The following is a 68448-nucleotide window of genomic DNA, read 5'->3' as shown; positions in this document are numbered from 1 at the left end:
TTCATGTTATGTTTATCTGAATGAAGGATGGGTGGGCCAAGTCGTGGTTCACATTTGCTTCTCACAATACCTTTCCCCGTACTATATTATACATGTATGCATTGTGATATCTCAATTGGATCCATGTTATTAGAGAGCATTTATAATTTAATTGATAGTGAAGAACCTCATATTAGAGTGGGGTGATATAGATAGGTTTGAAGGGCATGAAGATTACCCTAGGATACTGGGTGTATCTCTATAATCAAACATTCCTGCCCTACACCTCATATTCACCATCAACAATACACCTAGAGGATCATCGTCTTTTTTAGATGACTATTACATTAGGGGAGATGATATTTTCACTCCCCTTGCATTACGCATGCACCCCCCTTATAACAGGATTTGATGTGAGCAGTGGGCAACTTCAACGCTTTTTGACGTCGAATCACAACATAAGGGGCGTATGCGTACTGCAGGTGGGGTGAAAATATCATTGCCTTTATATTAATCTATTAATGGAATTTGTTTATTCAGCAGATGTGATAAAATTATAGATACCATAAACTTTGACAATGAGGCTAAATTGCGTGAGTCGCAATATATATATATATATATATATATATATATATATATATATATATAGAGAGAGAGAGAGAGAGAGGAAAGTGTCTCTAGTCTCTCCCCTAGATAAGCTTATCTACTCCTCCCTTTAAAAAAACACAGTGGGCCCACGCTGTTTGGATGATCCAAAGCATTCATTTGATAGGTCCTAACATAGATAAGATGTGCCCAAAAAATCAGCACCAAAGGGTCATCCTAGAACTTCATTTTGTTGGGCACACCGTGTCCAAAATGGACGACGTTTATATGTGTCCATTCTGGGTACCACAAAATGAAGTTCTAGGATGACCCTTTGGTGCTGATTTTTTGGGCACATCTTATCTATGTTAGGACCTATCAAATGAATGCTTTGGATCATCCAAACAGCGTGGGCCCACTGTGTTTTTTTAAAGGGAGGAGTAGATAAGCTTATCTAGGGGAGAGACTAGAGACACTTTCCTCATATATATATATATATATATATATATATATATATATATATATATAGTGAAAAGGAAAAATGATTAATCAAAAGGAATCATGTGGTGGGGGGGGGGGGGGGGGGGGGGCGCTGTATGACTTACCTAAAGGTAGAAAATTCAGAGTATAAATGAGTACTAAGGAAGAAATATAAGTTTGTCCATGGAAAAGTTCAATGTTTGATTAGTTGAATAGGGATTTGCACAGAGAAATATTAAGAATCCAATACAAAGTGAAATCTTGACAGATGATATGTTTGGAGAGAAGTCTTAGGAGATGGCTTTTGGTCCGGGCATTCTTATCTCCAACCACTCAACTACTTTACCATTATCCCATTGTACGTGATATGTATATTTTATTTGCTTTTGTTTTGTCTATCCATGCAATTGAGGGATTCCATTGTATATTATTTAACCTTGCAAGTAGAAAAGGAAGAGTGCTCTCTACAGTTTTACACACCAAACATCGTTTTCTTCGTATTTGCATTGCACTTTTTGTCATGGTATCAGAGTAATGACTCTTGGACTTTCTAATCTCTCCTCCATATTACTTTCCTTCATTGTTCATATTCACGGCTTCCAATATGGCTTCTACAGAGCACATCACTACTCTTCAGCCTGGACACGCCCAAGAAGTGTAACTAATGCGCCATTTGTACTTGGACCGATCACCAGTGGATCGAACCTTGATTACTCCTATTTGCATCCCTCAGATAATCTAGGGGTAAGTTTAGTATCTCAGCCCTTCACTGGTGATAGCTACCCTTCATGGGAACATGTTATTAAAGTCGCCCTCCCAGCGAAAAATAAACTTTGCTTTGTTGGTGGGACTCTCTCTAGACCTAAGTCTCCATAAACATTCGTTATGGCATGAGAACGATGCAAACAACATAATTATATTATGGTTTCTCAACAATGTTTCTACTGAAATTGCCACTAGTGTGAGTTGTGCCAAAACTGTTAATGAGGTTTGGCTTGACTTAGGGGAACGTTCTTCTCAAGGGTTTATGAGTTAAAAAGGTCTCTATAACTACCTTTCGCCAAGTTCAAATGACAGTTTCTACTTACTTCACTACATTGAAACCCTTATGGGATGAACTTACATCCTATTTCAAACTCACCACTCGCATGTATGGAGCTAATAAAGACTTATTGTCCCATTTGCGGTCAGAGCGTGTTTATCAAACTCTAATGGGCCTTAACGACTCATGTTCGACAATTCGCACCCAAATTTTGGCTATGGAGCCCCTTCCAAATATTGGAAAAGTGTATGCTTTGGTGATGAACAATAAAAGAGCCTCCAAAATGTATCTCGACTTACTAATGAGGTTGCAGCTTTAATTTGATTGCTTCTCATTCACTTATCCAACAACAATGCTCTATAAGCAAAAACCAAACCGAAAAAAAAACCTTGTTTATGAGAATTGTGGAGGTACAAATCATGATAAGAGCAAGTGCTTTGAGATTCATGGCTATCCTTCCTGGCACCCTAAGTCTTGTCAAAATGAGACTCTTCGTGCACATCGGTCAAGTACAAGTAGAGTTGCAAACTCTTCTCAACCAATACTAGATAACAGCCTAGAATGGTGCCAACTATAGCGTCAACAACATCTAGAGGGGTAGTTTGTTGGTAGTTCAATGGGGTCCAGCCGCATGAGAGAAAATCTCTTACGTTGAAAATGGAACTGCAGAAAGAACTGGAAAATGAAAAGAGACATTATCAACAAAAAGAAGAGGGGAAAAGATTAGCATGGAAAATAGGAAGTTTAGAACTCACAAATGAAAAAGGGCGCTTTTGCGTAGACAAGGTTCTCATAATATATACTAAGCATGTCTCTTTTCACTTTCATCCGCTTTTTTTTTCTCCAGGAAAACGTTTTATTTGAAAATATTTTCTCAAACGCATGCGTAGTGTAGCGCCCACCATCTACAAATTTTTGATACCGTGGGCTCATCATTCCATCCAAATTCATGCTTAGGGTGGGGGCCACCATTTTACGTTTCAACTTTTAACGAGGTGAGACCTACAGTCCCCCCTCCCCCCCCCCCACACACACACACGCACAATTTATCCCTGGTGTTATTATGGGTTGGGTCCCACCATCTCTAACCAAAGGTATGCATTAGTGTGGCATAGTGTGGAGCCCACATTTTACACCTCATGTTTTTATGGGGTAGGGTCCACCATTTTACACCCATGCATAGCATGGTCCCGGATACTAGTGTGTGTGTAATATGAGGAAATTGTTGGGAACTGATAACTTCCCTTCTATCTGTGAATCAAGAAAGCCACGAATTTATTTGCACAAGCATAAGTTAAATATGCAATTTCAAAAAAGAGTTCCAAGACATTTACCCCTATTGTTATTTGCGGCTTTCTTGATTCACACATAGAAAGGCCACAAATTTATTTAGGGCCCCCCATTTACCCCTAATGTTATTATGGGGTGGGTCTCACCATCTTTAACTAAACCTATGCATTAATGTAGAACCTGCATTTTACACCTCATTTTTATGGGGTAAGGTCCACCATTTTACATCCATGCGTAGCATGGTCCCGGATTCTAGTGTGTGTAATATGAAGAAATTGTTGGGAACAGATAACTTCCCTTGTATGTGTGAATCAAGAAAGCCACAAATTTATTTGTGCAAACACAAGTGAAATATGCAATTTCAAGAAAGAGTGCCAAGAAAAAGAAATCACAAAGCCTATAATAGGGATCCACCAAGAACCAGATTTAATGTAGAAAACCCTTCAAGATGAAAGGAAAAATCATGGGGCAAATTAGGGATGAATCCATTAGAAAGAAAAGAAAAGAAGACTACAATGTCCTTGTCAATTTTTTTCCAAAACTCGAGGTTTACAAAGAGATTGACTTGTAAGGTAGCTAGGGGTGTAAACGAGCCGAGCCGAGCTTGGCCAGGCTCGGCTCGGCTCGGCTCGTTAAGCTCACAAGTGAGACTCGGCTCGGCTCGGTCAGGCTCGCGAGCGGTTCGCGAGCCTTACCGAGCTCGGGTTATATTATGTTCACACCCCTCATCTTCCCTGGACAGCCCTACTAGTGTAATTTGACTACTTTTTTTAACGAGCCGAGCCGAGCTGAGCCTGGCCTAACTCGGGCTCGGCTCGTTAAGGATTCGAGCCGAGCTTTTTTCGAGCCGAGCTCGAGCGAGCTTCCGAGCCCAAGCCAAAATTGACACCCTTAAAGGTAGCTTATACTTTTTCCAAATTAAATCATTGAATATGATTGAGACCAATGTATTAGACCTAATAATTTACTGTGGACACAACTGCATACCTTTGGATCCACTCTAATTAGATGATTTCAAGTTGTTGATCTAGATTATTATCGTAAGATAATGTCCAATGCCTTTGGACCCACAATTCTAGAATGATTACAAGTCGTTGATCAAGATCAAGATCAAGATCAACAACCGTTAAACTTTAAAATTATGCCGGACCAAAGGCAATAAACTTAGATGATCATATCAGATCATATTCTCGGTGATCCGAACCGTTGACTTGACAGCCTATCACAAAGACAACCCAGTGGGTCTAGAAGGATATGCTGAGTGGAGATCTCAGTCACCAGATTGAGGAGTACAAAAATCAACGGCTGAAAGACATCTTTAGTATTTGCTTTCATCCTTCCAGATAAATGGTCTCAGATCAACGAGGGCAGCAAACATCCATGCACCCTATCTCCCTACACGTAGTTCCTTATCGGATGGTCTGAGGTCCCTAAAAAAGTACTGATATTTGCACTACCATGTTTTAATAATTACACAAACTCAGCCTGTCTTTTCTTTTTAAACAGCCTTCGAGAGCTTTTCAGGAACATAATAAGATTTGACAGCTGTTTAAATAGTAAATGAAAACACTTCTAAAACGGGATCCCTTCCTGAAGATAAAGACGGGATAAGTATGCTCGATTGATTTTGCATACTTGAGCATTGCTCCAGATAAGTGCCCAACTTTTTGGGTTTTATGTGCACGTGTCACGATAGAATATCCCGTGCGTTTTTTAGCACGGGATCCCGTTTTGCTAGCAACCCTCAATAATAAAAGACGAGAAGATTAAGTGCAATTATCAAAACATCACACATGGGATGTCGGTGCGGTACGGTGGGACGCCAACTAGATCAACGGTCTGAAATCCATCGTAGCTCTTCTTACTTGCGTAGCAATTTTTCCTCTCCCTTTGCCTCATATAATTATAAGGAGGACCTAAAAACCTAGGGCTTATTCCTCGTTGTGCTTTTTTTTTCTCCTAGTATACTTTCATGGCAACACCAGAGACCTCACGCGAACCCTGCCCGGACCGGATCCTAGACGACATAGGCGGCGCGTTCGGCATGGGCGCAGTCGGCGGCTCAGCCTTCCATTTCCTAAAAGGAATCTACAACTCCCCAAAAGGCGATCGATTAATCGGCGGCTCACAAGCAGTTCGCATGAACGCCCCTCGAGTCGGAGGCTCCTTTGCTGTTTGGGGCGGACTCTTCTCGGCCTTTGACTGCACCATGGTCTATGTTCGCCAAAAAGAAGATCCATGGAATTCGATCATAGCGGGGGCGGCCACGGGCGGGTTTTTGCAAATGAGGCAAGGGTTGGGTCCCGCTTCTAGATCGGCTTTGTTTGGTGGGGTTCTGCTTGGGCTTATTGAAGGGGCTGGGATTATGCTTAATAAGGTGCTTAGTGCGCAACCTTTGCCGCCTTTGGAGGAGCCGGGTTTTCCGGCGGGATCGATGCCGAGTGCGGAGGCGGAGGCGGGTTCTTCGTGGTTTGGAGGGTTTTTTGGAGGTGGGAAGAAAGAAAGTGGGAGTGAGGGTGGAGGGAAGACTGAGATTTTGGAGAGCTTTGATCCGCCTAGTGTGCCGATTCCGTCTTTTGAGTATAAGTGAAGAAGTGGAGGTTGGGAGGTTGGGTTGAGGTAAGGGTGGGTGACAAGTTTTTCATGCTTTTAATGGTTGAGGTATATGTGGAGTTTCAATTTTGTTATTTTTATATAGGTGTCTTCTTTTCTAAGATGATGATTTTGATTGTTCTTCTTCTTTACACTTGATAAATCGATAGTCGGACTACATTACATTAAAATTCTTATATGTTCAAATAAATTGGGAATGTCAGTGCTCTTGGGTCACTTGGCGTGTGGTTGTGTTTTTGCTTAATATGTGGAAGCTTGTTTTTGTTTTTCACCTGATTTGAGTTTACGGCCATTTTTGGCAACCATGATATTTTTTTTTTATTTGCATGAGTTAGAGATTTTGTGTTAGAGACTTAGGACATGTTAGTTTGAGATTATGCCAGCTGCTTGTAAGTCCAGAACAAATTATTGGACTCAAATTTACGTTTAATTTTGAGTCCAATAATTGGTTTTGGGCTCACAATCGGTTGGCATAGTCTCAAGCGAACAGGGACTTAGAGATTCTTCAAGTGTTTTTCCTCATATTCATAGGGAAGGGAATTCAAAAGATGGCATTCTAGCTAAATTTGTCATCAGATGCAAAAATGTGGTCATTTGATACTAGCAGCCTGAGTTGTAACTGTTTTCCTTTTCATCCTTTTTTATTTCTGTTGTCGACTTTCCTTTTTCTTGCTTGGAAGCCATTTGTGACTTCTCTTTTTAAGGAATCAGTTCGAAAAAATTAGTAGGGCTATTGATTATCCATGGAGGCTAGCAGTTCCGTTCTTGGAGATTTTCAGCTTGAGCAAGTCAGTGGAATTATATTTCTTACATGTTTATAGGGAAGCAAATGCTAAGGCCATGTTTGTTTTAGATTATGACAACCGATTGTGGAGTCCCCAACCGATTATTGGACTGAAAATTGCACTAAATGTGATTGGGCGAGGTAGTACTAGGATGGGTGACCTCCTGGGAAGTCTTCGTGTTGCACCCCTGTCACTTTTTCCATCTTTCAAAAAAGAAAAGAAAAGAAAATTGCACTAAATTTGAGTCCAATAATCGGTTCGGGACTCCACAATCAGTTGTCATAATCTAAAACAAACAGGCCCTAAGGCGGCTCTCTAGCCATGGGAGGTGTGGGAATGACTGATTTGGTGGTTGAGTTATTTTATTCTTTTATGGTGCAGTTGATTTTGTGCCTTTTTTAGTTTCGCAATGCCCATCTTGGTCGTTGCTTTCTTTGTACTTTCTCTTTACCAGTGTCATTTCAAAGAAGTATTATATGCTTTGCTATGTTATTCAACAGGTCATGTTGGATGCTTGGATGCTAGTACATGTTTGTGGTAGCATTAAGCCCTGGTAATTTGAGGACTGTGTGTTGATGCTGTACTCAATTCAAATGAATATTTGATTTATCTCTCCCTCTATGCTTTAGGTTATACACCATTACAGTTAGACTCATTTGTTTAAAGGTGATCATTTGATAAAATGCCTAGCCTGGAAATCCTTGGGAAGGTATTTGTGCTTCAATTTAGTCTTCATTTCTTCCCATAAAGTAAGTAGAGCTATTAGAGCACTTTGGATATCCAATTCAACATTTCTCCACCAAATTTTAGCTTGATGTACCCAATTTCATCTTTGCAAATCTGAACTTTCGATTATCGGTCATATCACGCCACTCAAAGTATTCTCCCATGGTAACTAGCCAATTAAGAAATACTTGGGCATCTAATGTTCCATTGAATTCGAGGACATTTGCTGTGACCTTCTTAGTTATGTCATCTAAAGGATCTGTGGGTTCATACCTGTTTCTCTTGAGAATTTAGAGTGCCTAAACATCGGTACATGTATCTACATTGTAGTTCTGACTCCTGAGCACGGTAAACCCTAGGGACAGTTCTGGATAGTTCTAGGTTTTGGAATCGCTTGCTGAATTTTCCTCCAATTGGGCTGTTCACGTTAGGTGAGGGGTCTACATGGTTAGCAGGTTTCCCTAGTGTAGGTCACTTTATCACCACGTTAAGCAAAGTTTGAGTAAGTGTTCCGCTAGAAATTAAAAAAAAAAAGAAAAAAAGAAGAAGAAATGTAAATCTCTCTACAATGTATCATACAAGATGGTTTCGATTTTTATCGGTCTGTCTCCCTCTATAGGTTCTACTACTTCTAGTAGCCATTGAAGCTATGGTCTGGCACCAATGTAGAGTATGAAATCAACTTGATCAATGACATATGAAAAATCATTTGATATTATGGTCGAAAATTTGAGTTTCACATACTTTCTAACAGTAAGTCAAATCCAACCAATCAACAATTCTCAAAATTCACTACTAGGATTAACCTAGTTCATCCCAGTCAAGACAATTAATCCGACTGTTGGGTATCAAGATCAACACTTCTTAGAAATCTGATAGTTCAGATTGATTTTATCCAACCATTGCGTCTCAGATCCGATCCGTCCAAATTGCTTCTATCAGTGGCTTTGGTAACAAAGGCCTAGGGTTTAGCGAAGTTAACAAAGGCCTAGGGTTCATTGGCTTGATCGGGTATGCCTTAGAAATGATTATTTTGCTCTTCTGTTCTTGCGACTATAACCTTGAATTGATCCCTATCAGTGGATTGTGAATCTTTCTAGCATCGCTTTTAAAGAGTTCACAGATATTTGTTTGTAAAGTTCCACTTTTAAGTGTTCTCTTAATTTAGATTTACCGAATTAGTGTTAATTAGTGATCTCTCTTGTAGGGAAAGAAAATTATTTCTGAGTAACAATGACTTTGTTCTGATCTAGTGTGGGGACTTGTTAACACTTGTTATTTTTCGTTCATTCTTAAAGAGAATCAAGTACACCCTTCTCAGATTAATAGTACAAAACAAATCTTTAGATCATACTGAGTCTGTCTTGGTTGAATCTGAGAGAGAGTTGCCAAAATCCCTTGCATGTTACTCCAACTGTTTTCAAGATTATTCGATTAATTCATCAATGTGCAGTTTATTTCCAAAATTTGAAGATATAATGACCTCCATTAATTTTATTTAACCCTGTGAACCCTAGCAAGAGCCATGGTTGAGCACTTTTGACATAATGAACTTTCAAAGATGAGAACAAAAGATATGCCTTAACAAATGTCCGCCGTATGTTGAGACTGAGTTGATCCCATCCGAAAAAGAACAAGAAAATGAAGATTAAAGGCTCGTATTCAGAAGGGGTAGATGATGATGACATTTGTCGTCATACCAATATACCAAGCTCTGTGATTAATTTTCAAAGATGACTAAATCTGCAAAGTAATTACAATAGAATCTGCGGAAGATATTTATAGTTGAGGAAGCTACCACCGAAATGTTCATTTTAAGCAATTATATTGAATTCAAATTCAAAAACAATAAGCCAATAGTGCCTCAAGTAATGGGGCTACTTCATCCCAGCTTTTTTTCTGCTTATTTTAGAGGAGTGTTGACCTTCTATTTGAATCTTTATCGTCTTTTGGGGACCTATTGCCGCTCAATTTTGCTTGTATAATGTTTCATATATTCGAATTCATTTTAACAAAGACATTTATTTTAGTGCTGACAGTGAAAATTAATTAATTTTTAATGGCAGACAGTGAAAATTAATTAATACTACTTTTGATCTATTGATATTGTTTTTAGGGGATGGATCAATTCTACCCAAGTCAGTTTCTGTGGCAACTCTGGGTCGGTTGGAAACACTGAGGATTTGAAAGGAGGCACACAAACTCTATTCTCAAATGGTTAGTTGTGTGTCTGCTTAATAATTCGTGTAATCATACTCTCATCTGGTATTTTTGGAATTTTACAAATTTTAAGAGTCTTCATAAAATTTTGCAAATTGTGACGGCATTATTAGAATTTCACAAATTGTGAGATGCGTAGTGTATACATGGATAATTTTTAGAATATGGTGTATATGGATATGATGATATGTAAAATTTGAGCTAATTTTATCTTGGGCAGTTTATATAAAATATTTTTCTTTGTAACAGAGTTTCCATTCCACATTGAGGGATACTTAAGCGACAGGGTAGCCGGTGCATGAACAGGTCTTGCTGTCTCACCCCTAGTTTCAAAACTTCCACTTGTCACCTCCGACTCGCCCTAGTCGACACCTTTTTTACCTTGGCCTTGTTCTTGTTGGAATCCACATTTTGCCATACAAAGTCAGTCAAAACTCCTCCAACGCTCTCTAGTTATAGCTTTTCCCAAAAAGACCATGTCAACTAAGTAGTTGTTCGCTCCGTTATGGGCGAGTAGGATTTACTTTTGCTGCTTTTTTACTCGCATTCTCGTTTTGAAACACTGGTCTCACCTCATTGAGGATGGTGTCGAATTTCATGTCATAGAAAAGTACCAGTTATAGTTAGGCTTCTTGAGTAAGTTTCAGGTGCTTGCCCCTCTACTTTTCGTTGTGTTTAAAAACCTAATTCAGTTGCATATTTGTGTGTTTTTTTAGCGAAAAACCAACCTACCACATTGATTGTCAAAACTGATGCCCCAGAAAAGGGTTCATCCATTTTTGTGTTTTAGTACACTGATAGGACTACTGTTATCTGTAAGCAGAGGGTTACTTGGTTCTTGCAGAATCAGTCCAGCCATGAATCTGTTACTGTGTGATGGGATCTGATTAAGAAATCAACCGTCCACAACAATCCAAGTTGTAGTGGATCAGAATCTTTAGATTTTGATCTAGAGCTACCTGAACTTTATTTCTGTGTAATGCCTCCTTCTATATCACCTGCCCTTCTCTTTATTCCCCTCTCTCTATGAGGAATGATTGAGGAAGACGAGCAGTGAATTCTGTTTGCCTCCTTTTTAAGAAGTCCCACCATGGGAAAACAATGCTAGCTTGTGCCCCTTCATGGAGTCGCCAAAGATAAATTGTGTACTGTACTTTTTTTTTTTGAAAATTAACTTTTATTAATTGAGAATCTCCATACATCCAGAGGTGGGGACAAGATGTCCCCAAATGAAAAGATACATAAAAATACTCAAAAATACCCTAAGGGCCATCAGTGCCCGAGTCAATCATAGTGGTGAATCGAATTTCAGACAAGTTCACCCCCCTCTTTAGCGAGAATATCAGCTTCAGAGTTCACCGATGTCCGTCGATGTTTAATGGTAGGGTGGAGATCCCGCACAAGGTCCCTAATCTCATCAAGTATTCCCTAAATACGCCATGGACCACCTTCTGAATTCCTGGCCCAGCCGATTAGGGGTGTTCGTTCGGTTATAACCTAACCGAATAGACCGAAATTTGATAACCGAAATAATTTCGGTTATCAAATTTCGATAACCGAAACCGAACCAAAATTTCTAAAAACCAAACCGAAACCGAATAACTGAATAGTGGGAGAAAAAGAGGGAAAAAGCAAAATCTCAGTTTGGATCGGAAGGCTAGGATCATCCTATTGAAATGATTTTTTTAGCACAACCTAATTAATTGTGGTCAATCAAATGGACGGTTTTGATCATCCTACGGAGTGTTCATATATCACTTTTTTTTAAAAAAAAAATAATGGTTTTTATCATAATTTCGGTTATTCGGTTAACCGTTTTTTTGTTGTTGAGATAACCGAAACTGAAACCGAATAACTGAATTTCCAAAAGAAAATAACTGAAACCGAACCGAAAATGAAAAAAACGGAACCGAACCGACCAAACCAATTCGGTTCAGTTATTCGGTTATAACCGAATAATGAACACCCCTACAGCCGATAGCATTAGAAGAGTCACCTTCGATGATCAACGGCCCCAGTCGATTGGTTGCATACCATTTGAGGCAACCAAAAAAGATTTTGCCTCGGCCTCATTTGCATCACATATCCCGGTCCCGAGAAAGTCATAAGAGTGCGACCGTCACTGTTTCGCAGTATCCCCCAATTCCCGCCCTCCCCGGATTCTCAAGAGAGCTCCCGTCGAAATTCATCTTTAGCCAACCATCCGGAGGTGGATCCCATTTCGGTAAAATCATGGAGACCTTTCTCTTCTCCTTTGACACCGTGCTCCAATTTCTGAGAATAGATCCCACAGAGTAAGGGATAGGGATTCCCCCATTTCTACGGCTCCAACCTAATATAGCTAGCTTAATTTCCAACAGAATGCCAATACCTTACCTTGCCGTTGAATGTTCTGCAGTTCCGTTCCGTTCAGTCCAGATGTATTATGCAGTTCGAGGAATGCTTCAGTATTGCGTGACCTCATTGTAATAAGGTGAGACGCCCCCAACTCTGGGTCCTACCTTTGATTGCTTTAAACGTCCACTTAATAGTCATTGCTTTGGATCTTATGGTCTAAAAACTGCGCTGGTAAGGGCTCATTGAATCACAAGATGAGGATTGCATTATTACCATACTTTTATCAAACTGAAGATTTTGCTTTTGGGGCCATAGAAGATCTAGCTTGGCCTATCAAACAGGAGAATTTATATGATGATAAGTGGGTTTGTAAATCAGTGTAGATATATACCCAAAAAAAAAGTAAAGTGGGCCCTACCTATCTAGATGATCTAAACCATTCTTTTGTTGTTACTAGTCGTTGATAGGTATTGCTTAAAAAATCCTCTTCTTAGGATGATTCTAAGCATCCCACATTTTGTGAAAAATGAAAGACCCAGAGAGTTAAAAAATGATCGTTAGTAAAAATCTCTCAATTGGATGGTCAGGATCATCCTATGGGGATGATTATTGGGGGGCATGGTCCCTCAATGGCAAAGACTGCCTAATGAATGATTTAGATCATCCAAACAGGTGGGCCCATTGTACCTTTTTTAGTCTATGCAGATGCGTCCGTTGAACCAGTGCTTATTCAACATTTTTTGAACAAACAATCCTAATTTATGACTTTAATCTTGAAATTAAAGGAAACTAAGGGCTTGTTCAGCAACCATCAATAAGATGAATTTTGGATTTTCTATTTAAAGCATCCTAAAAATTGAAAAATGGTGTTCGTTATTTATTAAAGAAATGCATATAATTATTTGGTGATGATATTTTCATCCCCCCTTCATTACGCATGCGCTCCCCTGATAAGGTGATTTCACGTCAAATCACCTTATAAGGGGGGCGCATGCGTAATGCAACGGGGGTGAAAATATCATCTCCCTAATTATTTATTAAGATTCTTAGTCACAATTAGGGGTGTAAACGAGCCGAGCCGAGCCGAGCTTGGCCAGGCTCGGCTCGGCTCGGTCAGGCTCGCGAGCCTTACCGAGTTTGGGTTATATTATGTTCACACCCCACATCTTCCCTGGATAGCCCTACTAGTGTAATTTGACTACTTTTTTTACACTATGGGGGGTGGTCTTAGTAACAAATGGGGTCCAAAAATGATTGCCCCCCCTTTCACTCCATGGACAACCCTTTTAATGTATATATTAATATAATATATATATTTAAATATATTAAATTCTTAACGAGCTTTAACGAGCCGAGCCTGGCCTAACTCGGGCTCGGCTCGTTAAGCTTAACTCGGGCTCGGCTCGTTAAGGATTCGAGCCGAGCTCGAGCGAGCCTCCGAGCCTGAGCCAAAATTGACAACCTTAGTCACAATTATGTGGAGTGACTATTTGTCACTATCAATAAAATGAATTTATTGGGTAGCTGCTCAAGGGAATCTATAAAATGACTGGAAAACACTTTGAAACGGGATTCTGTTAGGAACTGAAATGACTGTTGATTTGACCCTTTTAATGCGCATTGATTGCTTTTATGGGGATTTGAGCTCCCTCCATTTATCTTTTAGTGGACATGGCCCAATAATTGATGCCCCCTGTCCCCCACAAAATGGATTTGAGCTCCCTCTTTGCATCTTCTTATCATCTTTCTTTGATTCTCCCTCCTTTAACCCCCCGCCCCACTAAGTGGGAGGTGGGGATATCATCCGAGTGTGATGTGGGGATGTCGTCAGGCTAGACAATTCAAAATTCTTGTCTTCTCCCCTTTGACTTCTTTTGACTTCATATTTCTCTACTCTCCGAGCCACCCCGAGCAACCAAATGGAGCATTGGGAAAAGTATTTTGCAAGAGGGAGAGGTTATACTCGGGTTTGTAAATCAAACCCATCCCCAAATAGACGCTCAGACAGAGGTAGTGAATCGTACTTTCGGGATTATCATATGATGCCTATTTGGAGACAAGCCCAATCAATGAGGTTTTCTCTTGCTTAAGCGAGTTTGCTTTCAACAATATGACAAACTGATCCAAAGGAAATCTTAATTCGAGATCATTTATGGGTGTGTACCCAAACATACATTGAATCTCGTATTAAAGTTACAAGGAATGAGTGTTCTCGTTGACAAAATGACTGAGAGGATCATGACTGTGGATGCCGATGTTCAGAAAAAGTTGCAAGAAGCTAACGCCTAATACGAGGACATTGATCAGCACAGGCGTTTGAAAGTATTCAACAAAGATGATAAAATGATGTTTCATCCAAGGAAAGAATGTTGTCCTGTTGGATCATACAATACATTAACGAATAAGAAGATGGTGATGTGTACGTCGGCGTGGATCAGAGAAGGAAAACAAGAACCTCTTGATTGCAGAAAGCAATCAGCTCCAAATCTTAAGGATGTGAGGGATATCCCTCAATCTTTAGATCAAAATGTTCTATCTGGGAAATTCTTTCAGGCGGCATTTAAATGATAGCCTGGATGCAAACTGTAGCTACAATTGTTGTTTAAACAACTAAGCCAAAAGAGATGACAGCAAGTTCAAATTTGAGAACCTTACGGTCATGCGCAAACATTCTTCTAATAGTTAGGATCAACTTCTTAGTTTAAGCTCAGATCTGATATGAGGAATTTGCTTCGTCAAGGTAGGGAACAGATGGAATTCAGCAGAACTGAATTGAATTCATACAGGAAAGAAGCACAACTCAATAAGTATATCACTGAACTTAAGAGCAACAAACAGAAATTGACAAGGACCTCTTTAGAACAATCACATCACTCAGATTTTTTTTTGAATGGTAGTCACATCACTCAGATTGATTTTCAATTTGGGAAAGAAAAGAAAATATAACATACAGTAATGAGTTGAAGAGGATTGGGATTCCTTGGCCTTGTTTGGTTGCCAAACGCTCGGATTCATTGGAGTTTGAAAACACTAATGAACTTCCGATTCATATTTGGTTGCCAAATTTGCATTGAAGATCCATTTGACTTCCAGACATGTTTGGGACATCATCATTGCCTTTTTTTCCTATGTGGTGCATGTGGTACTGATGTTCCCTCTCCCAATCTTCCAACCAATTTCTATCAATATGGAGAAATTTGGGTGGAATGTCTTATCTTATTCTCTCTCTCTCTCTCTAACAAAATCTACATTGATAATGACGCCTCTAAATTTTCAACTACTCTTCTAGAGAATTGCCGCGCAACCAAACACTACTTACCATTCTTCCACTTCTCTTCCCTATCTCTTCAACATTGCTAATCTATTCGAGTACCATGAACCAATCAATTTCTATCAATGTGGAAAAATTTGCATGGAAGAAGAGTGGAAATGTCTTGTCTTATTCTCTCTCTCTCTCTCTCTCTCTCTCTCTTCATTGTCTCTCTTTAACAAACTCTATATTGGTAATGACGCTCCTAAATTTTTCACTACTATTCTAAAGGATTGCCGCCTAACCAAACACTACTTATCATTCTTCCACTACTCTTTCCTATTTCTTCAACATTGCTAATCTATTCGAGTACCATGAACCGAATCCAGGCGACAAGTCAAGGGCGAGCTTTTCCCAAGTGGAGGGGATATGATGTAGGAAGTTCTTTGATTCTTGGTCTCTTTTAGTTGGTTTATTTGAGTCTCTTAGCATGAATTATAGTTAGCTAGAATCCTAATTATAGTTCGATTAGAGATAGAGTTGGATTAGGAATAAAATTTATCCTAATCCTTACAAACGATATCCTATTTTGAGATAGAGCTTGAATAGGATAAGTATTTGATTTGTATACAATTGGATGTGTGTATCGAGAAGGGGCAACTTTCATTGAATAAAATTTCTACTTATTTTCCCTCACTCTCTCTTCTGAGTCTTCTCCTCTCGATCAATGATGCATTCCCTTTGCGTGGTTATGCGAATAACCGGTTGCCCACAGTTTTTATTGAGAAGTATTAATGTAACTAGTAGATCAATAGGATTTAGAAGTTAGGAGGAGAGATATCAAGATTGACGGTAGGATTGGTTTGAGGCATTGAATGCACTGGATGATTCAAGGGTGGGGTTTCACTTTCACATCATCAAGCTCTTCTGGGAGAAGAAGCAGTTTAGGAATTTTGTTTTATATGATAAAACAATAAGATGAAATGTGACATAATCACTATCATCATCTGGAAAAATCACCTTTAGGTCCTTTGATTTTTTCCCAAACTGAAAACATTGGTTGCCCATAATCACCTTCCTTTGGCAATATAGAAGTATGTCCTGTTTGACTACTAAGTACTAACACCACTACTCTACTAGCTAAATACCTGCCACCAAACTGATCCTAGTAAAAGGAGATCAGCGGGAAATGAATAGAAGAAAAGACAAGAAAAAGAAAAGTAGATTCTTAGACTCTTTGCAAAAGTAACTTTGTTTTTGAGTAATGCTTTGGTGGTCCTATGAATCAAATCACCTAAAGAGACGTTATAGCATAATGATTTGAATTTCATTTGGTGGCTAGGATGATGTTTGGTGGTCCGCTAAGGACCTCGAAATTTCTAGTATCCTTTCTTTCACCAGGGATTCCTTTCTTTCACCAGGGAAAGCTGTGTTTTCGATGTCAATATGAATATGGACAACATGCCTTCTCATGATTACTATACCTCTGCTGTGGGGTGGGTTCTTTGGTGTCGCTACTGCTCTTTCCAAGTTTTACAAAACCATTAGAGTAGGCTCTTAATAGAGGAGTCTTGTGGGATTCAACCACTCGTCATCAATAAGGTGTTTAAAACCACCTTAAGTAAGCAAGTAGCTTACCCGAAATTTAAGGCAAACTCAACACTCACGACCTCCTTGGTTGTAAGTTAGCTGTATCTCATTAATAAAATTCCATCATTTCAAAAAAGAAATTAGGAAATAATGAGATTAGAAAATGAAATTGACTTTGACAAACTTAGCACAGTTATGGGAAATGACCCATTCAAGATATCAAACGCCAGATGTGGATAAATTGCTCTACCTAGAATACTGCCTAGACGTGGAATCCTTGTACCTGATCCTATCTCTCACCTACAACTTATGACACCCACTTGGTGGGTCAGTAAAAGCTTCTCTAAGCTAACCATCCATTTGTAGAAGGCCCATGCTCTCTCTCTCTCTCTCTCTCTCTCTCACACACACACACACACACACAATATGGATCCTGTGAGTAACAAGAAAAGAGGGGAAATTTGGACCAAGGAAACTAGCCTTGCAAAAACAAAGTGGTGTAAGAAATGTCTTTTTATTCTGTCTACTTTCACGTGGGTACCGACATTTATTTTGTTCTCTTATGAAGTCCTTCCTTTTAAGCTCTATAAATTTAGTGATCTAGCTCAAGACAAGTAGAGAGAGAGAGAGAGAGAGAGAGAGAGAGAGAGAGAGAGAGAGAGAGAGAGATGAGTGAGAAGGGGGATTTCTGTGGGGAGTCATGTGAAGTGGGATCGGCAGGAGTCAAAGAGAGGTACACAGAGGAGGAAGTAGATGATGCTGGAAGGCCAAGGAGAACAGGTATTTTCATCTTCCATCTTTCTACTTTTCAACAGAGCCAACCTTCGTAATTTCTGTCCTTTTAATGTGACATCCATAGAGAAATAGCAATATTTTTTTTGAACCTGGAATTTATCTAGGATCCCGGGGCACCTTAAATTTTATAAATAAGAACAAAAGATACAAGAGGACATAAAACCTTGCCTCTAACCCATCATGATACAAGGAAAATGGAGCAGTGAATCGCTTCCCCTCAAAGAAACAAAGTTAATTATTGCAAATATAAGGAATACATAAAGAACTAGCAATCTTAGATTGCAAGATTGAAGGTTTCTTTAGCTTTTCGTTTTCGTAGTCTTACCATATGCTTCAAAACCCATCTCTACTATGTTCTATAAATGCATCCACCTTTGCTCGGTGTATGCATTGCATGGCATATTCATCTGCTTGTCTTTCTTTGCATGTCCATACATGAGATGGGAAAAATACATCTCCATTATTGGTAGCTACACCCTTTCTCTGTTCTATATTGATATTGCAATTTTTTTTACTTCTTTTTTGTGTTTCAAATAAGAGAGACCGTGACGTCAAATATCAAAAAATCAAAAAGAGAGGTGTAGATACCATGAAAAAGGGTGTAAATATCAAAGAATAGACCACATAATAAATGAAAGCTTCATTGCAGGAGTAGAAGAAAGGCAGTCTCTTGTTTGCTTGTGAGAATTCAGGAGACCAGTTCAGATGGTGATGTGGTTTTTTGGTTGGATTTATTTTATGCAATTAAGGAAGGGTATTTTGGTCATCATCTTAAAAAAACCAGGATAAGCATCGTCTACAAAAATCAAGCTGAGACTGCCAAATCAAGGCAGAAGCGTCTTAAAATCCTTTTTTTGGTATTATCTTTTATATATATATATATATATATATATATTGATTTTTTCCCATCCTGGACCTACTTATGAAAATCCATTATCAAACATAAGTTCAAGGATTTTTTTCTAGTTCTTTATTTTATGTTTTGATACGTTATTTTTTAGAGGGCGAGCCTTGGCGCAACGGTAAGGTTGCTCCATTGTGACCTGGTGGTCACGGGTTTGAGTCACAGAAACAGCCTCTCTGCAAAGTAGGGGTAAGGCTGTGTACATCTAGCCGTAGCCCTCCCCAGACCCCAGAATGACTGGAGCCTCGTGCACTGAGCCACCCTTTTTTCTTTTTCTCTTTTTAACGAGGTGTCTTTGCCATGTTTGTTGTGCATCATTTTGGGAAATGATATAAGCGCAACCATATTTTAATAACCCCTCTCAGAGATAAAAATCCCCCCCCCCCCCACCCCCCCCAAACGTTATTCATTAAGTTTTAAAGGTCATTAAGTTTTAAAGGTCAAGAAAAACATTGAAGGAGGTGAATTTATCCTCAAGCAGTGGATCATTCTCACAGAAACCCTCCTCTTTTTCTTTTTGTCTTTTTTCTTTTTGTGTAGGGGGGCGGTTGTATCATTTCCCTTTAATAATTGCACTAACTCTTCTTTTCTCCTATTATTTAAAGAGCTGTCGAATGTAATATTACAGTTCCCAAAAAGCTCTCACCGGCCAATTACAAAAGAAAAGAGAAGCTGTGTTTGTGCAATTATTAAAACATAGTTGTGCTGATATCATTTCCCTTTCACTTGAACAAGTTATATCAACCGCCGTACACATATAAGAGACTAGTATTTCATGTTTCGCTTCCCATTTGATCATTGATTCATTGTCATGTAGCATGTCTACGTAAAATACGAAAGGTTGGGCTTCCACGCCAAATTCATGTAGTTTAAAACCTTATAAATGTAAATTGAGGAATGATAGAGGCAAGGGAGCCCTTGCATAAAGATCTAGAGAAGGGCCCTTGATCGGATCCACATAATTTTCGGTTACGTTTTAAAATTGGTTGAAAAGGTAAAATTGGTTACACTTAATGACGTGGATCCAATCAAGGGCCCTTTTTCTGGCTCTTTATGCAAGGGCGCCATTGTATAAATCATTCCTCATGTAAATTTTTGTACTAGGAAAAACTTATAAATGTAATTTTCTTTGTAGTTATTAAATGCCTTAAGTAATTAAGAATTTATATAGGGGACTAATATCTGCACACTATATCATGATAATCACACAACTCGCTTTGTTTTAAACCTTTGTAATTAGCTTTTAATTGTATTACAATACTAATGTTGCTCTCAAAATCCATTAGAAAAGTGTAAAACAAAGTCAGTTTCTATTAGATATTGTTTTATACTATATTGGTAAGAAATAACGTGCATTATCGGGGAACATGATTCATGCAAAAAATATGTGCATTTGTGAAATATATTTTTTATAGATGAAACAAAGACAGTCTCGCAAATCATGCAAAAAGTACTTGCATTTATAGGGCTGCAACTCGAGCCGGGTTTTACCCGACCCGCATCGACCCGACCCGAAAATAGCCTGGGTTGCGTTCAGGTTTCATGGGTTTCGGGTCGAGCCGGGTTGAGCATTCAAAAGCCCGCATGAATCTCGGGTCGAGCCGGGTTTCAAGGGGCCCGACCCGACCCGACCTGACCCGAGTTACATATGTTATAGTATGTACATTTTTTTTTCTATTGTTAGTTAAAAGTTAAAAGTGAAAACCCACGCACCCACTGTTATTGCGCGTGGGTGTAATTTCTGCTTCTATGAGTTGAGTTGATTCAAGTGTTTGATTCAGCATTGTTTGATTGTAATTACAACATTGTTTGATTCAAGTGTAATGTGAATGTAATTACATCATTGTTTGATTCAAGTGTAATGTGAGTGTAATTTCTGCTTCTATGAGTTGAGTTGCCTTGCCAAACAAGAATTTCCTTAAAAAATTGCGTCAACGTGAAAAAACCCGACCCGACCCGAGATTTATCATGGGTAGGGCCGAGTTTGGGAATCGTGGGTTTTCCGAAAAAAAACCCGACCGACCCGACCCGTGATATTTCTCGGGTAGGGTTGGGTTCTCCAAAACCCGACCCGCCCGACCCGAGTTGCAGCCCTATGCATTTATGATTAATATTTTATGGGAAAAATAGCGATGACGGTCATGCGAACATGTCTGCCTCCATCTAAAGTTTTCTTATGGCATAATAATTTAAGATCTTTGTTGTAAATCGAGAGATCTCAAAATAAGATTAAACTTGACGTGTAGCCAATGACAAAATGAAATGCAAGAAACACAATCACACACTATGAAAAATGAGGTTTTGATCAGCATCAATGTCACACACAATCGCCTGTCCGACTGATGAATCACTGCCTGAATACAAAATATTTGTATAACACTCTTAATGCTTTTATCTTATCAAATACAGTAAAAAAACCACTATCATATCCAAAAAAGTAAGAGTTGTACTTTTTTAATGCCTCTCACATTCAAGGTTTAAAATTTCGGTTCCGGACCTTGAAATTTCGGAAATTTCGGTCGAAATCTGGTACAAAAATCAAAACCAATATTTTATTCAATATTAAATTTCGGCCGAAATTATCAAAATTTCAGTGAAATATTAAATTAATTAAAAAGAAAACAGATTTTCTGTGAGCACCTACTCGAGTAATAATCTACAAACAATCTAAATGATTTTATCTTTTTCAAATATAGTAAAATACAATTCCATCGCCAAAAAAGAGATGCATTTTTTTAAGCACACCACTACTTTCTCAGTTTCTGCAAGTTCTTCTTTGCATGTTTTAGCCAGACAACAAGCTACCTAGTGCTCCCCTCCATCCTTATTATAAATTCTAAAAGCTCTGTTTCTTTCTACCTAAAATGGATGTAAAACAAATTTATAATCCATATTTAAGCTGAAAATGGGAGTAAAATTTGTTAAATACCCATTTTACGTCGAACCCAAGTGGTTAACCTTTTGTAATAGTAAGGACTAGTCTTGGCAACCAAACAGACCCCACTTGTAATGTTACCGTTAAATGGGCAGAAGGTGGGCGGTGGGCGGGGCGGGGGGAGCTAATTTATCAACTCCCTCTTTGTTTTTGTACAATGATGACCCATATGCTATTCTGAAAAAACGAGGAGAATAAGCTAATATTGTCTTAAAAAATGTGGGGCAGGGTGTGGCATCTCTTTTTCAAGAGAAGACACAATGAACCATTTAGCAGCCCCTCTTTTTCAAGGGAGAAGAGCCACCTAATAGCTGAATTTTTCTTACTCTCACTCTCTCTCTCTCTCCCCTCTTTTTCAAGGGAGAAGAGCCACTCAATAGCTGAATCTCTCTCTCTCTCTCTCTCTCTCTCTCTCTCTCTCTCTCTCATATGTTAAACACTACCTTATGACGAAGCATATAGATTTCTCCCATAGCCCGGTTTGGATTGCAAGAAAAAACATTTCTTATGGATTTTTTTTTCTTGGGATTTTTTTTATGGGTACGCGGGGGTTTAGCGGGGACCCCTACGGGATTATTTGATAAAGAGAAAATATGATACAATAAGAGCACAAAAACCAAACCCAACTCGGAACAACCGAGAGAGGAAGAACAAAAGCTCAGCACATATGAGCGACAAACACAAATCCTAAGAGATCAGAAGCTCAATACTTGTGAAATACTTGGGAAATTTTTTCTTTCCACAATTTAGAGAGATGATATTATTGTGATTAATTTACGGGATATTATTATAAATTGAAGGTCGATCTAAGTAAAAATTGAATAGGGTTGGTTCAAGTTATCTTTTTTCGTGTGTAAAAATAGTAGGAAAATTTAGAAATATTTTCCCTTCTCAAACTTTTCCAAGAAATTCCTGCAATCCAAACGGGGCCTAATGGAAATAAATGTCTCAATAAACTAAGTATAAGATTGTGAAATTTGATAAATGCATGCTAATGATAAGTTATACGGTCTACACGCAGGAACAGTATGGACGGCGAGTGCGCATATTATAACCGCGGTTATAGGGTCAGGGGTTCTGTCATTGGCATGGGCAATGGCTCAGCTTGGATGGATAGCAGGACCAACAACTCTCTTCATTTTCGCCTTGGTTACCGTCTACACTTCCACTCTTTTAGCAGATTGTTACAGATCCCCTGATCCTGTCTTTGGCAAGAGGAACTACACATACATGGATACCGTGAGAGCCAACTTAGGTACATTCATAAACAGATGGTATATATACCAGATAATTGGTGTATGATACAATGACCATAAGTGTGTACAATGACCATAAGTGTGTAAGCCCCACCAATCAGATCAGTAGTTTTTGTATGTGGGGTAGTGGAGTGCAACCGCTGGATGGTAATTTATCATTTTTTTTTATAACCAAGTTGGAGTGTTTACACTTACGGGTGCCACTCGGGCCAAGATGAGGTCAATAGTTACCCAACCCAAGTTAACATTACCTCAACCCTAGCCCTACGCAACTGGAACCTCAGTTTAGGAGGGTCAACCCTAACCCAACCCGCCTTTAAATCTCTCAACTCTAACCCAATCTGACTAACCCAATTTTTCAAATTGGGTCAGGTTGGCCCAGGAGAAAAGGAGAAAAAAAAATACAAAAAAAAGAGAGAAAGATATTGGGTTCAGGATCAGATTGAATTGGATTGGGTCAGGTTCAAGTCGCGATAAAATCACAATAAAATTAGGACATTATCGGGTTTTGACTGGGTGAGGTTGCCAAGGCCTCAACCCCAACGCAACCAAACCCAAGGGAAGTCCAACCCAATCTGAGCCGAAATTGGGCTGAATCCATCGGGTTCAGATTGGGCCAGACCCAAGTTGCACCCCCATATACACTACATATGATAAAAAAAAAATATCATTTTACCATACAGAACCAATATGATTAACATTGGGTTTGGAAACCCTTCACAAAAGGGATTACGAGGGATTTGCAATTTGAAGAACGAAAACTAATGAAAGATATGGGTGGAATCGAGTTAAGCAAACCCGACCATAATGTATGTTACTCAAAATACAGTATAAATAGCAGTGAAGAATCAGATTTTCCTAAGCTGCGCATGGTCGATTCAGGATTCTCATTCTACTGTTTTCACCTGTTCCTTGGCCTTTTTTTTAAGCCGGAAAAGAGTGTGGCCGAAAGGACCTCAAAATTTATGCATAAAGCGAAATAAACAAGAGGACTAAATTTCTTGTATCGAGAACAAAACAGAGGAAGAACCCAGAAAGAAACTCAAAAAGTTTGAGGCGACTTATTGGGTCACACGGGTTCCTACGATCCATCCTCATCACGCCCTCTTACCTAGTTCCCTGAGTTTTGGCTGACCTGGAAGAGTTTATAGGCACTGCAGTTGAGCTCGCAGAAGGTAAGGGGTCAGCAGACAATGTGGCCGCTTTCCTGCTACCTTTCTTTTTTTCCCTCATGAATGTAGCTGACCAGTAGAAACTCCAACTGTTTTGACATGAACAAGAGGATTGTTCCCCTTCCTCCTGGAGTGCTTAGCCACACTCTACATTGGATCTTGGAGCTTAAATCCTACCTCCACACAAAGCCTAGCAAAATCTGTTCTAGTGCCCTGTATGGTAGGTGCATCAATTTTCGACTACTTCCCTAGCAAACCTCCTACTGAGATTAGGAGGTTTGTGATCCAAATAGGGGCAGTGTGTGGTTCATACCCGAGCCTTGCAAACACCCTAAAATACTACATTAACACTCATTTACCTCAATGCAAATATGCAAGAATTAATTGATGTTTTCATGATATTTTTCAGGCAGAACAAAGACATGGATCTGTGGATTTACTCAGTATCTCAACCTTTTTGGAATTACCATTGGTTACACGATCACAGCATCTATAAGCATGGCGTAAGCTTACTATTTTGATAAATCAATGCTGTTAATTATGTAAACAGTTGAAGAGTATTTGACCCAAGAAAATAATGCACTTTCATGGAATCAGAGCTATAAAGAAGTCGAATTGCTACCACAGAAAGGGCCATAAAGCTTCCTGCGAGACCTCAGACAATCCTTTCATGATAGCTTTTGGGATCCTTCAGATTTTCTTATCTCAGATTCCAAACTTCCATAAGCTTTCATGGCTCTCCATTGTTGCAGCTTTCATGTCATTTGCTTATTCCTTAACTGGGGTTGGCCTTGCCATAGCCAAAGTAATCTCAGGTAATTTCTTCTATCTAGGCTTGGCCTGCCATATATGATACAGTAAGAACAATGATTTATGGGACACATATATAATGAATTGAATGAGGGGGTGCTGGGCAGGAAACACTGGAAAGACATCTATAAATGGAGAGGAGATTGGGGTCGATTTGACAGAAGCCAGGAAAGTCTGGACAACGTTCCGAGCCCTCGGAGATATCGCCTTTGCCTACTCATATTCTTTGATTTTGATTGAGATTCAAGTAAGCAAAGAACAATGCAACCCATTAATTGCTTTTGATTTTGCTATCATTGCTTTCAGCTGGGTAGAAGAATTATATATTTTATTTTGGGATATGATATTTTCACCCCCCTGCATTACACATGTGCCCCCCTTATGACGTGATTTGTAGTCAAAAAGCATTAAAGTTCCCCACTTTTCACGTCAAATCAGGTTATAAGGGGAGCGTGCGCGTAATGCAGGAGGAGTGAAAATATCATCTCCCTTTATTTTTCAAAAAAAAAGAAAAAAGAAATATATATTTTGTGACGGGCAAATTTCCTCAAATTAACTAATGAGACTGAGAGACCAAAGCACCATTTACCATGTAATCTTTCTCTCATACTCTTTCAGGACACTCTGCGATCTCCAGCAGAGAACAAGGCCATGAAAAAGGCTAGCATCATTGGTGTATCAACAACCACTGTGTTTTACATCCTGTGTGGTTGTTTCGGTTATGCCGCATTTGGAAAGCATGCGCCAGGGAACATGCTGACTGGGTTCGGATTCTATGAGCCCTTTTGGTTGGTCGACTTTGCTAATGTGTGCATCGTTGTGCACCTAGTCGGTGCATTTCAGGTATGAAGCCCTTTGATCATTATCTCTCTTCTATTCAAGTTTTGAAATTTCAGTTTCGGTAATTTCGGTGTAAATCTTAAAATTTCAGTATAAATTTAGGTTTCGGTCCCAGCCGAAATCTGAAATTTAAAACCATGCTTCTATTCATTTGCTCAGTTGCATTTTTTGCCCTGTACTTTTCTATGCATAATGGAGCATCACTTTATTCCTGGAACCTTTTAGCTCCACCTGTTCTAATCTATCCAATGCAACACTACAGGTTTTCTGTCAACCATTATATGCTGCAGTCGAATCCTGGACATCTGGGAAGTGGCCAAATGCCAAATTCATGACTCGGGAGTACCCTATGATTGACACACAATATTTCAAATACAAAATTAATATTTTTCGGCTGATTTGGAGAACTATTTTTGTCGCGATAGTCACCGTCCTTGCCATGTCAATGCCCTTCTTCAACGACATACTGGCGCTCTTGGGAGCCATTGGATTCTGGCCACTGACAGTATATTTCCCAGTTGAGATGTACATCTCACAAAAGAAGATCAGACCCTTCACAACCAAGTGGACAATGCTTCAAATCCTAAACTTCATCTGCTTGCTAGTCTCTCTAGCCGCAGCTTGCGGTTCCATACAAGGGATGGCAGAGGACCTTCATGTGTATAAACCCTTCAAAAGCAAACAATGACAAAACAAACCTTCAAAGAGCATCTTGGTCTTGCAGAAGAGAGTTTTAGATTTAGGGTAAGAGCTCTACATTTTGTGGATGTTTTCAATTGTAAGAGTTAAATTTAGTACTCTGTTTGACAATTCTAGAGATTTCACTAAACTTGGATGTATTACAAAGAGTAGGTTAGTGCTTATATAGAGAACCTACATGATAAACATAGAATCAAATCAAGATATTTATGGAGGGAAAGAATCCTAATCAAATCTACTTTCTAATCTCTCTTGCTTGCCTCTTCTATCCATTGTCTAGATAAATCTAGTTGCTTCATTTAGCCAACTTACCCAATCTACCTCCAAGATGATCCAACGGTGAGATCTTAACCCAATCCAACCGTTCGATCCTTCATATTCTAACATGCCCCCTCAAATGTATATGGATTGAAAATCGATATACGTTTGATTACAATAAAGTTCCCCAATACAATAGAATTCCCCAAATTGCATATGTAATCAAAATCCACCAAATTCTATGCACAATCTTTAAAGTTGATAATGAAGAGCCCTTGATGATGATGACAGATGTTGCCGATGATGATGACTCGTGTTGATTGCCGAAAAAGGTGCTGCTTTATTAATGTGTCATGAAGAGGGCTTAAAAGCCAATAGATCATAGCCTCAATGGGGCTAGATGATACTCAAGCCTCGATGGGCGAGTAGAAATGGGTCACTATGGACCAATGCCGGAATGGGCAAGAAAGGGCCACGATGGGCAAGACAACATGGGTCGGTTTTAGAATACCGATCCTCATGGGAATTTGAAACTACTCTCTCGAGCACGCACCTCAAACCGAGGCACCTCAACCGAGTAGAGCACTATTTCAGGCACGCACCTTAAGAAAAGGTACCTCAACTGAAATTCAAAAATGAAGATTTGAGAATTTGAAGAAAAAGAAAATAAGATGAGCGGCAATGAAAGATTTGCGGCTAGGACAGGGCGAAATACGACAACACGGATTTTGTGGGAGTAAAAATATCAATTTTGGGGTTGTTTATTTTGGGCCTTCTAGAAAAATTGGTAATCATTCCAAGGGGGTGTCATTACAAATATTTGGGGTGTTATGTAAATGCAGCCAAGAAATTGAAACAGAGGGGCTGTAGGATTTAAAAAAAATAAAATGGGTGATATTTGGCAAAGATTCAGAGATCATGTCTTTTCCCATCTCTTCTCTAAAGGGTATAGATATCATGGGATATCATAGGGATTTCTCAGAGAGAGAAAAATATCATCTCAAATGGCAACAAAAGAGGAGCATATGGTTTATTCCCAACAGAAATCCGGAACTGACTCACCGAAAATATGGGTCTTTTAGCTTGGACCGCATCTTCATCAATTAGTTTTGGAGAGATGTAACGACAGGGGCTTGTAGCAGGAAAGAATAAGATTTATAGAAGATTAGGGATGGGATGGTCGAATATAGGATGATTAAAGAGCAGCAAGCCAGAGAACAAAATTTGATGGGATAAAACCAAACAAGGAAGAAGAACTAACGATTTACTTACTATGGCCAGGTAGAATTGAAGAATATGATGAAAAGGTTGTGTTTGCAATGGCAATCGATTGGGGCCCCAGCCATCCGCCGGAGGACGAGCTCTGCGAGGTTGTGATCAGGGCAGGGGCGGATCGACCCGCTTTGATACCATGACAATTCTAGACTTGGATGTATTACAAAGAGTAGGTTAGTGCTTATACAGAGCACCTACATGATAAACATAGAATCAAATCAAGATATTTATGGAGGGAAAGAATCCTAATCAAATCTACCTAATCAAATCTACTTTCTAATCTCTCTTGCTTGCCTCTTCTATCCATTGTCTAGATAAATCTAGTTGCTTCATTTAGCCAACTTACCCAATCTACCTCCAAGATGATCCAACGGTGATGATGGGGTCCGGACTCAGCACTGAGGGAATCCGGACTCAGCCCTGAGGGAATCCGGACTCAGCACTGAGGGGTCCGAACTCAGCATCCAACTAGCTGCTGGCACGTGGCCCTCACAAGGACCGTTGGAAGGCCAACACCTGTCTCCACTAGGTGTGGCACCTGGACCAATCAGGGACCTCCACCTGCCCTTCTTAGGTATGAGACCTGGTCCATACAGAGCCCACCACCTGTCTTGGACAGGTGGCTCAGAATTACCACCTGTCCTAGACAGGTGGCTCAGAATCACTATAAATAGCCTTCACTTGTACTAAGGTGAGGGTCCGGAAAATCTGAGAACCAAAACTCTAAGCTTTTGCTCTGACATTGCTCTGCACTCCTGCTCATACTGACTTGAGTGTCGAAGCGCCCGTCCGGAGTATCACTCCGGGTTGGTCCTCTGACCCTTTTCTTTCTTGTCTGTACTCTTGTGCAGCGCAGGACTCAACCAGCCCCTCAGTCGTGGCTTGTTAGCTCGGACCACCCAGCCCTACCATAACCTGTTACCGATTTTAGGCCTAACAGATTTGGCGCCATCCGTGGGACTACGCAACAAAAAGCTGTTCGAAATCTCACTCAGATAAAAATGGTAGGACAGACCGGCAAGCGAGCACCTCCGACTTCTCGGGCTACTCGGGCTACGGCCCCCCGTGAAGGACGAAGTGAGCGGCTGGCCTCGCAGGTGGAGGTCGGGGCGGCCGTGGAGCGGACTTCGCCCCACTCGGACCGTTCAGACCCTACCCCGACCCCAAGGGAGATGCGGGCCCTTTTTCAAGAAATGACTGCTGTAGTTGCGCAGTTCAGGAATGCGGCCCCCGCACTCCAGCAACACCCAGTCGAGGTTTCTCGACCCGTTCAGAGGGGAGAAAGCTCCCGCAGAGAACGCGCATCTCCACCCCGGGACCAAACTCGTCACTCCACAAGAAGAGACCACCGCTCGCGGGACAGGAACGTGCGCCCTGAGCCTCGTCAGCATCACCGGTCACGATCTCCCTCCGTGCAGAAACGTGGCAGCAAGAGAGACCCCATGCACGGAGAGGGATCGCGGCACCGGCGAAGGAGTCCCCTCAGCCAGTCCGGATCCGCAAGGAGCCCATCAGCCGTAAGGAGTAGACCTGCCCGTCTGGCCGAACAGAGGGATGATCCGATGTTACTGAGGATCCAGAAGATCGATAATAGAATCGAAGAGCTGGCTAGAGATCATGGCCGCCCTGCTTCAAGGATCTTTAGTAGCAATCCCCCTTTCACAGACAGGGTACTCGGTGCGGCAGTCCCCTTGGGCTTCAAGATGCCGCAGATCCCGCAGTACGATGGGACCACCGATCCCGTGGATCATCTGCAGACCTTCAGGACCACGATGCTTCTCCACGGGGCGTCGGACGGGTTCCTTTGCAGGGCACTCCCCACCACATTAACTGGAGCCGCGAGAGACTGGTACTCACGGCTGAAGCCCAAGTCTGTGGACAATTTCGACGACTTCGGGGACGACCTGGCCCGGCATTTCATGAGCAGCAGAAGACCTCGAAAGACAACGGCTTCACTGATGGCCCTAAGGCAGGAAGACGGTGAGGCCTTAAAAGCGTTCGTTGGCCGGTTCAACAGGGAGGCCCTGCAGGTACCCAACCTGGATCCCTCCGCGGCAACGAATGCTCTTCTGGCCGGAGCCCGGTCCACTGACTTCAGAAGAGCAGTCGCTCGACGCAATCCGCAGTCCTTGGCAGATCTGATGACCGGGGCGGAAGAGTACATTTCCGTCGAGGAAACTCTCGCTGCCCTGGATTCCGTCAGCAAGAGAAGACCAGAGGAGAAGAACCCCGCCAAGCAGCGTAGGGACGACAGACCCCGGAGGAAGGAGAGCAGCCCGTCCCGGAAGGAAAGGAGCTCCCCCCGGCCTCGAAAGGAGAGGAACCCCCCGACGAGGGAGCGCTACACGCCGCTCACCGCATCCAGGGCTCAAATTTTGGCAGCCATTCGGAAAGAAGACTTCATCCGATGGCCGAAGAAGCAGACACCAGAGGCGGGCACGCAAGATATGTCCAGGTATTGCCGGTTCCATAAGAGCCACGGCCACGACACCAATGCCTGCATTCATCTCAAGGAGGAGATCGAGCAGCTGATAAGCAGAGGGTACCTTGGGAGGTACTTAAAAAATAATGACAACAGAAGGGAGCGCCAGGACAACCCGAGGCCCAGAGACAGAAGCCCTCGAGACGCCCAACCCCTGGGCGACCGCATCCAGGCTCCTGCCCCGGCCGTTCTCCCTCCTCAGGTACCTCAACCTCAACCTCAACCTCATGGTGTTATTGGTACCATTTCAGGAGGGCCGACCGCGGGAGGGACCTCTTCATCGGCCCGCAGGACCTATGCCCGGCAGGTCAACGCCGTCCATGCCTGCAGCAAGAAGGCCGAGCCAGAAAATGAGATATCCTTTTCGGAGGCAGATCTTGACGGTCTGATCCTCCCGCACGATGATGCCCTGGTCGTCACAATGCTAGTGGCGAACTGGGAAATGAAGAAGATCCTGGTCGACAACGGGAGCTCCGCCGACATCCTCTACTATCACGCCTTCGAACAGATGATGATCGGAGCTGACCGTCTGAAGCCGGCCAACTCAGATCTGTTCGGGTTCTCAGGAGAAGTTGTCAAGGTCGAAGGGCAGATTGAGCTTCCAGTTCTTATCGGGGAGCCGCCCCGCCAGTCCTTTGCCATGGTGACCTTCCTGGTGGTTAAGGCCAAGTCAGCCTATAATGCCATTCTAGGACGCCCTGGCCAGAACCTCCTCCGAGCTATTCCCTCCGCTTATCATCAGAAGATGAAGTTCATTACGCCAGGAGGCGTAGGTGAAGTCAGAGGGGATCAGCCTCAATCAAGACAATGCTATGCGGCAGCGCTGAGAGGGAAGAATGCGTCTGAGTCTCTTCCAATCGAGCTGTACGATCTGAGAGACGAAGCGCAGGTCACGGTCAACGAGCCCGCAGAGGACCTCATCTTTATTCAATTGAACAACGGTGACGAGCAGAGGGTTGTCCAGATCGGCTCTGCCCTGCCAGAGGCCGCGCAGCAGGATCTCGCTCAGTTCCTCAGAGCCAATGCAGATGTCTTTGCCTGGACTCCTTCAGACATGCCCGGCATTGACCCGTCGATTAGCACCCACGAGCTCGGTGTCGATCAGACCTGCAAGCCCGTGAAGCAGAAGCGGAGACACTTTGCACCAGAAAGGCGGAGAGCCATCAGAGAAGAGGTGGAGAGGCTTTTGAAGGCCGATTTCATCCGTGAGATCCAGTATCCGGACTGGCTCGCGAATGTGGTGATGGTGAAAAAGTCCAACGGGAAGTGGAGGACCTGTATAGACTTCACAGACCTGAATAAGGCCTGCCCAAAGGACAGCTACCCACTCCCAAAAATAGACCAGCTCATTGACGCTACAGCAGGTCACGAGCTGCTCAGTTTCATGGATGCTTTCTCAGGATACAATCAAATCAGAATGTACGAGTCAGACATCCCGAAGACATCATTCGTTACCGACCAGGGGACTTATTGCTATCGGGTGATGCCTTTCGGACTGAAGAATGCAGGAGCCACTTACCAGCGTCTCGTCAACAAGCTGTTCAGAAATCAGATCGGTCGGAACATGGAGGTCTACGTTGATGATATGCTAGTGAAGAGCAGAAGTGCTTCCAACCACGTCTCCGATCTCGAAGAGGCCTTCCAAGTCTTGAGGGAACACAACATGAAGCTTAATCCGACCAAATGTACGTTTGGCGTCGGAGCAGGCAAATTCCTGGGCTTCATGGTAAGCCAGAGAGGAATAGAGGCGAATCCGGAGAAGATCAAGGCAGTAATGGAGCTGACTCCTCCCAACACTATCAGAGAAGTACAGCGGCTGACCGGGCTGGTGGCAGCTCTGGGGCGGTTTATTTCTAAATCCGCCGAGAGATGCCTCCCGTTCTTCAATGCGATCAAAGGTATAAAAACCGCGCCCTGGACTCCGGAATGTCAAGCAGCGTTCGAGGAGCTGAAGCAGTACTTATCCTCCCCCCTTGTTGTCCATGCCGGAGCCAGGAGAAGAGCTGATTCTGTACCTCTCAGCGGGACCCTTGGCAGTTGCAGCAGTACTGATCAAAGAAGAGTCTAACCAGCAAAAGCCGATCTACTATGTCAGCAAGGTCCTCCACGATGCAGAGACCAGATATCAGCGAGTAGAGAAGCTCGTGTGCGCCCTCATTATGGCGGCCCGGAAGCTAAGGCCGTACTTCCAGGCGCACACGATCAAGGTCTTGACAGGGCAGCCTCTCAGACAGATCCTCCACCGACCAGACACTTCGGGCCGACTTGTCAAGTGGGCCGTGGAGCTCAGTGAGTTTGATATCAAGTATCTACCCAGGCCGGCGATCAAAGCTCAGATTCTCGCTGACTTCATAGCCGAGTGCACAGTTCCGGACCCAGACCCCGGGCTGGTAGCAGTTCCGTCTCCAGAAGCAGAGCTGGCTGTACCGGAGCCACGAGTCGTTTCCAGAGCATCACCGCCCCCCGGGACTGAGTCCGTCATCGCGCACCCAGTTTTTGACGAAGAGCCGCTCTGGGAAGTTTATGTGGACGGGTCATTGAACAAGACAGGGTGTGGTGCAGGACTAGTTCTCACTGGACCAGAGGACTTCGTCCTGAACTATGCCCTGAGGTTTGGCTTCCGTGCGTCCAACAATGAAGCAGAATATGAAGCGCTCATAGCCGGGATGAATCTCGCTGTGCAGACCCGTGCTCAGAGGTTAAGGGCGTACTGCGATTCACAGCTGGTCGTCTGTCAGATCCAGGGAGTATATGAAGCCCGTGAAGAGCGAATGATCAAGTACTTGAGAAGGGTTCGCAGTCTGGCCGTTCATTTCAAGAACTTTGAGGTCGTCAGAATCCTCCGATCAGAGAATGTAAAAGCAGATGTGCTATCAAAGCTTGCAGCATCAGGTTACACCGCCCTCAGAGAAATTCGCATGGAGTTTCTGAAGAGGTCCAGTATCGATGCCCAGTCCGTCGTGGTGATGCAGATTGACGATGAGCCGTGCTGGATGGATGAGATAATCAGGTATCTGCGCAGCGGGGAGCTCCCGGGAGAGAGAAAGGAGGCCCGCAAGGTCACGCAGAGGGCAGCGAGGTTTTCGCAGACCTAGGACGAGCAGTAGTGGTGCACTCCGGCTCATCCTAGTGGCTTGGAGATCAGTTCCAGCCAGGACGCCCGCAGTGGAAACCACCTTCAAATATTTCCTAAGTGTTTGAGTACCAAGCATCCAGCTCGGTTCTCGCAGACCTAGGACGAGCAGTAGTGGTGCACTCCGGCTCATCCTAGTGGCTTGGAGATCAGTTCCAGCCAGGACGCCCGCAGTGGAAACCACCTTCAAATATTTCCTAAGTGTTTGAGTACCAAGCATCCAGCTCGGTTCTCGCAGACCTAGGACGAGCAGTAGTGGTGCACTCCGGCTCATCATAGTGGCTTGGAGATCAGTTCCAGCCAGGACGCCCGCAGTGGAAACCACCTTCAAATATTTCCTAAGTGTTTGAGTACCAAGCTTCCAGCTCGGTTCTCGCAGACCTAGGACGAGCAGTAGTGGTGCACTCCGGCTCATCCTAGTGGCTTGGAGATCAGTTCCAGCCCGGACGCCCGCAGTGGAAACCACCTTCAAATACTTCCTAAGTGTTTGAGTACCAAGCATCCAGCTCGGTTCTCGCAGACCTAGGACGAGCAGTAGTGGTGCACTCCGGCTCATCCTAGTGGCTTGGAGATCAGTTCCAGCCAGGACGCCCGCAGTGGAAACCACCTTCAAATATTTCCTAAGTGTTTGAGTACCAAGCTTCCAGCTCGGTTCTCGCAGACCTAGGACGAGCAGTAGTGGTGCACTCCGGCTCATCCTAGTGGCTTGGAGATCAGTTCCAGCCAGGACGCCCGCAGTGGAAACCACTTCTAAAGAATCTATGTGTTTGCATACTTAGTTCCCAGACTCGGTCAACGACGCAGCACAGAAATAATGCGTACAAAAAATAAGAATGCCGTACAGACAGTTGAACCAAAGTGTATTTGTATTCAGTATTCGTATTACAAAATTGCTCTCTTCGCCGAGCTGGCTTACAAAGAATGGGCCTTACAAACTGTGCAAAAAAGAACATATCACCAAAAAAGAAAGAGGGCTGCTGCTCAGGCCTCCTCGTCGGCCACCGCCTCGGTGACGACCTCTGTGGGAGTGAGGGTTGCCAGCTCGCCGCCCTCAGCAGAGGAGACTGCGGCCACAGTCACTTCCGCATCCACCTCAATAGGCAGGGAGGAGTCCGGTTCGTCTTCCTCTTCATCTTCCTCCTCCGGAGGTGCATACGGAACGGTCAGCCCGTCCAAGGAGATGCCGGGGTGAAGCCTCTTCACCTGCTCGGAGCAGAGAAGGAAACCCGCCCTGTAAGCCTGGAGGCCTAAGTCGAAGTGCTGAGCCTCCTTCCTCTCCTCGGTTTCCTTCACGGCCTTCTCCACGGCCGCCTTCTCCTTCCTTCCGGCCCTCTCTGCCGAACTTAGGAGATCCTGCACGGCCTGGTTTTTGACCCTCTGCAGTTCGTCCTGTAAGCTGTTGAGTTCGGCTTCTTTGATCTGGACGGCTTCAGTGAGCTCGCCGTTCTCCTTCTGGAGCTGGGCCTTTTCAGACTCGATCCTTGTGATCGTCTCAGAGAAGAGATATCGCTTCTTAGCCATATCCCTTGAGTAGACCTGGAGTTGATAGAGGGCGGAGCTGATTGCCGCTTCGCAGGTCTCCGGCACCTCTTTTTCGACTTCTAACCGGTCGCGTGGGAGGACGCCCTTGTACATCAACTCTGTGGCCACCCGGGTATCCCCCAGACCGGTGTCCGTTTTCTGCACGGCCCAGTTCGGGCGGAAGACGTTGTCGCCTCCAACCGATGCGGCGGCCGGAATACCCAGTACTGCCCCGCCGTGTTTTGGCCCTGTCGCCGCTCCGGACTTGGAGCTCTGACCCGGGGTATCTGCCCGGCTCGATAGGGCAAGCTTATGCGTCGCCCGGCTGCTTTTCAGAGGCTTAGCCAGTGCGACCATCGGCGGAGTCGACTCCGGCACCTTCCTCTTCTTGCCCTTTGTTTGGGGCTGCTCCTGCGCTGGGGACGCGCCAGAGGTCTGCTTGATTCTGTCCAAAAGGGACATCTGCTTCACCATTTCTGCAAAAGAGAACGGAGTGCAGTCAGAACTATGAAAACTGAAGAACACTTCAGAAAAACAAAATGTTGTCCTAAAAAATCTACGTACGTGCCGGCGTCGCACGACTGACCCCGAGTGCGACCAGCTCGGCCTCATCTTCGAACTCTGAGCAGTGTATTGGACCTCGCTTGAGCTCTTCTTTGATCAGAGCGAAGGTCATATGGTCATAGTCCTCGAGGGCTGGTTTCTTACTAAGGCGGCGAGTGTCCGGCGTTCTCCATTGTAATGAGAACGGCCAGTGCGAGCCCGGCACGGTGTCCTTTACATAGAAGAACCTGTTCTTCCATGTGTGAATGGAAGAAGGTATCCCAGTGATCATCCTCATTTCAGGCCTCTGGCTAATGTAGATCCAGCCGCCGTCCTTATGCCTCTTCAGGTGCGCACACATCCTGAAGACGGGCACGGTGGGGTTCCTACGGAGCCGGACTTCAAGAAGGTACAAGAAGCCGACCAGCGTTCTCCAAGAGTTTGGGACGACCTGTGTAACTGCCAGCCCGTAATAATTCAGTACGTCCGCAAAAAAGGGGTGGAAGGGGAGCCTAAGCCCGGCCCGTAAGGCCTCTTCATATACGCAGAGGTCTGCACTATCGTTGCTGGCCCGATCCCCTTCGACAGCCGCCCTCAGAATGTACCGGCTAGGAATACAGTATTTGTCCCTGACGATCTGAAGCCTGCTCGGCCACAGATGGTTCACCTCGTATAGGGCCCCGATGTTATACTGTGGGTTGGCTTCCATCTGTGCCTCCGCTATCACCTCGACTGGCATGCGCGACAATCGAGGAACTGCCGCTTCGACGTCCTCTTCATCGTCGCTGGTTTCTACCCGGTCCGGTCCGTCCCCACAGGCCGGGATTGTGTCTAAGTCCACACTCATTTCCTCACCGCTCTCCTCGTCTATTACGATTACTAGCTCTTCGCCCTCAATACCGGCCTCCACTATAGGTGAGGCCGGCACCGCCCTCTCCGACGCCCCGGACCCCGTGGTGGTACTGGTCGAACCGGACTCCTTTGAGCTGGAGTCCGTCTCCGAACTAGTGCTAGACATAAAAAAGGGAAGAAAAGAAAAGCTAAAAAAGATTACCGAACTGAAGTGTTGGACGAGGACCTCCGGGCTCACTGATCCGAAGCGGGCAGAAAACTTGAATAGCCGAACAGAAGAGGAGGAGAGTAAAAGATGAAAAGTAAGAAATGAAGAGTAAACTTCAGTATTTATAGAGAGGCTGGGAAGAGCGGGAAAAATCCCGCCCCTTTCCCGCCAGCCGGAGTGCGCCACGTCGCCTGTCGCATTAAATACGTCGTTCGCATTAAATGCGCCGTCCGCATTAAATGCGCCGTTTGCATTAAATACAAGGCACAGGTCCCAAAGCGCTAGAAGACAAAAGACCTGTCCGGCTGTCCGGACAGGATATGGCGCATTCAGAAGACAAAAGACCTGTCCGGCTGTCCGGACAGGATATGGCGCATTCAAAAGACAAAAGACCTGTCCGGCTGTCCGGACAGGATATGGCGCATTCAAAAGACAAAAGACCTGTCCGGCTGTCCGGACAGGATATGGCGCATTCAGAAGACAAAAGACCTGTCCGGCTGTCCGGACAGGATATGGCGCGTTCGCTAGACGACAAAAGCGCTAGAAGACAAAAGACCTGTCCGGCTGTCCGGACAGGATATGGCGCGTTCGCTAGACGACAAAAGCGCTAGAAGACAAAAGACCTGTCCGGCTGTCCGGACAGGATATGGCGCGTTCGCTAGACGACAAAAGCGCTAGAAGACAAAAGACCTGTCCGGCTGTCCGGACAGGATATGGCGCATTCAAAAGACAAAAGACCTGTCCGGCTGTCCGGACAGGATATGGCGCATTCAGAAGACAAAAGACCTGTCCGGCTGTCCGGACAGGATATGGCGCGTTCGCTAGACGACAAAAGCGCTAGAAGACAAAAGACCTGTCCGGACAGGATATGGCGCATTCAGAAGACAAAAGACCTGTCCGGCTGTCCGGACAGGATATGGCGCGTTCGCTAGACGACAAAAGCGCTAGAAGACAAACGACCTGTCCGGCTGTCCGGACAGGATATGGCGCGTTCGCTAGACGACAAAAGCGCTAGAAGACAAAAGACCTGTCCGGCTGTCCGGACAGGATATGACGCGTTCGCTAAACGACAAAAGCGCTAGAAGACAAAAGACCTGTCCGGCTGTCCGGACAGGATATGGCGCGTTCGCTAGACGACAAAAGCGCTAGACGACAAAAAGCGCTACAAGCAAAGACCTGCCCGGCTGGCCGTTCACAGCCTTAGCCGAACAGGACCGCATAACCTCCTGAACCAAGGACGTCCAGGAAGCCTGGCCGCCCAGACCTCTGGTCAAAAATTTAGCCGTACTGGATAGCCGAAAGCCTTCTGCCCGGCCTAAGCTGCCTGGAGGCCTTAAGGCCGACCCGACGCTGTCTTTACCTTCTCTTTGCTTCTTCTAGCCACTTTCATGGCTTGAAGAACCAGGGGGCAACTGATGGGGTCCGGACTCAGCACTGAGGGAATCCGGACTCAGCCCTGAGGGAATCCGGACTCAGCACTGAGGGGTCCGAACTCAGCATCCAACTAGCTGCTGGCACGTGGCCCTCACAAGGACCGTTGTAAGGCCAACACCTGTCTCCACTAGGTGTGGCACCTGGACCAATCAGGGACCTCCACCTGCCCTTCTTAGGTATGAGACCTGGTCCATACAGAGCCCACCACCTGTCTTGGACAGGTGGCTCAGAATTACCACCTGTCCTAGACAGGTGGCTCAGAATCACTATAAATAGCCTTCACTTGTACTAAGGTGAGGGTCCGGAAAATCTGAGAACCAAAACTCTAAGCTTTTGCTCTGACATTGCTCTGCACTCCTGCTCATACTGACTTGAGTGTCGAAGCGCCCGTCCGGAGTATCACTCCGGGTTGGTCCTCTGACCCTTTTCTTTCTTGTCTGTACTCTTGTGCAGCGCAGGACTCAACCAGCCCCTCAGTCGTGGCTTGTTAGCTCGGACCACCCAGCCCTACCATAACCTGTTACCGATTTTAGGCCTAACAGATTTGGCGCCATCCGTGGGACAAAAGAAGACAAAAGACCTGTCCGGCTGTCCGGACAGGATATGGCGCATTCAGAAGACAAAAGACCTGTCCGGCTGTCCGGACAGGATATGGCGCATTCAAAAGACAAAAGACCTGTCCGGCTGTCCGGACAGGATATGGCGCATTCAGAAGACAAAAGACCTGTCCGGCTGTCCGGACAGGATATGGCGCGTTCGCTAGACGACAAAAGCGCTAGAAGACAAAAGACCTGTCCGGCTGTCCGGACAGGATATGGCGCGTTCGCTAGACGACAAAAGCGCTAGAAGACAAAAGACCTGTCCGGCTGTCCGGACAGGATATGGCGCATTCAAAAGACAAAAGACCTGTCCGGCTGTCCGGACAGGATATGGCGCATTCAGAAGACAAAAGACCTGTCCGGCTGTCCGGACAGGATATGGCGCGTTCGCTAGACGACAAAAGCGCTAGAAGACAAAAGACCTGTCCGGCTGTCCGGACAGGATATGGCGCATTCAAAAGACAAAAGACCTGTCCGGCTGTCCGGACAGGATATGGCGCATTCAGAAGACAAAAGACCTGTCCGGCTGTCTGGACAGGATATGGCGCGTTCGCTAGACGACAAAAGCGCTAGAAGACAAAAGACCTGTCCGGCTGTCCGGACAGGATATGGCGCGTTCGCTAGACGACAAAAGCGCTAGAAGACAAAAGACCTGTCCGGCTGTCCGGACAGGATATGGCGCGTTCGCTAGACGACAAAAGCGCTAGACGACAAAAAGCGCTACAAGCAAAGACCTGCCCGGCTGGCCGTTCACAGCCTTAGCCGAACAGGACCGCATAACCTCCTGAACCAAGGACGTCCAGGAAGCCTGGCCGCCCAGACCTCTGGTCAAAAATTTAGCCGTACTGGATAGCCGAAAGCCTTCTGCCCGGCCTAAGCTGCCTGGAGGCCTTAAGGCCGGCCCGACGCTGTCTTTACCTTCTCTTTGCTTCTTCTAGCCACTTTCATGGCTTGAAGAACCAGGGGGCAACTGATGGGGTCCGGACTCAGCACTGAGGGAATCCGGACTCAGCCCTGAGGGAATCCGGACTCAGCACTGAGGGGTCCGAACTCAGCATCCAACTAGCTGCTGGCACGTGGCCCTCACAAGGACCGTTGGAAGGCCAACACCTGTCTCCACTAGGTGTGGCACCTGGACCAATCAGGGACCTCCACCTGCCCTTCTTAGGTATGAGACCTGGTCCATACAGAGCCCACCACCTGTCTTGGACAGGTGGCTCAGAATTACCACCTGTCCTAGACAGGTGGCTCAGAATCACTATAAATAGCCTTCACTTGTACTAAGGTGAGGGTCCGGAAAATCTGAGAACCAAAACTCTAAGCTTTTGCTCTGACATTGCTCTGTACTCCTGCTCATACTGACTTGAGTGTCGAAGCGCCCGTCCGGAGTATCACTCCGGGTTGGTCCTCTGACCCTTTTCTTTCTTGTCTGTACTCTTGTGCAGCGCAGGACTCAACCAGCCCCTCAGTCGTGGCTTGTTAGCTCGGACCACCCAGCCCTACCATAACCTGTTACCGATTTTAGGCCTAACAGGTGAGATCTTAACCCAATCCAACCGTTGGATCCTTCATATTCTAACACTGTTAGTCCCAGTGGTCTTCAAATACCTTATCTTTTAGTAATCAATATACCCCAGAGAGGTTTTTAACCTGTGAGGCTATAGTCACTAAATTTGGTTACTGGTTGCCTAAACTCAACTTGCCTGAATCATTATACCCTCTTATGCATCTGTCACCTATTTCAGACAAGCATTTCCCTGGTTCTTGTCCTGATTGTTACTATTTTGTTGTTCATTTCTAGATGATTGCTATATATGGTTTGCTAGATGCAATTTGTCTATTGATATAAAGGATCTTGATTCACAATAACATAAGAATATACAGGATTAGTTTCAGATAATATAATTGTTTTATCGGAATTAGAAAGATATCAATGGTATCTTCCAAAACTGATAATTCACTATTTTCCAGATGCCACACAGTGAAGCTAAGATGAAACTAATTATGAGTAATCACGCCTAAGACCCAGGTAATTTTCCTCACAGGCAACTCATCAACTGAATCGGGGATTCTGTTTTTCAAACCCTTTAAGGTACTTAGTTAGAGACATCAAGCTAGTGATACAAGATGAGGCTGACATTCTGATTACTGGAAGTGACAGAATAAGTCTTCAGCAGTTCTTGTCAACCAGCAGTGCTTTGGAAGCCCTCTATGCGTATAATTTCTACTAAGTCATTCAATGGTAAGAGAAAGCGGGTTAGAAAATCAGATGTAAATCTGGTAAATTCGATCTATGGAAGAATAAGTTCTCGATATGGGTGCGAACTAAATAACACAGATACCCAACTTTATAGCTTCCAAGCGTCCCCTAATTATTGACCCATTATAAGATTTTGATCTAGATCAAGGTCTGAGTTTAACTCGTATCTGATACAGACACAGAACTTCCATAACAGCATTAAGGAAACTCACAGGTAGAAACTAACTGGGTTTATGAGAAAAAACATCACAAGAGATGGAAATTTATGAACAAAACTTTCAAGAAAGAACAGAGAATGAGAAATCTAGGACAGATACACTAACAAGATTGTCTTCAATCACACTGGACGGAGGGTTAAGAAAGATTTGCCCCCTGTTTATGTCGAAAGAAACAGGATAGATATTTTGGTACATCTGCACGCTGCAGGTGCAACTTGGGTCGGGTCGGGTTGAGCTTTTGCTAAAAAATGAATAGGAATCAACCCGAACCCGACCCGATTTTAAGGTAAAAGCTCAACCCGAATTCGCAAAATTTGACCCGAGTTGCACCCCCCTCCTTTCCGATCCTGGATGCTCCAGATTTTGTGGCTATGTTTGGGTAGCGACCTGAAATAATTTCAGACCTTAGGTTATGGATCCAATGGACACTGCTGGATCCAATTGTTGTGGCAAAATCCTCTCTATTAATGTTCGGATATTTTGGATCCATCGGACCATCTGGCTCCATGGACACACAAATGGACCCCATAGTTAAAAATTGTAGGATTGATTATTTGTTCTAAAAAGACTAAAACATGCTTTCTTTTTGAAAAGAGATACCCTCCCATGCAAGTAACTATCTCTAGCGTTTTCTTTTCTTTAGGCTCCATTGTAGAATGTTACACCCATTTTATATTGATAGAAGAGAATCACATGCTTTCTTTTTTGGAAAGGAATACCCTCACATACAAGCAACCATCTCCAACTTTTCTTTTCTTTTCTTTTCTTTAATCTGGAGTACTCTTCTTATATATCATGAAAGGAATCTAAATCCTCTTTTTAGGTATTATAAGTAGTAAGCTACTTCTTCATCCTATATACCTTCTGAAAGGAATCCCAATCCTCTTTCTAGATATTATAAGTAGTAAGCTACTTGTTCATCCTATGTACCTTCCACACTGTCTTTCTATAAGGCAACGCAAAGAAAAAGACTCCAACCTCTTATGTTCTTCCTTTCTGTGATGCCACTCATCGGCAAATTTTGGGGTAACTATCCTATTCTAATTCTCTCTTTTTTAATCTTCAAATTCTCATAATATCATGGCTTACTCTAGTCACATAATTCATATGGGTAGATGCAGATTTAGTTTTTTTTTTTTTTATGGAGGGAGAGAGTCATGGTAGCCTACCTTGATTTTTGTGGGGGTTTATCGAGGGGACAGGATCTCCCATTCAAAGTGGGACCATTCGTCATACCCATTCCCATTTGGATGATGGTTCGGACATATGATCGCGTGGATCCCTCAACATCAATCGATCTCCGTTAGTCTCAACATGAATTGGTGATCCAGTACCTTAATAAGCTGGCCCAATAAAATGGCATCTACTTAGGCCATGTTTGGCAACCATGCATTGTTTTCATGCAATATTATTTTACCAAGTGTTTAGATAGGGGTAGGGAGCGTAGGAGAGTAGTAGAGGGAGAGAATTCAGAGGGAATGAGTGAGGAGATGGTGCAAAATGGCTGAAAAAATAGGAAAAATAAAAAGTCTGACCCCTTATTTCCTTCACCCTTTTTTTCAAATAAACACTGAAATCGGACAGAGTTAAAGTAGGATGTGAATTTTAGATGTGATTCTGACAATCAAAATGCACCCTTGTTGTTGGCCACGATTGCTATACACTGTCTAATGTGTGTCATGCATGATGGAACAAGGTGGCAGGAAATATCTTAGATTGTGGTGCTATTATTTGTAGGACTCAAATTTTGGATTTGGTATGGTAGCAAAACACTTTCATATTAGGGCCCGTTTGGATACCTCAGATTTTGTATTTGGATTTGGAATTGAGTTTTGAGTACAAAATGAATGGATCTGGGAAGGGGGTACTTCCTATTGTAGGGGTAAGGTTGAGGAGCCAAGAGGGTGAAGGAAACTGCCAGATCTGCAAATTTCCAATTACTTATTTCCACAGCTTATTTGGAAATCTGATTTTTTTCACTGTGAGTCGTTGATTTGGAAATTCAAGGATTTGATCCGGATCCAAATGTCAACACAAAAAAGGCTGCAAATGTGAGAATTCCAAATCAAAATCTTCTCGGCATCCAAACGGGCCCTTAGGGAATTTATAAATTGAGGATCTCTCTAATAATTTATATTCCAACCGGTAATTAACTACAATTTCTTATGATTTGTGAAATGATATCTGCACAACAATGTTTTGATAATAGCACTTACCCATCTTGTCTTTAATTATTTAAAGAGCAGTCGAGGCTTATTAGAATTCCCAAAAAGCGCTTACAAACCAATTAAAAGGAAAAGACAAGCTGCGTTTGTGCAATTATTAAAGCATGGTTGTGCTGATATCATTTCCCTTTTTTGCCCCTTGAGTTATCATCTTTCATAATTTGACTCTTTACCTTCCTCGGTTTTTTGTCAATTACATTGTTCCTCATTGCTCTAAATTATACTCTCAATCAGGCGTCAATGGACCCAGATAGCCCGATGTATCCAAAGGATCCGAATGCTATTGGACAGGATTTGGGTACGGTAGCTATATCCAAATGTGTTCATTGGATCCATGTCTTAAGTTCAGAAATTATTTCAGATTGTGTGATCCAGACATAGCGACAAAATCCATTAGAGGGTCCTAGATCCGAATGAAGTTTGTCAAGGTACAAAAATACCCTTCTAATTTGTGTTCATCTGTGTCTATTTATGAGGGATATTTTCGTAACATTTAAAAGCCCTATATACTGATAGTCACTTGATTAAATTGTTTTTACGAGAACAGCGTGGACAAAAAGGCGCAGGGAGGAAGTCAGCAGGGTTAAATTGATTTGCATCGGTTACAGCGATGCAATATCCATTGCTAACTTTACATGACATTATGTGGGAAAATCAAAGCAACATTGGTTCCAACTAAACTCTTTCAGTAGATGATGAATCTGATGCCATTTAGAATTTACTAAGTATTTTGTGTCTAGCAAGTATAGATGTGTTAATCGAGTGAAGTCTTCTAATTCATAGGGTAGCAATCTAATTTTGGTACCTCAAAGATCAAGCATCTCAAGATTTTTAAGTTCATTGATGCCTATAATTTCTTCCAAGGATCTAAAAACTCTTAGAGAGAGTTGGGTAGTATAATATGCATTTATTATATTAATTTTGAGATGACGAAGGTTAAACAAGTATTCGAAGGATGTCTTTGGAATCAAATTTTTTATTGGAGTTCCTTGAAGTATGAGTCTCCTAATTTGTAAGAGATTGTATTAGAGGTAGGGAAATAGTGTGCAAGTAGGGACAATTTTCCAATGAAAGTATATGGAGATTGTGCGGACATGACAATGATGAGGGCAAAGATGAGATGTGTGTATAGGAGAGGTTAAGGACTCGAAGGCCATCCATGTGGTCAAAAAAAGGATTCAAGGATTTCTCGCAATGGATTGTGATCAAGCAATAAAGTGGCGAGTGTTGGTCCTGAGCACTAAAATTGAGAGATTATATAGTGACATCACTATTGAGTTTATATAGTGAAGCCTGATTTGAAGATCATATAGAGATTTGAGTTGTTTTCGGGTGTTTTTCTTTCTCCATCTTGGTTATTTGATCTTTCACAGAGTTTGGTTGAGTTTGTCTGTATGTGCATGAGTGAGCGAGTGAGCGAGTGTGTGTGTGTGTGTGTGTGTGTGAGAGAGAGAGAGAGAGAGAGAGAGAGAGAGAGAGACGGTGTTTGTGTGTGTGAATTGGGACCAACGCTCACCACTTTATTGCTTGAAAACAATCCGTTGCAGGAAATCCGTGATTCATTTTTTGAGCACATGGATGGCCTCAAGTCCTTTACCTCTCCCATACCCACATCTCATCGTTATCCTCAATACCATCATGCCTGCACAACCTTCGTATGCACACACTTTCCCTACGCCTAATACAATCTCTTACAAAATTGGAGACTCGTGCTTCAAGAAACTTTGATAAAACATTTGATTCCAAAGACATCCTTCGAATACATGTCTAACATTCGTCATCTCGAAATTAATATAATAAATGTAGATTATATTACCCATCTCTCTCTCTCTAAGAGGTAGGCCTTTGGAAGAAATTATGTGCCTAGATCGCTACCACCTCATTCGTCTAATCCGTCAATACTTGCAAGATACAAAATACCAAATAAATGGTATTTGACATCGGATGCATCATTTACTAAAGAGTTGAACTGGGACCAATGTTGCTTTTGATTTTCCAACAGAAAGTCAATGTTACAGTCGCATTGGATACTGTATCTTTGTAACCAATCCAAATATTTTTTTTGAACATTGGATTCACACTCTCCCTTGTGGAAAAGATACTTCCAAGAATTTCATTTCTATGTGGGCAGCTGTGAAGGACGAGGTAAAGCCAAAGACGACCCTTTCGAAAGAAATCAATTTTACTATGGTGAGATTTATACCCAGATTAAAACCAAATATTCTGCTTCTTCAACTTCAATTCATTATAACACTATCGGATTTCAGTGTCAAAATAAGAGATCTTATTGAGAAATGTCATAGAATGGAAAGCTTGACTGTGGGGCAAAGAGCACACATTAATGCGATGGAGTGCTTAGAGAAGCTATCAATGTTCCATCTTACCAGTCTTTCTACCATGTGTGGGGGAATAGTTGGTAAAAAAATGCTTTACACGCTTAAATTGCATCTATTTAGAGTCTCATCCGAGATTTGTACACTAATTCTCTTCGGGTATACACTTAGAAAAGCTAGAAATACTCAAGATTAAATTATGTGAAATATTGGTGAGGTTGTTCCAAGATGATCAGGCAGGCCAAGATGCATTAAATTTCAGGGTAGTCTTGTATGGAAAGACATTGGCATCAAGAATCACAACCATTTCCAGGAAGAACGCCTATCTACTCTGTAATTATTCCCATTTACTTTGTAAATTTTTTTGTTATTTTTTTTTGTTCGTTTTTATTATGGGTGCCAAAAGCTCAAGATTAAGATTGTACCATTTTTGTTTATATTTTCCTTTGTTTGAGTTTCTAATTTGGATTTGCTTGGTAATAAAATTTAATTTATTTTAGTACCCCTGTCGTGGGACAGGAAAGGCATATATTTATAGATTTAACAATACAGAGGGAAATTAAATAGATTACAACTAATGTTTTTTTAGTGTATTTAACCTCCTCTGCGACTAAGTGCAGAGGCTAAGATTAAAAAAAAAACAGTTTTTCAGTTAGACTAATCTCAGCCAGGGCCGGGGAGGCCACTGCATAGGCGCCCTTTGTATGGGCAAGACTAACAGCATTCTAGATGTCATTTCATCACCAGAGGCACACAAACTTGGAAGAGAAGATTCACAGAGAAGAGGAGCGCTGAATGCCTCCTGGGACCACTGATTTTGTAAGACACAAAAGCTCATAAATCACCTGTGAGTTTTCCAAGTTGCAGTCTCACTTCTTCCTAATTCCTGATGTAAACACACTCCAACAGATCAGATTGAATCTTGTCTTGTGCACAATTAAAGTAAGGGACATGATCAGATCTCAGATGCTACCATTCTACATTTCATTGCACACACATTTCTCTAAACAATGTCTCCAATTAAGGGCTACATCTGTTTATCTTCACATGAGCAGTTCAGCACATAAATAAAGGAGAGAGAGAGAGAGAGAGAGAGAGTAACCTGCATTTATTACTTTGGATGAAATAAACCAAGAGACACAACTAGAACATAAACAGTGTATACGCTTTCCTCTTTTATTATCCAGAGACAGACAGGGAGGGAAATGCACCAACTGTAAAATCTCCTAACTACACTTAAAAACCATCTTTACCTGGAGGAAGTCCACGAAAAAATGGCAGGCGGAGTGGGAACACCGTTGGTCACTTCCAGGGTCCTACAATTTATACACTTCTACACCAGACCTCTAATTAATATACGTCTCATGAGCATAAATTATGGATTCACTGGAATAGATCTCCGCCCAAAAAAAACCTTGAAATGATGAAAAATGAAGAATTCTTCTTTTTCTTTTTTATTTCTCTTTGAAGTAGTCACCAGCTCCATACCATGGCCTCTCTCAGAACTCCATGAGTTCGATGTACTGGGAGTGAGAAGCCGCAAGGAGGGCGGCGCCAATGCCGGACCCATCATTGGCATGGATGATGTCAACTGTCTTTGAGATCTCTTCCCCAAGCAACTCTCTGAGTGTACTATCCAAACATTTGCTGAATTCAGTGTAGTGCTCGTATAGTCCGCCGTCCATCGCTATAACTGTCTTCTCATCCTCCTTGCCGGCCCTGATGGCATCTCTTCCCAATTTCTTCAGGATGCCCAAGATACCAGCTGCAGCTAGACGGGCTCCACGTACAGCAACAATGTTGCAGAGTTCAACCACCACTTTTCGCATTTTCAGGGAGGTATTTGGAATCTAAAGTAAGGAAAATAGCAAACAAAACAGAGACGAATAAGGGAATCAAACAAATCGGTTTGAGTTATTTTAGCGGATGGCAATCTAAAATAAGGAGGAAAGCAAACAAAATGAGAGGAATAAGGAAACCAACCAAATTGTACTGAGTTATTTTATAAAATGATAGTGTGGATGTTTTTTCTCAAAGTAAGCAGTTTATCAACAAAATATGGGAATACTGATGTAGTTCTAGGATAAAACATGGGTTGTTCAGACAAAACATACCCCCAAGACATCTTTCAATTTGCTCGCGACTACTCTGAGATCAGGGGATGAGTCATGGTGCATGGCTGACATGTCAGGAGTCCTGCATATTCCACAACCCAAAATTGGTCAGTCTGGATTTCTAGATTTCATTATGAAGTTTAAATGTAATTCGTGAATCTTATGCAAGTGTACCATATCCCATTAAAAAATAAAAGGTTTGCAAATCATGAAACAAAAAATATGTAGAGACAATTTTTTTTTTTTTTTGGAAAACGCCAATCCCAGAAGGCAAACTAAAGAAACAGAGACAGACAGAAGAAAGGGAAAAAAATTGATACCCTAGATGTCATAAAACTGCTCTACTTAAATATATCATAACTAATAAATAGCTTGGCAATGGGCTACAAGTCTCCGAAGTGCTTTTAATACTATTTAACTTGCAGCCATCATAAATGCACGATGGTGAAGTGCAGCCAATGGGGGCACCCTTTCAGACAATTTTGGCAAGGGCGCCACACACACACACGAGTTCTAAACTGAAGAGCGCCCTTGCAAAAAAGGATGAAAGGGCGAGCCAATTGGTTGTACATCACCAAAGTGCATTAAATGGGATGAAAAGTCAAAGAACAGTAATGCAAATTGCTGACATGCAATCAATAGGGGCACTCTTTCATCCCATTTTTGCAAGGGCACCCCTGAGAAAACCTGGGCACTCTTTCATCCCATTTTAGCAATGGAGTCCTTGAGAAAACCTGTAATGGTTTCTCTCCAAAGGCTAGTTCAACGGTCGACCGTGGTTCATCCGTTCTGACAGTTTGAGGTGCTGTAAAGGCTATTTCTCTTCCAACCTCTACAAACCCTTGGGGTCCCTAGACATAAAGAATTGACACTTTGGCTTGAATCTGATCAATATTCTACGTGTTAGAACAACCTTGTGCCATAATTTGCAAGATCTTGAGGGATTAGCTGGGAATCCTTCGTAAATCGTCTTCTGAGTTATTTTGTGAGAAAGTCCATTTGTAAATCAAACTTGTGAGAAGGTTTTTGTTTCTATCTTATTGTATTTGGTGAGAAAGCACCGCATCAACCTTCGGATTAGCGAGAAGGCAAAGCATCAACCTTCGGAGTTGAAGGTTGGGATAAAGCTTCGGAAGTTGGGTGGGAAGGCACCGAATCAACCTTCGTTATAAACGGTTTAATCTCCAGCCGTAAGGGGATTGGGTTAGAGAGGCCTCAAGGAGGGGACATCATCGAAACAGTGGACGTATGCAAGGATTTGGCCGAACCACTATAAATCTTGGTGCACTCTTACTCTCTCTTTATCTTTCTTGTGCACTAAATTTATCTTCTAGTTCTCTACGATGGCTTTGTACTTGGTTCTTAATTGCAAATAGTTCTTAAATTGACCAAGTTTTCAAAAGATCCAATTCACCCCCCTCTTAAATTGCCTTACCTCAGATTAGCCATATTGTTAATATATCTGATCTACATGATTATGTTGGATATGCTAAAGAAGAAAAACCAACAAAGATTGAAGAAGTAATACAGTAACTCTCAAAAAAATTAATTTGAAAGTATCCTTGACACTCAAAACCATGGGAACACGAGGATGAACTACGAATCAATTTCTCATCAGATGAAAAGATAAAGAACCAATCGAGAGCATGTGCATTGGCAAAGATGAGTTGCACAAGCTGGATAAAACTATCTTCCAAACATAAATTGAGGGGGATTGATACAGTCCAACCTGATACTCAAGGAGGGGAAGCCTTAGTGAAGAATTAAGAAAAGAAAACGGGTTGAACATGACCCTTGTTGGCTTGTTGCTGTTATGATAATGTGACATCATTCTGATACACACATATCTGTAATCATTATTTGAATTTTTGGATACGTTTTTGTGGGTTTTAGAAAGCCTCTGTTTAATTTATTTAGTGACTGATTTTAGGCTTCAAGTTACTATCCTTAAGTGTGAATCTTAGCTGTTGATTCCGTTTCTTTCACCATTTCGTTTTAGTTAGTGGAATGGAACGTTTTGTCATTTCAGGTGTTTAGTTTCGGAAAAGATGCTACGACTGGAGACTAGATGAAAAAAATTTGGAGACCAAATTATGAGATTTTTTAACTAAACTTTCGGGATTTAATAATGTTTGGGCATGGTAGAATTTATGAATTTTTAAAATTGGCAACATACCACATCGTTTGAAAATTAAGATTTCGACATGGCCTGAAATGATCGAAATTGGTCAGATTTTGTAATAGGACTGGAAAGTTGACTTTTTATCGTTTTAGAATTGGTACTTGAAACTGTTTTTAATAAATCCAAATGGGGGATATTCTCCTATTTACATCTAAATCTTAAGTATTACTTAAATGACTTTGCACGTAAATACGCTGTTGTTCGTCATAGAACTAAGAAGAGGCAAGAGGAAGAGAGGAACAGAACAAAATTCCGAACGAAAAGGGACGAAACACTGCCCTGTTTGGGACAAAATGAGCTTTTTATGTTTTTTTATTGTCTGGCATCTAAGAAATTCTTCCCTCTGATGCACTCCGCCATTGATCGGGGAATAGAGACAAATCCTATGTTTCGACCAAAACAGGGCGAATGCCGGACGAAATTCTGGTTTTCCGAACGAATGGCCGAAACGAAACGAAATTCACAACTATGGTGTGAATAGAAACTGGGTTTAAATAGAAGTCTTTTGGATCTATTTGAAAGTGAGTGTCCGAGATTAATTCTCCACTTTGGGAAGGCTTTGCAGTCCTTAAAGGTTAAGTATATGATCTATGTAAGGGTCTTTCAACTGGTTTTGTAAACATTGCAAATTAAAGTTTGTGCATAGAATTTCACTCTTTCCTCAGTTATTTTCTCTTTCAAGGGAGTAACATATCTCCCCTTCCTTGTCTTTTATAGAGGTGGGTGCTTCATTTTGTTTTGGGTTTGAATTTTGGATTGAAACATACAATTGCTATTATATTTATGCAGCACCAATCTATTTCTTCTTCTTGAGCAATACACACACACACACACACACCATTTTCATTTATTTGAATGAAAGGAGAATAAAAAAGTTGTAATATCAAAGTAACTTGAGTCAGTTCAATATAATATTATATATAAGTTGATTTAAGACATTGGTACAAATTTTCAAAGTCATGTGCAAGAAACAAGGCATAATCTTCTTGTGCATCAGCTTTTCAAATAGGTTCCATTTGAGGAAGAAACCATATTGAAATATAGGAAAACTGATGAGCACTCATCGAAAGGGATAGAACCACATTCCAGGTTTAATCAAAATATGATGCACGTACTGCAATATGAAAGGAATATTAAGATGTGGTGGAACAGTATCACCGAAGAATGCAGCTTCTTCAGCCATCCTACGCAAGACTCTGCGTACAATGTCCCCCAAATACATTCCCGAAATTATCTTCTCAAAAATCTGTCGAGATGAAAAATATTACTTGCTATCTAAAATCCATCTTAATATGAAAAAAATTGCGAAAAGAATTTAGAGAATAACAGGTAATTTCAACTACCTGTTCCCCCGGATTCAAACTCTCAATGTCTAATGCATGATCATAGTCTGTCACTGGGATATGAGATGACCTGAAGTTCCCCCACTCCATATTGATAACCTACAATACGACAAGGATATATCGTCATTTGTAAGAAAGAAATAGAATAGTTTTTTTCTGATTGCACTTTTGTCCATGGTTTTGAATTTCGGTTTCGGTCGGTTTCGGACATAGCCGAAACCGAAATTTCGGCCAAAATTATATTAGAAAAAGCACATTTCATTAAAGTGCAGATATTTCGGCTGAACTTACCAAAATTTCGGTTTCAGTCTTAACTGAAATTCGAAATTTTGGTATTTCGGCTGAAATTTAAAACCATGCTTTTGTCTCCAAATGTGCATGCCTTATATTTCTAAGCCTACTGGAATTTGTTATAAATTTGTTTACTTGAAAAAAGAAGCATTTAGATTATAATTAGAAAAAAGAAGTGCCCCAGAAGGCCACTAACCATCTCGCCCGTTATAGGTAGAAGACCGTGCCACTTCGGAATTGCACCTGCGCGCTCTACATATGCGGCATTTGATCCGGTTCCCAAGATTACGGCGACAACAACATCTTTATTTCCATATCTACCTCCAGCTAGTGTTCCAATTGTATCATTGACCTGCATTCAAGGTGCCACTACTTATATACTTATATAGGTATAACTCGAATGGCTGGTGTCAAACTTGAGTAAAGCATGAGAACCAAAAGTTTCTAAATAAGTCAACATTCGAAAGAAGAAAGAGAAAATCCTGGGACAGACCAATAGCTCTTCCCTGTAAATTAATATCAAGAAAACAAAGAATGTTTAGGTCCCGAGCAGAGATGTAGACAGGAAGTACATAAGGGAAACTTACAAGTGCTGAAACACGCATATCGAGACCTTGTCTTTCCATGGCCTTCGTCAATTCAGATACCACATCTTGCCCCACCTAATTTCAATAAATCCATAAAGTTATCCGGAACATTCAAGGGTCCAGGATTTACCACAATAGCAAACTAAAGTTAGAGAACCAAAAAAATTAGCCCATCTACGCATGCTGCATTGGTCTACATTTGAATATGTTATTAACAACTAATATAATAGTCTCTAACTGGTCAGCCTCCTCAGATCATCCTAACCCTACCATTTGTGGGATAGGACGATCCAATGGGGCTGATTTTTGGGCCACACCCTATCCATGGAAGGGCCTTCCAAATGAATGGTTTTGATCCCCCAAAAAATATGGGCCCCCACGCTGTTTCTGACTTTCTGCACTCGTGTGCATGTAAGCTTACCTGCACACTTGTGCAGGAACAACAACCTCACACACACACACACACACACACACACACATATATATATATATATATATATATATATATATATATATATATATATATATATATATATATATATATAGAGAGAGAGAGAGAGAGAGAGAGAGAGAGAGAGAGAGCATTTCCTACACACTTGTGTAGGTAAGGTAAGTTCCCTACACACTAGCTTAAAATACAGTGGGGGCCCACATTGTTTGGGTGATCCAAACCATTCATTTGAATGATCCTCACATAGATAGGGTGTCCACAAAAAATCAGATCCATAGGATCATCCTAACCATTCAAACTATGAAGGCAAAAAATGGACTAATTTGTGAAGGTTTATACACGTCCATTTTACCTCCACAAATCGTAGGGTTGGGATGATCCTATGGATCTGATTTTTTGTGGACACCCTATCTATGTGAGGACCATTCAAATGAATTGTTTGGATCACCCAAACAATGTGGGCCCCCACTGTATTTTAAGCTAGTGTGTAGGTAACTTACCTACACAAGTGTGTAGGAAATGTTCTCTCATATATATATAGAGGAAAATGTTGGTGAGCTTAAGCGCCCAATCACATCGGGGCCTACTTTGTTAGGATGATCCAAAGCATTCATTTGAAAGGCCCTTACATAGATGGGGTGTGTACCAAAAAACAGCTCCATAGGATCATCCTAAGCCATCCATTTGTGGAGGACAAAATCAAAATGGACAAACATTATTTGTCCACAAATCTGCCCATTTTTGTCCTCCACAAATGGAGGGGTTAGGATGATTCTATAGAGCCGATTTTTGGTACAGACCCTATCTATGATAGGGCCTTGCAAATGAATGGTTTGGATCACCACAGAAAATGTGGGACCCATGTGATTGGGGCGCTTAAGCTCACCAACACTTTCCTCATATATATATATATATATATATATATATATATATATATATAGAGAGAGAGAGAGAGAGAGAGAGAGAGAGGTGTTTCTAAGCACAAGTGGCTTAAAAAGCCACCGATTGGTTCGTATGGCAGGTCCACCTCTGCGGGGTCCACAAAAAGTGACCAATCGGTGGCTTTTTAAGCCACTTGTGCTTAGGAAGCTCCCTACGCACGTGCTTAGAAACACTTTTCTCATATATATATATATATATAGAGAGAGAGAGAGAGAGAGAGAGAGAGAGAACATTTCCTACACACTTGTGTAGGTAAGTTACCTACACACTACCTTAAAATACAGTGGGGGCCCACATTGTTTGGGTGATCCAAACAATTCATTTGAATGGTCCTCACATAGATAGGGTGTCCACAAAAAATCAGATCCATAGGATCATCCTAACCATTCAAACTAGGGAGGCAAAAAATGGACTAATTTGTGAAGGTTTATACACGTCCATTTTACCTCCACAAATCGTAGGGTTGGGATGATCCTATGGATCAGATCTGATTTTTTGTGGACAGCCTATCTATGTGAGGACCATTCAAATGAATTATTTGGATCACCCAAACAATGTGGGCCCCCACTACATTTTAAGGTAGTGTGTAGGTAACTTACCTACACAAGTGTGTAGGAAATGTTCTCTCAGATATATATATATATATATATATATATATATATATATATATATATATATATAACATTTTAAGGTAGTGTGTAGGTAACTTACCTACACAAGTGTGTAGGAAATGTTCTCTCATATATATATATATATATATATATATATATATGTAGAGAGAGAGAGAGAGAGAGAGAGAGAGAGAGAGAGAGATAGAGAGAGAATAGTGTTTCTGAGCTAGAGCTCGGATAAGCTTATCTGAGCTCGAGCTCAGAAACAAGCGTGGGCCAATATTGTTGGGGGATCCAAAGCATTCATTTGGAAGCCCCTATCATGGATTGGGTGTCTACAAAAAATCAGCTCCATTGGATCATCCTATCCCTTCCATTTGTGGAGGGAAAATGGGCATATTTGTGGAGAAACAATATCTGTCCATTTTTCCCTCCACAAATGGAAGGGTTAGGATGATCCTATGGACTTGAGTTTTGGTACACACCTATCCATGATAGGGGCTTTTTGAATGAATGCTTTGGATCCCCCAAAAACATGGGCCCACATGAGTTTTTAACCCTTGAGCTCGGATAAGCTATCTGAGCACTAGCTCAGAAACACTATTCTCCCTCTCTGTCTCTCCCTCTATATATATATATATATATGAGGAAAGCATTCCTGAGCTAGAGCTCAGATAAGCTTATCTGAGCTAGCTCAAAAACTCATGTGGCCCCACATTTTTGAGGTGATCCAAAGCATTCATTAGGAACACTTTCCTCTCTCTCTCTCTCTCTCTCTCTATATATATATATATATATATATATATATATATTACTAGGTTTGTACAATAACAAAGACTAAAATACACTTCCAACAATAAGAAAACAACATCATCCATTATGCTTTTTATATCCTTTACAATTGCCTTGTTCATTATATTTGTATGAATTTTAACAATTATTTAGTAATTTCTATTTTTTTTAATATAAAATTTAAATAAAAATTACATATTTGGAAGAAAATTGTGAAATCATAGCGAAATGCCGATCAAGAAACCACTCTTTCTATATAAAAAACTTAGATTTTGTGTATTTTTGAATGGCTTTTATCAAATGTTCATAATATGTAACTATTTTCCCTATTTTAAAGCATTTTATAATTAAGAAATATAATTTTGAAAGGAAGAAAATAATGGGACTCCAGCAATCTATCGATCGATATTAAATATTTAGTGGAAAACATGAATGAACCACACTTTTTTTCAAAAAACAAAAAGTGTTTCCAACGTTTTCAAACCCCGGGAAATTCACACCCTATTTTTCAAATCTTAAATCAATATGCAAATGTGCAAAATTCAAACCCTAATTTTCAAATCTTAAATCAATATGCAAATGTGCCAGCACATGTTAAAGTATAAAAGATAAATAATGCCTTTCTCCAACAGCTTAAGCTTTTGGAGAAGTTGGTAAGTTAACATGGTATCAGAGCCAAAGGTCTCGAGTTCAAACCTCCCGGATAGCAAAAATCCACATGCGATGGTCGGCCCAAAGTGGGACCACATGTGCCACGTGTTTGCCAAGTGGGCCACACGTGCGGGGGAGTGTTAAAGTATAAAAGATAAATAATGCCTTGCTCCAACAACTTAAGCTTTTGGAGAAGTTGGTAAATTAACACATGTTTTTGTTGATACGTTTGCACAATTATACATGATTTATTTTAAAAAAAACTTAAGGACTCACAATGAAAATCTTCAAAAAAAAAAGAAAAGATTCTCAACTTCAATTTGACTTTGGCCACTTCGACCAGAGTCAGGTAACTTTTTTTGTTTTTCGAATGGTCAGAATCAGGTAACTTATATACTACGATGGGAACCTTTCGGTCGACGTAACTGAAACGACACCAAAACACATCAATGTTAGCCAAATATTCAGTCGACATCTCGTAATGATTTCACTTCTCATGGATTTCGCATCGAAAATCACTGGAATCGACGTGTGTCAATCAATGTTTAAAACTATGTTTGCAAGGTAATAGCCAGCTATGGAAGCAAAAGCATAGACATGTTTGGAAGCAAAAGCATATACTTTCCCATAGACATGATTTCACTTCTCTATGACATCCTTCATTTTGTTTGATATCCTTAAGAGATCATTTGGAGATGATTAGGAATGCATCCAATCATCCTCCATAAGCTCCTTTGGCCAACTTTTACCCAAGGTTTTAAATTTCGGTTTCGGTTGGCACAGAAACGGAAACATTTCGGTTTCGGTGGAAATCTTGTAAATCACGGAAACGTATGGAACATAAGCAAATGATGAAATTTTACGATAAAACTTTGGGAAATGCTAGAATAAGCACAAATACATACTTAGAAACCATCACATAAGCAGCAAAACCATCCCCTAGTGACATGTGTTGTCGTGCATGTATAGAATAGTAAAGTCAATAAAGAAGTACAATGTAATTAAGTACAAGAAAGTACAATGACTAGTCTCCCCTCTAAGGACCCCAACTCTATGTCAATACCACATAGACTTAACGAGGTATTATTGTGCTTATGCCGAATGACATCCCATGCATAAGATACGGTTACTTCGTTGTGCAATTCAACGATGTTGCCTACCAAATGTTATTCTCTACATTATTAAAATGAAATGCAAATAATAACATCTTTCCATTTTTTATCGTTCCGACCATTTTGGTTGAATTTTGAGAATTTCGGCAATTTCGATTGAATTTCAGGAATTTCGGTAAGAATTTATGACGTAAAAGGAAATCATGCAGATTTCGTATCGGTGGGGTTGGAAATGGAAACATTTCTGTCATTTTGGGGAAATTTGAAACCATGCTTTCACCTGGTAAAGATAAACATCATACTCATCTTTGCACGTGTAGTAACACGAAAAAATAAGATTAAAAAAGTAAAAACCACTATTCATGTTCCCTTTCATTTGTGATCACATCCATAAAAACCCTCATGTTGGTAAAATGCTATACACAAGTTATGAAAACCCTAAAGATGTTGATTTATTAATTAATGGAAGTGTGCTCAGTCCTGAGCCCCACCACACCTAGTAACACAGCATTCTCCTAATCCTTCATATATGCTAAGAGACCAGCATGGAGCATGCCTGCCACGATAAGCATCATTCACTGTCATTAGAAGGCTCTAAATGATAAGATACTTGTAAATTCATTTTCATTAGGAGGCTCTAAATGATAAGATACTTGTAAATATCTACTCTCCCATTGGAGTCTGCTTGTAGACAAGGTATGTGTCCATAGCGGGTTGGAAAGGAAGCCATTTTAAGTATTGAGTTGTTGCTTTCTCTCGTATGACATGCTGGCATTGGGTTGCCATCACACTGACCCTGGACTAAAATTACCAAGTAGTTTGTTCATAACAGAAGAGAACATGAGAGTTGCTAAAGTGTAAATGAATATTCTATAGCCCTACTTCAACCTTCTCTTTCAAAATTGTGGATAATAGAGATAGGAAGCTACAATATAATCTTTAACAAAAGGCTACAATATATAGAGCATTTTTTCATGCATGATAATAGTCAATAGATAAGGTAAACCAATTTCTGAAATATTACTCTAAGCAAGAGAAAGTTTGATGAAAAGGAAATAAGATGATGGTATATTAGGTTCATATTGTGATAATTGAATACTTCTAAAGATCCAACGTATTGTGACTGACATGACACAATACGCAGATACTTCTGTTGGTCAAATAATTGTCATGTTTCAAACATATGCTTCTTAATTCGAATTTTAAATATTATATTTTTGCTTGTTAGCGTCTTATATTTGCAATAATTATTTTTAAATGCATCTTACAAATGTTATTTCATATTTATCATTGATTCCTAAATCTAGTTAAGTTTTATAATATTTTATTTATACATGTCAAGTGTCTTATCTCATGGCATAGGATACTCATATATGCATCTTTGTCCTACATTTTAGAAAATGTTGGGTTGTATCTCCATTCTCATGTCCATGTCCGTATGCCATATACGGGTATCATAGGGTTCACTTCCATGCAACACTAGAGAACATGCTAGATATAATATCCATACAAAAGAGATTATGCACAAACAAAGAAAGGAAACAGTGTCAGGGTAGTTAGATTAACCGCATCCTCAATGGAGAAGCCTTTCGTCCACTTAATAAGAGTGCCAGAAGAAATTGAGGTTTGCCTCACTGGGAATGAAAATGTGAAACCAAGTTCCCTTTGCCTGCCGACAGGAAGATGATACTCCCCACTCTCTGTTGCGACAAATTTTGCTAATTCAGCAGCAATGAAATCAAATAGTGCCTGAAATCATAAATCAATTTTAAGCATTTTAAGAGACATTGTATGAATTTGAAATAAGATTGAAGGTTCTTGGAACGCACGTCTGAAGTTCCAACCATCAAATGGGGAGGAATGGACACCTCTACAAACTCTTGTTTGACAACACGGCCTTCCTTACCACCCATTTGTACACGCAGCACACGGAAGTTTGTACCGCCAAGGTCCAGTGCATAAAACACTCCCCTCTCATCCCTGAAATGGAAATATAGAAGAGCGAAATCTGTCTCCCGTGAGTCTCATACAATTCTGGAACAAGTTTTAAAGCAGAACAAAAAAAGAGAAGAAAGAAATATGTAATCTCCTATTCTTCATCATAAAGTATTGCTCCTTCCTAGACACCAAGGAGAAACCAATTTCTGAATAAAGAATAACTACAGAATTCAAGGACCTCTGATGAATTTAAAGTTTTAACAAATGACAGGTGACAAATATAGAGCGTTAAAATTAAAGTCAACCCATGCTTAGAGTCCATTAAGGAATGCCAAAACCAAAGAAAGGAGTGTGAATATCCTCTCCAAATTTACACAACTATCTTGGTATTATTAAAGCTTTACATGTATTTGTGAAAGTGCCTCCTCAAGGAATCTATAACTCTGCAAAATTATAGCATACCAATCAATGTTATTCATAATCATTTCTAATAAATTTACTCTAAAAAATAACAAGGCTTTTATAGTTTTAGCCAAAGATCATCGAGAAATCTCTACCTATATACACATCTTATAAAGACAGCCAGTCTGAAGCAAGTGCTTCATAATCATATACAAGGGTCTCTTCTCTCTTGTAATCGGTAAACACAAAAAATTTCATTAAATGAACAGATCAAATCTACAGTCACAGCCCTAATGTGCTATGTCATTTATCTATGCCTTGACATATTCAACTGAACAGCAAAAATCAACAAACAATATAAGCAAACTAGTAACCTTTCCATATTCACAAAATTTAAATTCTTCCAAAAGAACTGTCATTTTCTCAAACAAAAGGAAAAACCAATTTTTGCAATAGATAAACCTCTCCATCTACATTCCATCATACCCAACAGAATTATGCAACTGACCATAACCATAATTTCCAAAAAAAGAACAAACAAATGACTGGGACCAACAAAAAGAAACGTCATCTATTCAATAAAAACAACACAAAACCAGTTGGCTAATCTGTCAGCATGCCAAATCATTATCTATCCGAAACCCAAAACCCTAAATTGATGAAATTCATAATCAGCACAAGAAAACACATCCAGAGAAACCAAAAAAGTGAGAAACACACACCCACAACAACAACAACCAAAGTACTTCAAACCCAATAAAAAAATGAGGAATCAGCTTTTTAAAGGAAAGAATAAATAACAGAGGAATTATCATTCAAAAAAACAAAAAAACAGAGGAAAGGCCCTGTTCGTTTCAGATTGTGACAACAGATGGTGAGGGCCCCAACTGATTATTGGCCAAAAATTATGTTTATGCCCTGTTCGTTGACCATCGGTTGTCACAATCTGAAACGAAAAAGGGCCTGAGGAAAACAATAACTAAACCCGCCAATAAAAAAGAGACAAATAAAACAAAAGAGATCTCATCAGTGAAAGAAGAAATATTATCAAACATTCATCATACCCCAAAAGAATAACTTCATCCACAAGAATTTTCAAAAAGAAGGAAACAAAATGCATATCCAAAAACCACATCAAATCAAACTAGGGAACACACAAAATACACAAAATAAAGAAGATAAAATCATTATACCCAGTTGGGAGATTATCCACAAAGCTGATGATCATCTTGAGCTTGCTCCCACCTTCTGACGCCAAACCAGCATTCATCTCCACAGTCATGGCGTCCGCCACCTGTAGCAGCTTCCCAATCGGCGTCCCACAATTTTCTTCAAATTCCCTCAATATCCCCATTGCTCGGGCCCACCTCCTCGAGCTCTGCATCCTGTGCCGCACGATCAAAGCCCCCACCGCACACGCGGTGGCCCCACAGACCACCATTGCTCCCACTGCCACTTTCCCCATTTTGACAACAGAAAAAAAAAAAAAAAAAACCCTATTTTTTCCTCTTCGGATCTATCCAAACCCTAGATGTAAATCCCTAATCCGAATTATAGCTGATTCTACCACTCTTAAATTCGAATCTTGTCTGACAAAAAAAAAAAAAAAAACAGAAAAAAACTAGAATTTTGCTTTCTCTATTCACTGAGGAGGAAGAGAAACCCTAGAAGGATCTGAGCATCATTCTTCATATAGGGTTATTTAAGGTAGGTATTGATTGTATTGCTTAGAGATTCTGCATTTCAAACCAGAGATGGAAAAAATAGTAGAGCAATTATTGTAATAAGGGGAAAAAAAGACTATTCATAGGGGAAAAGGGAGTAGAATCAGAATATGGATAGGATAGAAAGATCCCAACTGTATTTGAACTGAAATTTAGGATCCTTCCTTCTTCTTATAACTCTTTTCTGGGTACGTACATGTTCTTATGAAGAGGTCGATGACCAACAAATGCCCCGCCTTCTCTTTTAATTTACAAGAATAACCCTTCTTTCGTTTTTGACTTTTTTCTGTTTTTAAGGTACACGTGGGACACATGCACGGGTTCCTTTCCTTTGACTTCTCTATTTCTAGGTAGACGATAAATTCGCACCCCCTGTAAGATAATTCACACCCCTTGTATCGTCAAAATGTGGCAGACTTTTAACGCTTTTTGACGTCAAAATACGTTCCAAGGGTGCGAATTATCCTAAAGTGGGTGTGAATTTGTCATCACCCTTTTTCAAAGGTACTGTATGGCCCACTTTCAGAGAACGATCCAACCGTTCATTTGTTGTGCCCTACAAATCATTTTCATAGGATGATCGATCTGTAGAGGGACTGCACATTATTGAAACCTCTATAGATCATAGGGTTATGATCATCCTATGGAAATGGTTTTTGGGGCACAACCTAATTATGGTGTGCCCCAAAAAATGAATGGTTTGGATCATTCTATGAAGTGGGCTGTACAATACTTTTTTAAAATACTGGACTAAGGGTAATACACCGTATAAAATCTCATCGATCCAAATGCCTCTAGCCAGACTTTACCAATGACAAAAAACAAAAAAGGCAGTCAATGGATAAAAGAATTTGAAAATAGAAAATGATTAAAAAGATGAGAGGAATGCTAAACTGAAAGGCGCCCTTACAAAAGTCAATGGCAAGGCCGTCCTTTGAATCCAAGTCCCCCCGCGAACGGTTTCTGTGAGAATGGTTCTCTGTTTGAGGATAAATCTCCCCCTTTAACGGTTTTCTTTGCCTTTAGAACTTAACGAATAACATTGGGGGATATCATTTCCCAATTTTAATAGCATAGAAAGTAAAAGTAAACTAATAATAAATGCACATTTGGAGACATGGATCCAATGGGGACGCCATTGTAGCTGGATTTTGCAAGGACATCCTTCAGTTTAGCATTCCCTTGGCGCCCTTCAGTTTAGCATTCCGTATTGGATATTTGCCTATTTGGTATATAAGCAAATATGTCACATTTGAACATTCTCCTGTGACAATGAGAATTGATATGGTGCAATTAATTGCATAGGGTTTTGACTATAAGGTGCTTTTTGGATGTAGAAAAATAAAATTTTGGAGTTTTTTTTTTTTATGGAAATCAGTGTACTTTTGGGGTAGACACGAAAAAAACCTTTACAATTCATTGGGGGGCCATGGCCACCCCCACACTATATGTATCTTCCCCCCTGGAGATTAGGATTATGTCCAGTGAGATCTTGATCACGAAGTCTGATACTATGCAAAAGAGACTCCTTGTTTATGGGTCAATCTTTGCCTCCAATGTGCATCTGTAATTCTTTCTTTAATGTGCACTGCTTTCATAAAAGAAGTAGTGAATATGTGAAGTGGGGAGATAGGAAGAATACATAGGGAGAGAATGAGGGTTCATTACAATATGTTTAACTAAAAGCAATAGTAAGGCTACTCATATGACAACAACAAAGTTACCTGTTTTCCCACTCTCAACCAACACTTTACAATTCACAGTGATCACAGTATAGATCTAAACATGAAAATAAAGTAGTAAATGGACATTATTTTACCCCCACTAAGTCTGCACGGTTGGGAATTACCGGGACAAGATAGTTACCAAACAGAGAATCAAAGCTTCTAAAATTTCCAGTGGATCCATCTTGTTGTGCCTGTGCTACTGCAAATTTCTTGGCTTGTTGAACCTTTAGATCAGTTCTAACTACATGGACTGCTGGAACCTACATAGCCAAGCTCCCGGTGAGGATCTATCAAGGTTTAAAATTTCATTTTCGGTTTCAGCAGAGTCCAGCCGAAACCGAAATTTAGGCCGAAATAACGAAATTTCGGCTGAAAATCGGTAAAAGAGAAAAAAAAATCTTGAAATCCGAAATTTCAGCCAAAAATTTAGTAATTTGGGCCAAAATTTCAGTAAAAATTGAAATTTCGAAAAAAGAAGAAGCCGAAACACAGGAATTGGTACTTTCGGTGTTGGCCTCAGCCAAAATCAATTTCGGCTGGAATTTCAGCATTTCGGCTGAAATTTAAAAATATGGACAAATAAAATCCAATAAATGCTCTGAGAAACAAGACAAAAAACGCATACTGCTGAACTGGGTACGGAAATTGCAGATTGGTTTATTGTTTCAGCTAGAGAAGGGACATTCCTGCAGAAGGGAGAAAATGGTTACCTAAACAGATATACCAACAATCACATACAGTTATAATCCGTGAAAGAAAGCAAAAATTTGAATACATGTTAGCATCTTCATACCCAAGATCAGGAATTCTCTTCTTCAAAATGGATTAGTGATTTCAAAAAAGAAAAAAAAGGTCCGGCCCAGTGCACGAGGCTCCCACCATTGTGGGGTCTTGGGAGGGCTAGATGTATGCAACCTTACCCATGCTTTTGCAGAGAGGCTGTTTCCGTGACTCGAACCCGTGACCACCAGATCACAACGGAGCAACCTTACCGTTGTGTCAAGGCTCACCCTCTTCAAAAAAGAAAGAAAAAAGAAAAAGAAAAATCCCCTTCTATTTTACCTTTGCCATTGTACCCAAAATTTATACTAAACTAATGCTAGCATGACAAACAATGTGATGCTTTTCTTCCTTTAGTGTCATACTGTTTTAAGCAAAGTTTTTTTTTTTCTTTTTTCTATTTCTGTGGAATGACAAAACTAGTAATAAAACCCCATTGCTGTGTGTGTGTGTGTGTGTGTGTGAGAGAGAGAGAGAGAGAGAGAGAGAGAGAGAGAGCAGACGATGGAGTGTTTTTTTATTTATAATAAAATATTGTTATCTATACTATATATATATATAAAGCTGAATGTGGTATGCCGAGGGTGTGCCACGTGGCACCCCCTCTGCGTACCGCATTCAGCTTTTTACGTTTTTACGTTATGAATGTAGTGGGACTCACGAAACTTGAATTAACATTTTCACACGAATGCAATGGGACCCACGAAACTTGAATTAACGTTTTCACACGTTTTCCTCCAACACACGTAACTTTAATTAACGAAATTGGAAAACGTGTTAAGGGGATGAGGACCCGGATTTTAAAATGCTCCTTATCTTAGAATTGACAAAACGCCTACAATAAAGGAATGTAACAACGTGATAAGGGAATGTGATACCCGGAATGTAAAACGCATCTAATATTGGAATTGACAAAAAGCCTAAAATCAAGGAATGGAGAAATCCCCTAAAATCAAGGGTTGATTAAAACTAATCCGGATTTTATCAATATCATATTGGATTTTATCAGAAGCATGATTTTTCTAAAGCTTTCTAAAAGCTTTTTTTAGAAATTAAGAAAGTTCTAAAGCTTTTTTTTTTTGGGCCACCCCGTGCATCGCACGAGACTGCAACTAGTTATTAAAAATAAAAGGGATTGTCGATAGTTCGGTTGCTTCAAAATTTTTTTTTTTTGAAAGATGACAGAAATATATTAAAATCATATGAAGAATAGATGCATGTGGGACCAGTAGTCCTCCAAGTATTACAATGTATGAAGACCTGGAAAAGTCCAGGGCAGAGAAAACAAAGATGGAAAACTATAAAGCCAGCGATTGGCCCTCTCATCCGTCTTCCGGCTCCTCCCAGAAACAACTCTGAAATCATCAAGTCCCAGCCACCTTCCAAAGTATTCTTTCCTTCTCCAGTCACCTTTTGAAAAATTCAAGAAGTTTTGCTAAGTCCATTGCGGGCCTCCACCAAAATCTTGGTGACCGATGACATAGTTGTCAACCCGTGACTCGACTCGTGACTCGATTTCTTAATTTTATGACTCGTGACTCGACTCGACTCGTGACTCGTAAGAGTTTTTGAAAAGAGTAGAAATGTAGTTGAAAAAAATATCATTATATCTCAAAAGATGAAACATGTAAAAAAATACAACCCAATTGCACATAGATAAAGCACTGAGCAAAAAATATCCATCTATGCATCCATAATATATACTAAGAACGTAACTTTCAAATGTCATTCACCTTTTCCAGAAAAAGTTTGTCCTGAAAAGTATTTTCCCCTATATCATGTTTTGATCTTTTGATTAGGGTTGCAACTTGGGTCGGGTTTTACCAGGCCCGCATCAGCCCGACCCGAAAAAACACTGGGTCGGGTTTAAGGAGGGTGGGTTTTGGGCTGGGTCGGGTTTGAAACTCAAAAGCCCGGGGTATTCTCGGGTAGGGCCGGGTTTAGAGGGGAAAAACCCGACCCGAATTTTAAATCCGACCAAACTTTATATTTGTATTTACAAGGAACGCTAGGCTTAATAGCTACTTTCCTACCTGAAGCTACGGAGGGTTTCACATCTGTGGCACACCATCCTAAGGCCAGCTGTCCATGGCATTAATTTGATATTCATTTTAGTCAATGCTACAGGTTAACTTTTTCCTCTGATTTCGGTTACTAGCCTTCTCCATTTTGACGTATTTACAAAGGTACACTAACTCAAGTAGACAAAGCTCCATATTTGAAGAAGAAGAAGCCACTCTGGACAAAGCTTCATTTGTGTTACAATGCAAACCATCCCATCTGGGAAGAAGAAGATGAAAGAGAAGAAGAAGAAGAGTTAGAGGAAGGAGGGTGGACATTTGATACTGTTGCACTCTGGACAAAGTTCATATACGAAGCTTCACTAACAAGTAATTGAGTTGCTAAGAGCTTTCGTTCCCTCTCCTGTTTTCTCTCTTTTTATGTCAAACCTCCCCTGTTTTCTCTCTTTTATATTGAAAGACAGAACAACCAAAAAATTCACTAACCACGAATGTAGCTACTATATCCTGGTGTATTTGCTTGAGAACTGAATGCTGACTGAATGTCTCAGAATTAGAAAGCATACGGGTTGTTTGGGTTTAGATCCTGAAGAGTGGTGAGTTGTTAGACATGCTTCTTTTGGAGTGGTATACACATGCCTTTTTTACTTTGGAAACTTTTTTTATTTCTAAATATGGTGATCCATTGATGGGAGGAAGATAGGAGGAAATTTGTTTCTGTTCAAAGCGGGAGAATTATAGTACTATATAGCGTTGGATTCTTTGCAAATTCATGTTGGCTACAGATTTAAAATTTCCATGAAGGGAGCTCGTTTACCTACATTTTGGGCAATTTTAGGTCTTCTCGGGGCTTTGTTATCAAAGTTAGCAACCTGGATGGAAAATTTTAGCTCTTATTGTAAAATCACTATCTACTCTCTGTTTAGGGAATATTAGGTAACTACTCATTTGCCATTTTAAAAAAAATAGGTAACTTTTCCAGCAACAACCTTTTATCTTAGTTTTTGTAACAAATATCTTTGCAAGCCACTGATTTAGATTAAGTAGGTTACTTTTCAGGCAACAACCTCTGATAGGTGAAGTCTTGAATGAAGCTCAGGGCGATAAAGGCGGAAAAACCCGACCCGACCCGACCCGCCCGAGAAACTATCTCGGGTAGGGCCGGGTTTATGAATAGTGGGTTTTCCAAAGAGAAACCCGGCCCGACCCGACCCGAGATGGTTTCTTGGGTAGGGTAGGGTTCTTGAAAACCCGACCCGCCCGACCCGAGTTGCAACCCTACTTTTGATGGGGTGGGATGGAGCCCATATTCTATACCCAAGAATATGGGAACACTTGACCCCGAACCCGAACTAAGATAAGGGGGAACAACCTGCCACTGTGGGGCAGCGATTTTGGCGGAGACGAAGCTCATACATTGGTTATGGCTTCCTTCCATTTTTCACCTCCAAGACTCGCCCAAATGTGTTTCCCAGGGCTTCAACCGTTGAGGTGGCCCAAACATGGAGAGGGATACCATAAAAATTAACCTAGAAGGTTTCCGTATCCTGAGGGGATTTAAAGCTCCAAGGGGCTAGCGAGAGTAACTAGTTTTCCCTAACCTTTGATCCTAAAGCCAATGATCTTACGACCTCCTCCTCTGAGTTGAACATAAATAACACTTCGTTTTTAGCTAGAGTACATGGACAAAGGAGGGAAGGAATGCCCCAAACTCCTTTGGCCCATAACAGCATAACCACAGGTCATTGAGTGTCCCAGAGTTTTCCTTTCTCCTTCCTATCAAGCAAGGTTTTAGAGATTCCATCCTCCTTTCCACTTCCTTGCCCGAGATAGATAGAAGCGAAAATCCACCAAATTCCACCCTCAGTCATTAAGGAAATCGACCCAGAATCCGGCCATCGACAATCTTCCGAAGAGGATTCTTCGACAAGATCTGAGTCATTCTTTTTTCTTTTTTTTTGAGAGGCACCATCGACACTTCTCCCTTCGGAGTGATCTCCCCCTGGATTCTACTATCCCCGAATCCTTTTTGTAGATGTGGTAGACCCAGGTATTTGATCATGCTTTGTCTGCTGGTGCTTACACCGGCAACAACACCTCCGCCATTTGAAGTTGCAATATGCACAAGATGGGCAAAGCCAGTCTCCCTTTTTTCCTCCTTTCCACCTTTCCATGGCAGCTGACTCTATATTGTCTAGCAAAGGCCGGTTGCTTCAAAATTGGACACGAGGAAATCTTATATAGCTATATAATGCATCAAGATAAAACCATTTTGCATTTATGACTACAGATAGCGCCATTGTATCATTTCTCTTTATAGAATGACGAAAGATGCCCATAATTGGTGTCTACATTTCTCATATGCAAAAACTTGGACGTAAAAATGAATGGCAGTAATGGATATACCAACACTATAAAACCACTAAAATATCACAAGGTTCGTAAAAGTATGTTATAGTATTTGAAGAGGAAATATATTACAATTACACATCATCTCATAAAAGATATACAACAGACCAAAAAATGCATCTAGACATACAAAAGATTAAAGATAGTCTCATTATATCATTTTTTCACTCAATTACATTTGTTATTGATTAAAAGAGTGCACATCATTACAAAATAGGTTTTCCTATTTATATTCTTGGTTTAGGAGTCACAGTTTCATATTGGCTCATTTTATCATACGCCGCCACCCTCCACCACCACACACATACACACATCCAAGGTAAGAGAACATAATTTTTCATAGCTGAATCTCCCATCTATCACACAGTATGGATCCCTAGCTCTCTAGCAAATCAAATAATGCTTTTGCATTTTATCCCAGCCAGAGCTCATGGATTAGTCACTTTGGCTTGTGTACTCCATTCTTGTTGATTATTATGCATTTGATTTATGTCGATGCAGAGGAGCCGCACCTTGTCTAAATAACCTAGCTAATTGCCCACTCTTAATTTGATCACATAGAACTTCTAGCGAGATTTGGTCTCAACAAACACTTCTAACGAAACTTGGTCTCAACTAACCATCTCAATCGGTCAACCTGCCTACTATTATCAATCGATTGCTTTTAGTTGGGTTTAGACGCTGTAATCAATGGAAGAAGGATGGAGAAACAATGAAGAAAG

At 41.4% G+C, this 68448-nt stretch overlaps 3 protein-coding genes and 1 long non-coding RNA gene across 11 annotated transcripts in view; 2 read left to right on the top strand and 2 right to left on the bottom strand.

Moving 5' to 3' along the window:
• The first annotated feature begins 5287 nt into the window (after window positions 1-5287).
• Window positions 5288-10460, top strand: LOC143846269 (mitochondrial import inner membrane translocase subunit TIM17-2-like). Of its 4 annotated transcripts, XR_013234729.1 has the most exons (3): window positions 5289-5995; window positions 9617-9717; window positions 9970-10460. XR_013234729.1 is itself a non-coding variant. In XM_077354706.1 (2 exons), the coding sequence occupies exon 1, from the start codon at window positions 5349-5351 to the stop codon at window positions 5964-5966; it is 618 nt and encodes a 205-aa protein (XP_077210821.1). In that variant the 5' UTR covers window positions 5288-5348; the 3' UTR covers window positions 5967-6001; window positions 9617-9968. The 4 variants fall into 4 exon arrangements, 2 of the variants coding, with proteins under 2 accessions (XP_077210821.1, XP_077210820.1); XR_013234730.1 differs by lacking the exon at window positions 9970-10460 and having other exon boundaries at window positions 5288-6037; window positions 9617-9968; XM_077354706.1 differs by lacking the exon at window positions 9970-10460 and having other exon boundaries at window positions 5288-6001; window positions 9617-9968.
• Window positions 10461-17509: 7049 nt separating this feature from the next.
• On the top strand, window positions 17510-49151 carry LOC143846264 (amino acid permease 8-like). 4 transcript variants are annotated; one of them, XR_013234722.1, is made up of 10 exons: window positions 17510-17677; window positions 22553-22786; window positions 24369-24462; window positions 24557-24774; window positions 24877-25016; window positions 25388-25612; window positions 25872-26353; window positions 43551-43744; window positions 43864-45506; window positions 45584-49151. XR_013234722.1 is itself a non-coding variant. In XM_077354698.1 (7 exons), the coding sequence occupies exons 1-7, from the start codon at window positions 17566-17568 to the stop codon at window positions 26295-26297; spliced, it is 1449 nt and encodes a 482-aa protein (XP_077210813.1). In that variant the 5' UTR covers window positions 17510-17565; the 3' UTR covers window positions 26298-26556. The 4 variants fall into 4 exon arrangements, 1 of the variants encoding a protein (XP_077210813.1); XR_013234721.1 differs by having other exon boundaries at window positions 43864-49151; XR_013234723.1 differs by lacking the exons at window positions 43551-43744; window positions 43864-45506; window positions 45584-49151 and adding an exon at window positions 26858-27720.
• Window positions 46608-60964, bottom strand: LOC143846263 (hexokinase-1-like). Of its 2 annotated transcripts, XM_077354696.1 has the most exons (9): window positions 60259-60964; window positions 58555-58705; window positions 58292-58474; window positions 52167-52241; window positions 51776-51931; window positions 51289-51387; window positions 51061-51191; window positions 47764-47845; window positions 46608-47499 (listed from the first exon to the last, which is right to left on the bottom strand). In XM_077354696.1, exons 1-9 carry the CDS (start codon window positions 60528-60530, stop codon window positions 47149-47151), a joined length of 1500 nt encoding a protein of 499 aa, XP_077210811.1. In that variant the 5' UTR covers window positions 60531-60964; the 3' UTR covers window positions 46608-47148. The 2 variants fall into 2 exon arrangements, with proteins under 2 accessions (XP_077210811.1, XP_077210812.1); XM_077354697.1 differs by lacking the exon at window positions 52167-52241.
• Window positions 60965-62402: 1438 nt separating this feature from the next.
• The window catches only part of LOC143846554 (uncharacterized), a 9011-nt gene continuing 2965 nt past the window's right edge, over window positions 62403-68448 (bottom strand). Inside the window, exons 2-3 of the long non-coding RNA XR_013234783.1 lie at window positions 63142-63202; window positions 62403-62776 (exon numbers count right to left, since the gene is read on the bottom strand). This is a non-coding gene — a long non-coding RNA (uncharacterized LOC143846554). The remainder of the gene's footprint in view (window positions 62777-63141; window positions 63203-68448) is intronic.

This window comes from Tasmannia lanceolata, unplaced genomic scaffold (assembly GCF_043159265.1).
Source record: "Tasmannia lanceolata isolate RefF3 unplaced genomic scaffold, GAP_Taslan_0.1 ptg000015l, whole genome shotgun sequence".
NCBI lineage: Eukaryota > Viridiplantae > Streptophyta > Magnoliopsida > Canellales > Winteraceae > Tasmannia > Tasmannia lanceolata.
The sequence above is the reverse complement of the archived record's forward strand: the minus strand, read 5'-3'. Positions and strand labels throughout refer to the sequence as shown.

Coding starts and splice junctions, on each gene's coding strand:
- LOC143846269 (XM_077354706.1), top strand. CDS start 5,349: ATGGCAACACCAGAGACCTCACGCGAACCCTGCCCGGACCGGATCCTA.
- LOC143846264 (XM_077354698.1), top strand. CDS start 17,566: ATGAGTGAGAAGGGGGATTTCTGTGGGGAGTCATGTGAAGTGGGATCG. Junction 17,678..22,552: donor TGGAAGGCCAAGGAGAACAG/GTATTTTCATCT, acceptor GTCTACACGCAG/GAACAGTATGGACGGCGAGT. Junction 25,613..25,871: donor ACCTAGTCGGTGCATTTCAG/GTATGAAGCCCT, acceptor GCAACACTACAG/GTTTTCTGTCAACCATTATA.
- LOC143846263 (XM_077354696.1), bottom strand. CDS start 60,530: ATGGGGAAAGTGGCAGTGGGAGCAATGGTGGTCTGTGGGGCCACCGCG. Junction 52,242..58,291: donor GCTTCTCCATTGAGGATGCG/GTTAATCTAACT, acceptor TATTGAAATTAG/GTGGGGCAAGATGTGGTATC. Junction 47,500..47,763: donor AATTGAAAGATGTCTTGGGG/GTATGTTTTGTC, acceptor TCCTTACTTTAG/ATTCCAAATACCTCCCTGAA.